At 48.7% G+C, this 71,705-nt stretch overlaps 1 protein-coding gene across 1 annotated transcript; it reads right to left on the bottom strand.

The window, feature by feature from the left end:
• Window positions 1–21,836: 21,836 nt before the first annotated feature.
• Window positions 21,837–50,452, bottom strand: GARS1 (glycyl-tRNA synthetase 1; the record flags this gene model as incomplete). The annotated part of the gene is made up of 17 exons (XM_082014793.1): window positions 21,837–22,623; window positions 23,996–24,186; window positions 25,106–25,199; window positions 26,280–26,389; window positions 28,560–28,645; window positions 30,494–30,637; window positions 31,175–31,284; window positions 33,849–34,013; window positions 34,852–35,014; window positions 36,569–36,718; window positions 37,317–37,462; window positions 39,226–39,302; window positions 41,192–41,280; window positions 42,300–42,441; window positions 43,548–43,650; window positions 46,572–46,673; window positions 50,282–50,452. 17 exons carry the CDS (start codon window positions 50,450–50,452, stop codon window positions 22,498–22,500), a joined length of 2,169 nt encoding a protein of 722 aa, XP_081870919.1. The 3' UTR covers window positions 21,837–22,497.
• Window positions 50,453–71,705: the final 21,253 nt, after the last annotated feature.

Below are 71,705 nucleotides of genomic sequence, written 5' to 3'. Positions count from 1 at the left end.
TGAATAAAGACAAAAATAAACATACGCTGGCTGGAGACAGTAGCTGGAAACATTCATTCCTTGGCGGCAAAGCACCTGGCTCTGCACATCAGCCCCCTTTTCTGGGGAAAGCTGGGAACCAAGACCGTGTCTATGTGGCCTCCATAACACCCACCCAGGTCTGTACACCCAGTATGGGAAAAACAAAGGCAAGGATGCATGAAGGACAGACCACCAGCAAAACCAGTGTGGGGAAAGCAAGGAGAAGAAAAAAAAAACAGAGCATTGTGAGGAGGTAGACTGCACCAAGCCCTTAAGACACACAAGTGGTGTACATGTGGGAAGAGCTTCCTGAAGAAGAGAAATTCACTGGAGGAAGGTCCAAAGTTGTCTACAGGGGTGGAAGGAGATATGCACCAGGACCAAGCAGCATCTTTTGCAAAGAGCAAGACAAGCAAGGCCAAGGAGGCATCATCCCCAGGGCAGGGAGATCCATGCCAAGGATAAGCCTTATGAGACCTTCGCTGTGGTGTACCAGGTAGTGCAGGTCCCCAGATAAGAGTGGGGATATAGTGGGCTAAAATACCCACCATGAAAGGTGGCCCAAGCTGCTCATGTCTGCAAGAAGCTGTGCTTTCTCCTCTCCGTGGTCACGGTGTCTGGATGACCAGACGGGGTTGGGGATGGCCAGGGAGAAGGCAAACGCGTAAAGGTCACACAGGATCCCTGCTGGAAGCCACTGCCCTGGGGTGGTGAAAATCAGTGACTCTGATGGGATTTTGCTCCCCCTTCAGACCTTGAACCAGTGCATCCGGATTTCTTCATGTTTCCCACATGCATCACCTGTCAAAATAGAGAGACAAGCTCTTTGAGAGGTGATTCAGGATATCTGACTAAGGTTTTTGCCCCTGAATCACCTTCTGAAGAAACTTGTCCCTCTCCATGGACCAGAAGGGACACAAGCTCTCCGCCTGTGCTCTTCAGTTTGGGCTGTCACCACTTCTGCGCCCCTCCTACTCCATGGATGAGAGCAACAAAAAAATCCCACCCTTGTCCAGGATCCAGCAGAATCAGAGTCAGGCCCACCTGTATTCTTACATTATATTTTGTTTTTCTTGTGCTTGTAACAAAAACTAAGACGACCTTGTTCCATACCTTACTTTCAGTGACCATGGTTGCAAAGCATGGAATGAATCTCTTACCAATGGCAGCTGCAGTCCCCAGCCCTTGCCCCTTGTGTCTGTCTCCCCAGCTAGTCAGCTGGGTCCTTGCTGCCTAGTTTCGTGGAAAGTAGACTTTAAGTCACCCTTTGATCTTCCACCCCATTCCATGAGGTCTTTACCTGTCCTACATCCATAAGATTTGCAAAAGAAATGACAGCAGACCTTAAGAGTTTGAGGTGGGAGAGATAGAAAAGAGGACTCAGCTGCCTGGGTGGAAAGCTCTTAAAGGATTTTTTTCTTTTTCAGGGTGCTTTCCCAAGTCACCCAGCTAAATTAACCCATCCTGCACCTGCATTCACTTGGTCCCACCCAAGAGAGCACAGGCACAGATGGTGGCAAGGAGCAGGACTCCCCTTTCAAAGGCTCCTCACTGTTAAATGAGTGTAACAGCAGCATGAAGTTGCTACTCCCCACCCACCCGCATTAGGGCGGATGATGTCTCTCTATCTGGTCTTCACCAGGACAATTTGTCAACTGAGTCACCACATATTACCCCTTGCTGAGGACAACAAAAGTATCTGGTGCAACAGCATAAGGTCACAGATATCAGAGGCCTTCACTTCTCCTGTGCCTGGGGCTTCCCCTTCAACCAGCCAAGTGTTTCAATCTGCCTGTGTCACCTCACTTCCTTAACTAAAAAAAAAAAAAACCAAACCCAAACAAACAAAACAAAAAGAGAACATAAAACCATCCACTTTCTCCTGTTTTTTGTCCTCCTTCTTTGTTTTGTAACTGGGAAAAGAAAACCAAAGAGAATGTCAGTGTCACTCCTTTTTGTGGTCACTTAGCAAGTCACTTGTGAGCCAGGAGTGTCACATGGGGTGATCCAGAGGGTCCAGGTTCCTACCCAAAAGGTCAGGGAAAAGTGGAGCTGTTTTTTTCTGAGGTTTCAAAAAATGGGCTATAATAACATTTTTTTCCTGAGGATACTAAATTCCTGTAAAAGACAGAAATAACAGTTACAGTATTTCAGCCTAATTTTAGAGATGGGAAAGCTCAGGCAAAACTTTGGTTCTACACAAAATCTCACAAGCAACCTATGTCAGATGCACACTCTCACCTGTCCCTTCTGTTCCCCCATGTCTACACTTTGAAACAGTTGTGGGCTCATTTCATCTGAATGATGAAATAATGAATAATGATGTCAAGAGACATTAGTTTGGCTTCTGACACCAGCAAGCACATATCTGAAATCAGAAAACACAAGGAGCACAAAACAGGCAATGACCAACACAGGCTGAACCCCTTTTTTACAGTACAGTTATTTTCATTTTTTTAAAACTACTATTTTTTTAAAAGTCCTAATTCTGAGAGCATGTCCTCCCAATACTTCAACCCTTACTACCCGAGCTGCTGTCTGCAAGGTGCTAGTGACAAACAGCCAGGCAGAGTGGCCTGAGGGCACCAAGCTGGCTTGCATCCATATGGCTAAACTCCGTTCAGGATGGCATCATCTAGCTCTGCCCTGGGACTCATCCCTGGCTCCAGCTCTGACTTAGGGTAAAAGTTTCAGGTAAAAACATGAGAGTTGAGAAAATTGTGCTCTGGTGCCCAGGAACATCACCATTTGTTTCAGAGACATGGTTTGGGTTTTCCATCACTCCAAATCAACCCAAGAGAGGTTATCCTCCCCCTCTACTCTGCGCTGGTGAGGCCTTATCTGGAGTATTGTGTCCAGTTCTGGGCTCCCCAGTTCAAGAGAGACAGGGAACCTTTGGAGAGAGTCCAGTGGAGGGCTACGAGGATGATTAAGGGCCTGGAACATCTCTCGTATGAGGAAAGGCTGAGGGACCTGGGACTGTTCTGTCTGGAGAAGAGAAGGCTGAGAGGGGACCTTATCAATGTCCATAAATCTCTGCAGGGTGGCTGTCAGGGGGATGGAGCCAGTCTCTTTTCAGTAGCGCCCAGTGGTAGGACGAGGGGCAATGAGCACAAACTGCAGCACAAGAAGTTCCACCTCAACATGAGGAAGAACTTTACTATGAGGGTGACGGAGCACTGGAACAGGCTTCCCAGAGAGGTTGTGGGGTTTCCTTCTCTGACGACCTTCAAAACCTGACTGGACGCGTTCCCGTGCAACCTGTCCTGGGTGATCCTGCCTTGGCAGGGAGGTTGGACCAGGTGATCTTCAGAAGTCCCTTCCAACCCCTACCTTCTGTGATTCTGTGATTCTGTGAATTAGCACATGTCCAGCAGCCACCAAATGCTGCAGGACCTGCTACGTGACTCAGACTGGCAGGACCGTGGATTTACTGTGGGTTTCTGCAGGCATCAGTGCTGCTAATTACAGCCACAGCCCAATCCAGCAGCCTGCTAACTGCTGCAAAGCACCCAGGAACAGGCAGCCCAGCCTCCCTGGGAGCTGGACACTCACACGGAGGCTCACAGCCAAGTGGAGGAAACAATTTTCTTCAACTCACTGGGTGCAGACCTCCTCCACCGTGTCTAGCAGAGGATGCAGAGCTGGGCTCTGCCACTGTCTCACCAAGCGTCCTCTTTCAAGTCACCTCACTGCCTTTCCCTTTTGCAAAGTGTTTTGAGATCTGTGGACAAAAAGGTCATGGAAGAGGAGAGTAGGATGCCTCTCCTTGCTTGCACAGTTCTGAGGGTGGTCAGCCACATGAACAGAGAGCAAAAGCATCCACAGTGAGGTCTTGGAGGTACGTAATGGGGATTTCTAACGCAAAGCAGTGCAGTTCAGCCACCTAAAAATAGCAACTAAAAAAAGAGAACTAATGTAAATCTAAAGGTGTCTCCAGCCTGCTGCAGCATGGACGCTGCTTTTCCCTAAAACAAGCCTCAGCCACCAAATGCAGGCATCCGAAGAAGACTACAGCTCCCAGGAGCCTGCAGCCCAGGCACTGCCTGTGCGGGGACCAGGCGCCGGGCAGCCAGGCAGGGGTACGGGCAGGGAGGCAGCGCTGGCTGGGGATCCCCCCCCCCACGCCCGAGAGGTTTTAGGGCTACTGTTGGCTACCCCCAAGCCCCTTCTCTCCCTGACCCAGCTCCTCGTTCTCTGTCTCTCCTCCCCCGGTAGTTTTTACATCGCTGACACAGACTTGTCAGAGGCCGTCTTGGGCTTAGCGAGCACGACATGATAGAATTCTCGGTTGTGAGGGAAGTAAGGAGAGAGGTCAGCAAAACTGCTATCATGGACTTCCGGAGGGCAGACTTCGGCCTGTTCAGGTCACTGGTTGAGAGAGTCCCTTGGGAGACAGTCCTGAAGGACAAAGGGGTCCAGGAAGGCTGGACAGTCTTCAAGAAGGAAATCTTAAAGGCGCAGGAGCAGGCGGTCCCCATGTGCCGTAAGAAGAGCTGGCGGGGAAGGCGACCGGCCTGGCTGAACAGGGAGATTTTGCTGGGACTCAGGGAAAAGAGGAGAGTTTATCACCTCTGGAAGAAGGGGCGGGCAACTCACGAAGAGTACAAGGATCTCGTTAGGTCATGCAGGGACAAAATTAGAAAGGCAAAAGCCCAGCTAGAGCTCAGTCTGGCCACAGTCGTAAAGGATAATAAAAAATGTTTTTACAAATATATTAACAACAAAAAGAGAGGCAAGGAGAATCTCCATCCCTTACTGGATATGGCGGGGAACATTGTCTCCAAGGATGAGGACAAGGCTGAGGTACTTAATGCCTTCTTCGCCTCAGCCTTTAATAGCCAGTCCAGGTATCCACAGGGTATTCAGCCCCCTGAGCTGGAAGATGGGGATGGAGAGCACAATGTACTCCTCATAATCCAGGAGGAAGCAGTCAAGGACATGCTAAACCACCTGGACACCCACAAGTCTATAGGGCCTGATGGGATCCACCCGAGACTACTGAGAGAGCTGGCGGAGGAGCTTTCCAAGCCACTCTCCATCATTTATCAGCAGTCCTGGTTAACAGGGGAGGTCCCAGAAGACTGGAGGCTTGCCAATGTGACGCCCGTCTACAAGAAAGGCCGGAAGGAGGATCCTGGGAACTACAGGCCTGTCAGCCTGACCTCTGTACCGGGGAAGATTATGGAGCGTTTGGTCTTGAGAGTGCTCACAGGGCACCTGCAGGACAACCAAGGGATCAGGCCCAGCCAGCATGGGTTCATGAAAGGCAGGTCCTGCTTGACCAACCTGATCTCCTTCTATGACCAGGTGACCCGCCTAGTGGATGAGGGAAAGACTGTGGACGTTGTCTACATGGACTTTAGTAAAGCCTTTGACAGCGTCTCCCACAGCATTCTCCTGGAGAAACTGGCGGCTCGTGGCTTAGACAGGTTTACTCTTCGCTGGGTGAGGAACTGGCTGGATGGCCGAGCCCAGAGAGTTGTGGTGAACGGCGTTAAATCCGGCTGGCGGCCAGTCACAAGCGGTGTTCCCCAGGGCTCGGTTCTGGGGCCGGTCTTGTTCAATATCTTTATTGATGATCTGGATGAGAGGATCGAGTGCTCCCTCAGTAAGTTTGCAGATGACACCAAGTTGGGTGGGAGTGTTGATCTGCCGGAGGGTAGGAGGGCTCTGCAGAGGGATCTGGACAGGCTGGATCGATGGGCAGAGGCCAATTGTATGAGGTTTAATAAGGCCAAGTGCCGGGTCCTGCACTTTGGCCACAACAACCCCATGCAATGCTACAGGCTTGGGAGGAGTGGCTGGAGAGCTGCCCGGCGGAAAGGGACCTGGGGGTGCTGGTTGACAGCCGGCTGAACATGAGCCAGCAGTGTGCCCAGGTGGCCAAGAAGGCCAACAGCGTCCTGGCCTGTATCAGGAATAGTGTGGCCAGCAGGAGTAGGGAAGTGATTGTGCCCCTGTACTCGGCACTGGTGAGGCCGCACCTTGAATACTGTGTTCAGTTTTGGGCCCCTCACTACAAGAAGGATGTTGAGGTGCTGGAGCGTGTCCAGAGAAGGGCAACGAAGCTGGTGAGGGGTCTGGAGCACAAGTCTTATGAGGAGCGGCTGAGGGAACTGGGGTTGTTTAGTCTGGAGAAGAGGAGGCTGAGAGGAGACCTTATCGCTCTCTACAACTACCTGAAAGGGGGTTGTGGTGAGGTGGGTGTTGGTCTCTTCTCCCAGGTAACTATTGATAGAACGAGAGGAAATGGCCTCAAGTTGCGCCAGGGGAGGTTTAGATTGGATATTAGGAAAAATTTCTTCACTGAGAGAGTGGTCAGGCATTGGAACAGGCTGCCCAGGGAGGTGGTGGAGTCGCCATCTCTGGAAGTGTTCAAAAAACGTGTGGATGTGGCACTTCAGGACATGGTTTAGGGGACATGGTGGCACTGGATTAATGGTTGGACTTGATGATCTTGAAGGTCCTTTCCAACCTAGTGATTCTGTGATTCTGTGACTTCCTGTGAGGCAGCACTAGCAGCCACCAGCGACGTGGCTGGGAGAAGAAGAAGAGCTCAAAGTGGGTAGAAATAAAGAAATTTGGCCCATGACACTTGGAAACTTCCAGAGCTGCGTACTGCTGAGGGAGGTGGGATGTCTGGTCAGTAAATGGCTGAGCTGGGTTGTCTGGGGTCAGGACGGGAGGGCTGCATGTCCCGCAGCATCCCGGGGCAGCAGCAGGACATCTCTGGAAGTTGGGGTCACCGCTACGAAGCCGGAGTGTTTGCCAGCGTTGGCTGTGGTGGAGCAAACTGCCCTTGTTGGGACAAATCGCCTCGCTTGTCTCAGGCTGAATCCTGCCCAAGAGGTCTGGCTGTGCTCCCCTGGCTGGAGGCAGCCGGCGTAGTCAGAGGTCCCGCTGGTTCTGCTGGGCGCGGGTGCAGGGGGCTTGGCTAAATGCGGGGAGCGGGTCCAACAGCACGATGTGGGAAGGGGCGTCCATCCTTTAAAATCTGCCTAAAAACGATGCTTCTGGGGCCTCTGTGCGACAAGAGCGATGGAGGCACGGGTGGGAATGAGTTAATGGGTCCAGCCTCTGCCTTGCAAGGAGGAACTGTGCCTGTGTCTGCTGGTGGGGGGGTGTTCCCAGGGAACAGCTGAGGAGCCCCTCACATTCGTGCGCTTCACAAGCAAAATTCAGCCAGCTGTGCTGACATGCAGGAAAAGCGACCCAGCGCATGGAACAGCCAGAGAGAAAAGCTTGCCCCGAGCCATCTCTGGGCTCCGAAAAGTTGGTCACCACAGAGAGTAAAAGCAGCCTCCATTTCTCAGCCCGACTGAAAGGTTCCCAGAGAACATCTCACCCAACACCCATCCTTCCTCTTGGTGAGAAAGGAGCAGAGATGCTGCAAAAGCCCTGGGTGCCTGGTGGGATGGCTGGATCAGGGCTCCCTTTGCCCAGCTGAGGGGTTGGGCAGGGGCTTCTCAGGACACCTGATCACTTTGGGGCACTTGAGAGTCAAGGAGCAGGGGAGGAGAGAGGTTTGGCTGGCTGGACCACCATCAGGGACCCCTCCCCACAAGCTGCCCCAGGTAAGTTCCTGGGGCAGTTTGGTGCTGGTTTTCCCATGAAGAAAGTCTATGGGAAATGGGATTCCTCTTCAGCCTGGACTTTTCACGAAGATGAGTCAATAATGCTGGTGGTGTTGTGGCTGCCCCCTTGCTGGGTCAGGCGTGACAACCTGCAGATTGAAGCTGACACCAAGACAAAGCTGGGCCTTCAGCAGTCCAACCGTAGGGCAAGAGGACAGGGGAAGTAATTGAGTCCTTGCTGTCCTCCTGGACACCAGGAGGACGTCTCCATCCATTCAGACATCTTCCTGGCCACCAGCTCCAGCAGCCTTGCACAGGCTCCACTCTCTGCCCTGGTGCTACCACAGGGAACCGAGGACATCGGTGTGAGTTTCACTTCTGCCTCCAGCCTGTCTGGCTGCAGCTGTGACCCAGCTGTCCCCATCCCCTCACCAAGTTGGACACAACACAAAATCTCTAGAGAAACAAATGGGCACCTGCCGAGGGACAGAAGCGCCCGAGGGTTTGCTCAGCCAGGTGAGCCTCAGACAATGCTCGGGCAGTTTTGTTTCATAGATGTGAGATTTCGGTGCTGGAGGCCGGGGAGCGCAACGTGATATGTCGCAGAGACAAGCAGCTGTTGGCTCATCCTTAACATTTCCCCTTATGGTCCCAGAAGGTCCCTCTCTGTCAGTGCGCTGAAGGAGGCTCAGATGATCTCAGTGACCACTCTTCACAAGGGATGTGTCTGGCCCTGGCCCCAGCCCCTGGTCTGGTCATTCTGGCTCAGAGCAGGGATTGCACCACCCCAGGGATCTTCCAGAAACGGGTCTGTCTGGGGGTGTCCCTCACCAAGAGGTATTTACTTCTAGAGATGCTGATGACCGTGAGTTGGTCCCTGACGGTTATGACCACCAGGCTTTACCGCTCCTCTGAAGTGTTGGTTCCTGCTCAGAGATCAGCACAGCAGGAGGAGCCCCCCAAACCACCCGTTTCTTGTCATGGGTACCTGGAGATGTGGAGAAACTCCAGCCTGTGCCAGGCAGTTGTAGCAACCCCCTTCAATCCCTTCCTAGATTTTACAGTCTCTTGGCCTTTGGTTTTACTAGAATTAACTAAACTTGGCTGGGCTTTTATTTATGCCTTTCTTTTCTGCATGACAGCTGGTGTGTTTTTTTCCTGTGGGCCTTGACAATAACACCTGCCTTGGTTTCTTCTCAGGTTCAGCTCTCATGAAGGAAAACACAGGCTTTCATCTAAAGAAGGGTAACTCAGGCCAGTGTGGGCACTTTCCAGTGGCTGCTACCTCCCAGCAGCCCTGGCAGGCAAGGAAAGCTGGTGGCAATGGCCAAGAGGACTCCCAGTTATGCCTCTCCTAGTGAACACCACCCAAGCCCCCACCTCTGAAGATCCAGGTGATGGAACAGCCAGCCATGATGATGCTGGAGCTCTTGGAGGTAGAGAATTTTCTCAGCCACACGCAGGAGAAGTCATACACTTGTATGATTTGTGGAGACAGTTTTAAGCACAAGGACATCCTGGCAGCCCACCAGAAATCCCATAAGGAGATAGAGGCTGAAGGCTGTGAAAAGGAGGGCAATGCTGACAGGGCTGGAGAGCTGCATGACCAAGAAGTCATCAGAGCTGGAGGGGAGGCCAGTGGGGAAGGCCATAGCAAGCACAGCACACAGAGTGATCCTGAAAGAACGGAGAAGCCCCATGCCTACACTGAGCGTGGGAAGAGCTTTAAGATGAAGGTTGACCTCACCAAGCACCTCTGGACTCACACAGGCAAGAGACCATTCCCCTGCACCAACTGTGACAAGAGGTTCATCACCAAATCACAACTCAAAGAGCACCAAAGGATCCAAACAGGTGAGCGGCCATACAGGTGCCTGGACCGTGGGAAGAACTTCACCCAAAAGTCACAGCTCATTGTGCGCCAGTGGATCCACACAGGTGAGAAGCCCTACCAGTGCAGCAGCTGCCAGAAGAGTTTCATGGACAAGTCACAGCTGGTGGCCTACCACCGGATCCACACAGGCAACCATCCCTTCAACTGCGGGGTGTGTGGCTGTGGCGTCCACCAGAAGATCACCCTCATCAAGCACCAGAGTGTTCACAGCACCAAAGGGGCCCAGCGGGATGCCGCCAGGGCCATCACGGCCGAATCCACTCCAGCAGGGGAGAAGATCTTCTGCTGTGGCACCTGGAGGAAGGAGTTCAAGAAGAAGTCAGTGCTGGTGACCCACCAGAGGATTCACACTGGGGAGGAGCCCTACGCCTGTCCGGCATGCGGGCGGTGCTTCCGGCAGAAGAACCACCTCAACCGGCATCAGCAGACCCATGAGCGGCCCAGTGCCCATGTCTGCAGAGCCTGTGGGGACCACTTTGGCAGCAAGAGGGAGATGCTGCAGCAGCACCAGGGCCACCATCCCCAGCAGGCCCCCCACACCTGCACTACCTGTGGAAAGCACTTCAGCCAGAAGGTCAGCCTCATGGCCCACCGCCATGTCCATGCACAGAAGGAGACCCCCATACTGCAGGCGTTGGGCAGCCTGCCACCTTGGTGGTACCCACACCTGTGGGCAGTGTGGGAAGACATTCACCGAGAAGGGCAACCTGGCCAACCACCAGCAGGCTCATGCTGAGGGCCAGGGTCACCGCTGCAGGGCTTGTGGCAAGGGCTTCGTCAAGCGGGGGGAGCTGACCAAGCATGAGTAGACCCACACCAGGCAAGCGCTTTGCCCAGCGCACCCAGGTCACCCACCAGCGCATCCACTCTGGTGACCATCCCTACCCCTGCAGTGACTGTGGCAAGCGCTTCAGCGACAAGTCGCACCTCAGTGTCCACCAGCGCATCCACACTGGTGACCGGCCCTTCCTCTGCCCCACCTGCGGCAAGGGCTTCCGCCAGAAGATCTCCTTGGTCAAGCATCACCGCATCCATGAGCATGGCAGGGACAAGGGAAGGTGGCGAAGACATCAGTGCAAACACAAATGCCAATGCCAACACCAACACCAATGCCAGTGTCAAGACTAACACCGATGCCAATGCCAATGCCAAGGTGGCTGGCAAAGATGAGGAAAGCCCGTCTGTCCCCTGTCGGCGGCTCCCCGTTGGCGAGCGGCCCTTCTCCTGCAGTGAGTGTGGGAAGGGCTTTGCCCAGAAGGCCCAGCTGGCAGTCCACCACCGCATCCACACTGGGGAGTGCCCCTTCCCCTGCTCTGACTGCCCCAAAGCCTTCATCGACATGTCCTACCTCATTGTCCACTGCCGCACCCACACTGGCGAGCGCCCCTTCCCGCGTGCTGCCTACAGCCGAGCTTTCACCCAGAAGGTCACCCTCACCAGCCACCAGCAGGTCCACATGCGGGAGCACCAGCCACCACCAGTCCCAGTTCCCCTTGGACTCCGGGGTGAGGAGTGGCCCTTCACCCGTGCCACCTGTGGGAGAGGTTTCCACAAGATTGCCCTCATTACCCACCAGCGGGTCCACACCAGATATGAGCCCAACCACTGCAGCAAGTGTGGGGAGGTCTTCCCTGACAGGGCCCAGCTCCGGCTCCACCAGCCCTCCCATGCCAAGGACCAGCCATTCAAGTGTGCCAGGTGCAGGAAAGACTTCAAGAGAAAGGAGATCTTGGTTACCCACCAGCGGGTCCACACGGGAGAGGCACCCTTCCAGTGCCCCCAGTGCAGCAAAAGCTTCTCACAAGAGGCCAACCTCATGAAGCACCAGCTCACTCACACCTGCTGAGGACCTTTAATATGCTCCAGCTGTGGGCAAAGCTACACCACCACTGGACATTTCAAGAGGCACCAGAGGAACCACCTCAATAAGCAAAGCCCTCCTGGTGAGGGAGAGGAGCCCCCTGAGGACCTGGCTACTGGCTGTGTGTCACCGGAGTCAGTGGGTGACCACGGCAGCCCCATCATTGTGGTGAAGACAGAGTCTGATGCTGATGGCTATGAGGTCCTACAGGTCCCGTGAGGGCAAGGATTAAGCTCTCAGTGAAGGAAGGGCTGATGCCTGCTCGCCTGGAGATGGGGATGCTGTGTCCACCACCAAGGTCCACAGTCCTGTAGGAGCTGCTCCCCTAGGAACATCTCACAGTATTTGGTGGGAGTCAGGAGTGGAAGACCTGGGAAGATCTGGACTTCAGCACACAGCAATCCCTGAATCAAACCTCAGTCAGAAGTGGCCAACACAATGTGAAATTTGGGGGCAAGGGAGGGATATAAATACATATTTTGGCTTCTTTTTTATATCTTATATAAGAATCCTCATGTCAAGAGGTGGTTTGTTTTTATTTTCTAACAGGAGGGCTGAGAAGCTTGGGGTTTTTAAATCAAGTAAATGAAATCTGTGATTTTGGATATATTCACATGACTCCAAGAGCTGGAGCTTTAAAAAAAAAGAAAAGAACCAAAAATCTCACCAAACGTTATGAGGCTTGCCATCACCGACTTCCTGGCAGGAGTCGGAGCAGAGCATCGTTGGTCCTTAGCCTTCCAGCTGCGGACACCAGCACCAGCCGTCCTGCAGACACGTGGAGCATTGCGGGGTCTGCTACCATGGAAAAATTGCAGCCAGAAATAAGGGAGGGTGTCGTGACCAAAGGAGGTGGGGACGGGGACCCCACTGGCACCTGGGGAAGGGCCGCCGAGGTCAGTAACCCTCGTCGTGGATGACAAACACCCACCCACCCAGCCTACTTTGCAGAGCCACAGTAAGAGCCCTGGCTGAGAACTAACACAGGGTTTGTATGAAGACGTTGTTGTTCCTAGTTTAAAATAACCTCACGCATGGGTTGATTGTGCAGGATGATCCCTGGGCATGTTTATTATGGAGCTGAGGGCATTAGTTGCACAGCCACAGTTTCAGGGCAGCATGTGGGATGTTGCCAGACCTGTTTCTTGCAACACATGCTTGGTTGCAATGCCAAGAAGTGGCTCCTGAACCTGAAGACCGCTGGTCTGTGCCGCGTACAGCCGCACTGGGGCAGGGAGAAGCCCACTACAACCGTCCTCTGTGTCACCCGTTTGCAGTGGTGGCCACAGCGTGGCACCAGCAATTGTGTGTTCAATTGCTCTGCCAAGGAAAGGAGGCGTTAGGTTGCTCCCAGTGCCCCACCGACCCCGGTGGGGTTGGGGGTTAACAGAAGCTCTTTCCCACCGTGGGTACGGCTGAGCCTCCCCACATCTGGCGTGGAGACTGGCCCTGTGGGCTGTGCTGTCCCAGAGGACCCCTCTGACCCAGCTTAGCGACGCGGAGGCCACCTCCCAGGTGCACCCCCAAGGCCAGCTGGCCAAGCCAACTTGCTCTTCAGAGTGGTTTTGGGGGAGAGGAAGGAAGGGGTTTGCTGGGCGATCACTTGAAGTGCCATGTCAGGGTTGCCAGGGAGGTTTGGCTGCTTTTGCATCCTGGGCGTCGCTGCCAGAGTTTGCTTCAGCAAGAGCAAGAAGGGGGTTCGCTGCCCCCTCCCCAGAGCCGGCTGCTCCCCGTGCCCAAAGCAGCACCCTGGAACCCTCCTCCTCCTCCTTAGCCTCCAGGTTTTGCCCTTGAGGTTGCACGAAGGCAGCGAGGCACACCGCCACGGCCATACAGTGCTAACTTTCTGTACCTGCGGGTGCCTTTGGAGCTCAAGCAGCCCCTCCCCAATTAAAATTACCCGGTGGGAAATGAGCCCCTTCCCTCCCTGCTTTCACCAGCACTCACCATTGCTGGATCCGGCGTGCGGCCCATGCTCCATCCCCCAGTGCAGCCCCCACTGCCCCACGTCCTGTCCGCTAAATTAATATTCTGCCGTTAACGCCAGCAAAGGGCTCCGATGCCACGAGGCGATGGCAGGAGCTGAAGGAAGGCTTGATACGCCGCTGTTAGCTTGCAAAAACTGGGCCAGCCTGTCTTCAAACGCAGCGTGGTCGCCGGATGAGCCAAATGGATAGTTACACAAAATTAAGGACCATTTCCATCTTGTTCTTTTTTTCCCCCCCCACGTAGATCTGTTTGATTTTGAAGATTTCCTTCAGCTTTTTTGTTGTTTTAATTGGCTAAAATAATTAATTTTAATTTTCCTGCATTTGTTTCACTGGCAGTAAATTCATCAGCCTTAAATAGGCAGACTGATAACGGACCGTGGTAATGGTACACTGAACTATTACGTGAAAAGCAGAGAATTAAATCATTCACTGGCAAACAGGCCATGGTGGAAGACTGCTGTTTCCTGAAAGCTTTGAATCCTTTCAAGCTTGTTTGGGTTTTTTTGTGCAAGATGTTTTTGCTCCAGTAATCTTTGCGCAGCTCTGCCCTATTTCTGCGAGCTATAGAGACAGCAAGCTGGCGTGTCGGCTCGGCCCTGGCTGACCAGTTGCCCCCGCCTTGTCCCTTGTTTGGGGATTTTCTCTCAGGAATTAAATGACAGCGAGGAATAAATTATCCAGCTCCCCTTTTCTAACTGATCCTGATTTCTTTAACTCACATTATGTCTTGATAATAATCCCACGGCACGTCAACAAACTCGAGCTGGGGATGATCGGAAAGCGGTTACGTACGTCGCATGGCAAAACTTCTGCCCTGGTTAGGTGACCGCTTTTCCAAGCAGGGGGATTATGAGTGATGGGTAACAGACCATGTTACTGGGGCACGGATACAAGAAGAAAAGGCTTTGCCTAAGCATCTTTCAAAGAAGACCCAGGAGGACAAATTGTAGAGCATGAGCACGGCCTGGCTGGACTCTCCTTTGGGGAACAGGAGCATGAGCTGTGGTTGGGCAGCTTTCCATTACCTTTCTAGAAAAGTTTCACTGCCGTGGAGGGAATGAAGATGAATTCTTAGTCTAACCAAGCCTCTCACCTGCAAATCATCCCAATATCAATTTAAGAAAATAGAGCAGATTGGGAATATATCTATTTTTCCCTGTCTCAGTGGTTGGGGGTCCACCATGCTCCGGGGCTGTCTTTATCTCACCTGAATTCATGTCTCTACAGCACAGATCTGAGCCAGTCATCCCCCATTTAACATCAAAGGAGAGAAATAGAGAGATGGAGAAAGTGATTTTTCTGCCCTACTTAGATGTCCACTCCAGAACTTCATTGACTCTACTGGCTACATCTCCATGGGCTGCAAAGGGGAGCTGGGCTCGGAAGGAGACATCTCCATCGGTTCATGGGATTTTTAGCCCACAGCAGCCAATCTATTTGGGAAAAGAGCAGGGGCTGCGGGGACACAGGCTGCAATGGCCAGCAGTTATAAGACGTAACTGGAGCGTGGAGTCAGCACCGCAGATGCCTTTGTCGCAAAAACGTCCCAACCCTGAACAATCTGCTGGCTGCGCCGCGCCGTGCTGACGAAGCTCTGCCTGCAAGCGGTCCCGGCTGCATGTGGTTCCCCGAGGCAGTGAGCTGGGGCAGACAGGGGCGTGGAAAGGCCGGTATAATCCACACAGGGGGAGATGATTACTTCCGAGGTGTATTTTTTATGACTTTGGTGTTATTTATTGGTAGGCAGAAGGTAGCCGTGCAGGAGACTGAGGAAGTAGCAGTGAACACCCACAGAAATATTAACATGTGATCCAATGCTATTTGCTGTTCTTCCCTACATTTCTTTTTACAAAGCAAAATAAATTACATTTTTGCAATGTTCCTTTTTAATATCACCTCCCAGCATACTTTTGCTGTATAGGATCCTCCAGCTATGAGAGTCACCTCTTTCCCCTAGATTTTTGCTGTATTTCCTCTGATTTGCAGGTAGTTTGTCTCTATTTTTTTAATAAAAGGCTGTACTAGAAAAAGCTGTGCTTCAGCGCTGTTGGATTCAAGTCATCCCACATGGGAGGGAGGTGGGGGAGGTGAGAGTGTGGGATGGAAGCATCCACCTGGGACCAGCATCCTCATCTTGGTTCGTCCCTTCATCCCATGGCAGGTCTGAAGGGGAAATGGTGTGAGGCTGAGGTTTTGCTATAGGAATCACAGGGAAGGAACTCAACTTTTCGAGTCTCTCTATAAACATCTGGAAAAGTACATGCAAGATCCTCATTCAGCTTGGCGTAAATCAGTCTGCAAAAATCAGTCATAAACAGAGGCAAACTACAGGTGAAAACGATGACTGTCTCCAAGCGCCTGGTGCATCCTGGTTGCCTCCTGCTCAGACCGTTACTCTGTGCCAGTGATCACAGTTTTGCAAACAGGAGCTCATCAACGGGGAACGAGCAGCAGGGCAGGAGCCGAGAACGAGAGCTCTCTTGTTCGCCTTCGCACCTCGCATCCTGAGCATCCCAGAACCGCTCCTCCCCGCGCCAGCCCAGTGCCGTGCGTCCTGGGGCACGAGAAGGCCCTTTTTTGAGAAGCGGGACGTAGGCGTGGTGGAAAAGATACAAACCACTTTTATTTAACAAATCTCCTGCTGGTGCACTCAGCTAAGACGCAAGTCCCCAGGCTCTCCTGTCCCCTTCCCGTGGCTTGCCCCAGACCTTTATTTTGCTTTGTGGTTTTTGATGGCACCTGGGCTACAATTTGGGGACCTCCCTGAGCCAGATGCATGTCACAGGCCATTCGGTGACACAACGGGATGTTTCTTTCCAGTGCCCCTTAGCCATTTTCTGAGCAACTCTCAATTGCCAGAACCTCCAACCTCCATCCATCCCTGTTTCTGTTTGCACCAAACAGCCGGTCGAGAGAGCAGACTTGCTCCTTCCTTCCTACAGAGGGACATTTGTTAATCAGAACAAAATATTATGTTGCCGTGTTATTTAATCAAGTCAAAATTCATAGGCAGCATCTGTGCAGAAGATAAAATGTTTCAGGACAGTTTAGTCCTTTTCTTATCTGAGTGATTAGGGTTATGTAAAGACTTTTCTTTCAAACACGGAGATGGAGTTTCATAAGCGAGGGACCAAAATAGTGCCAAGTAGCCAACCATCTCCCCTTGATCACATTGGATTAGTACAATTAATCTGTAGGTATTAGTGACCAGCAGGGTTTTGCCTGGAGGATATAATAGATATTTATTATTTCATATCTGATTTCCCCCAAGAGGCAGAAAATTCAATCATGGGCTTTTCTTTTCTTCGTTATATTTTTGCAAATGGGGTTGCGGGATTTGGAAAATCACCGAGGGGCTGCTGATCAGAGTGGGGACATTTAGCAAAGGGGGGACAAGACCTCTGCTCATTTTTTATGTCTTCGGAGAACGATGCAGTTGGGAATTGCCTGCTGGATGGGTGCAAACCAGTGTGGGACCTCAGCCAGGACCTGCTGGTGGGAGACTAGCAAATATCCACCAGTATAACTGCTCTGAAGCGGCGCCTGTTCAACCCGGCGATGGTTCAGTTGGCTTAAACACTGCTGCTCTTAGCACTGTATCAGCTAAAGGTTGGCATAGATGGATTTAGCTTGTGTGGGTTTACTTGTGTGCTGACCGCTGGGAAAACAACTGATTATGACTCTTCCCACCCCTCCAAGTCTTCACAGACCAAACGATGGCCACGAGAAAGTGAAAAGCAAAGAGAGGAAGAACAGCACGAATACACAGTGATCTTCCCTGCCAGTAGCTATTTTGAAATTGTCACCTGCCAATTTTATTGATTATTCACCAGTGCTTGTATTAGAAGAGAAAATGAACCTTTCTTTTCTATTCCCCGTCTTCACACACTTCCTAAAAGTGGGGATGACCCTAAATTTCATTTTTCAGTGTTCTCCCACCCCCTTGCAGGGGAGACAGATAGCTGCAGATTACAGCAGAAAGCGGAGTGTTACATGATCAGCCCTCGGATAGGAACATGGAAATGAGTGCGGCAGAGCGATGCGGAGTTAGATCGAGGTTCAGCAGCCCCCGCTTATAAATACTTAACTCTGCCTATCTGGCGCAGAAGGTGAATTGCAGGTCACAGCAAAGATAGGAATCAAAAAGGTTTAAGCTGAATTTCCAAAGTACATCTGTTGGAGCCGTCTTTGTTAGGACAAGCCCGTCACCTTCAGCTTTTTTTTTTTTTAGCGGGGGGATTTTTGCAACGTAGAGGCTAGGCCAGGTTCATGCTGCTACCTTCAGGCACCGGCTGTGCTCCCCTCCCCGGCACCTCCCTCCACCGGCGGAGCAAAACCCGTGGTTTCGTGGTGCCTGTTCGCAATGGCCGCTTAAGACTGAGAAAATCCTGCCCCAGACTCCACTGATCACGGAGGCTGCCCGGGAGGCTACACACTCCAGGAGCTCTTGGCCGGGTGGGTGGGAGCCAAACTTCAGTCTTACACCCCAGCTCCGTGCTCCCCTGAAGATGAACTACTATCAGTTGTATTTCTAAGACCTTCTTAGGATTGCCATCTCACTTGCATTAAAGTCCGGGTTGCAACAGCACTTTCAGCCATTGAATTAACAAAGAGCATTAGAGCAACGCAGTGCAGGAGGTCCAGGGCTGCAGCACACCTGAAACACCCAGAAGAGTTAAGAAGATACACGGTTTCGGTGTCTAAATACCTTCCTGGCGCTTGCTATCTTCTGCCTGACAGCACCCTCTTCTGGAAAGTGGGTGCTGGTTGCTAAAGGGTGCACGCTGCTCAGCTCCCATCGGCTTGCCTGAGCACCAGCATGCAAAGGGATGAATTTAAGCAGAGTGGCACTAGACAGTCTCTTCTGAGCTATTTTCTGCAGTTCCCTCTGAAGGAGTTTGAAGATGGTTGCGTGATCAGGTGTCGGTCAGTCACTCAGTTATTTGGTACCCACTCGCTGATGGGGGCAGCTCCCAGCAGCCAGGAATCAGCACAGACACCGGTAAAGCCGAGCAAATTGCTGCTTTGCATTGCTGGAGCAGCAGGTAAAATCTGCACCGTCCTAATTTTTAATTATGTCCTCAGACATGTCCCAGCTGTTTCATTTGTTTGCTTGAAACACAGGTGAGCAAGCACCTTTTTGTATATTTTGCGTATTAGTCAGGACAAGAACATGGGCGGTGAGCTAAGAAGGGGATGAGCAGCTCAGCTGCCCAGGGACACCAGGCAGGACCAGGGCAGCCACCATCAGCATCCGCCTGGCTGGGCTCCAGGTTGCACCTCCTCCAAAATCATCCTCATCCCTTGCTCTCTGCAACGGCAGGAGCGCCTCGCTTGCAGCCAGCGTTGGTCAGGTCTCCACTTGAAAGGATGTAACATACTGCAGCTGGTTCCTGGGCTTGTTTGTATTTGAAATAACAAGGTTTTTAACTACAAACCACATGCAGGGTTTATCTGCATCCGGGGCTAACACTCCCCTTTGAAAGCCAAGCAGTGAAGTTGAGACACAATTTTCTAATTAGTTCCCTGGTGATGGTTTCCCACTCATGGCTGCAAACTTGTATCGGTTCTTATATTAAGGAAATAGTACTGCTGCACTTGCTGGCAGTGTGGAGGTGTTTAATTACCTTTTTCAAGCATTCAGAGCAGCAGGAGGATGGACAAAGAGGAGCTGAGCTGAGTTCCCAGCGGCTGCTCAAAAGGCGACGGCTGGCAGCGGGAGCGGCGGGTCTGACACCCGCTTGGAGGACGAGGTCCCTTGGTGCAGCCCAAAACCCGAGTCATTTCAGGGCTCCGCTCAGATCCTCCGAAACGGTGGCACCCCAAAGCACAGATCGCTCTGGAAGGCCCCGCCCGCTCCCCGTACTCCTCTCCTCTCCCGCGGGCTGGGTTTGTGCAGCGCCTGGCAGGCGGGCACCTCGGCTCGCCTAGCCCGTGTTTCGCTCAAGTTAATAACCAGGCTGCATTTATTACATTAGCTCCGTGCTTCTTGGAGCATTTACCAAAGATTACGACCCTCACCACCCCAGCACGGGGGAAACGCAGGCTAAGAAAGCCTCCCAGCAGGGATCCGCAGGACGCGTCTCCACGGCTGACATGTCGCGGGTACTTGGAGCAGTCCCGGGTGGAAGAAACGCCCCGCTGCGTGAGCCCTGCTCCGGGTCAGGCACCGCTTCCCATTAGCCCCTTTCAGGCACAGGGCAGACCTGCAAAACTGCCAGTTTAGCTCAAGGATGCAGTTTGGGGAGGGAAGGAGGAAAAGGATGATCAAAAGCAGTGACTCCATGCCTGCTGTCACCACCAGGATGAATTCATTGCAACCGAGCCCAGCAAAACAAAACGAAATCAGCAGCACAGTGATTCACGGGCATCCTCCAGTGAAACCACCATCCTCCCTGCCTGGTGCCTGCCTGTCCCTCTCCAATGCCCCCAGTCCATCTGCTTCTGCAGAAACGTTCACTAATTACTGTTTGCCTGCCAATCTGGAGAAGGTATCAGCCGCTAGCGCAGAGAAAGCAGCTTCCAGTCACACGAATCAATTGGTGTTTTCAAGCGTCCTCTTCTGCATTCCTGTTTTTAATCAAAGCTTTGTCGAGTATCAGACCAGCTTACACAAAGCTCTAATGCAGCTAAGGCTTCTTAGAAGAGGTTCCTGCACCTGCAGCTGACAGTGCCAGCGGTGGCAGATGCCTTGTTTACACCAGGGCTGAAGAAAGGTGGGGATCAGTCCTCAGGTTTTGTCACCAGGGTCAGAGGGTAAGGGCAGGCAGGTACATTGCAACCTCCAGCTGCACCGCTCAGGGTCTTCTCATTGAAATACAACTTCGCTTCTCCCCACTGGGAATTTTGGGAATTTTTTAGAGCATCAGATCAGAGCCTCTCAAGAGCACCAGATTTGTTTCCTATCTAATACTCCATGATTCAGAGGAATTTATTATTAGTTATGACGCTTTTGGCCAAAGCTGTCAGGTCACCATGCGATTTCACAAAGCAGCATTATCTGCCATCACATTTTACAGAGAGCTCTTGCAAACGTGCAAAAGACTCAACCAGTGCAACCATTTCCAGCTCGGCTTCCCCTGCAGCCACAGGGCAGTGGCAGAAATCGAGCCCTGTAGGAGTCCCTGCTGGGAGCCAGCCACAGGCACATGGCAAGGAGAGGTCACGGCTGAAAGCCATGCCTGCTGCCAGGGTGCTGGGTGCCCACTCTGCCAGCCAGCACATCACCTATCCTAGCACATCCCCAGTCAGCCACATCCAGCACAGTGCTAGAGTGCATGTTTTCTAACATATGACAGAATCACAGAATCACTAAGGTTGGAAAGGACCCTCAAGATCATCAAGTCCAACCATCAACCCAACACCACCATGCCCACTAAACGATGTCACGAACTGCCACGTCCACGCAGTTTTTGAACAGTTCCAGTGATGGTGACTCCACCACCTCCCTGGGCAGCCTGTTCCAATGCTTGACCACCCTCTCAGTGAAGAAATTTTTCCTAATACCCAATCTAAACCTCCCCTGGCGCAACTTGAGGCCATTTCCTCAAGTCTTCACACATGTCTTTAAATGAGTGTTTTAAACCCAAACAAAAGGTTGGAGGAGGATGCTTTCTACCCCAAGGGTAGAAATCCCTGTGACAGCAGGACGAGAGTCCTCTCCAAGGGCTGGAGGACATCTGAGCAGGCTCAGAAGAAATGACATGGAAGGAGACAAGACCTTGCCTCTCTGCTTCTCAGCAGAATGAGAGCCTGAAGCACAACTATAAAATCTTAGAATAATTTAGAGACTGGAAAAGACCTTTAAGATCATCAAGTCCAACCATAAACCTAAACTGCCAGTCCACCACAAAACCATGTCCCTAAGCACCACATCTACACATCTTTTAAATACTTCTAGGTATGGTGACTCAACCACTTCCTTGGGCAGCCTGTTCCAATGCTTTACAACCCTTTCAGTGAAGAAATTTTTCCTAATATCCAATCTAAACCGCCCCTGGCGCAACTTGAGGCCGTTTCCTCTCGTCCTATCACTAGTTACTTGGGAGAAGAGACCAACCCCCACCTCACCACAACCCCCTTTCAGGTAGTTGTAAGAGAGTGATAAGGTCTTCCCTCAGCCTCCTCTTCTCCAGACTGAACAACCTCAGGTCTTCCCTCAGCTGCTCCTCATCAGACTTGTTCTCCAGACCCCTCACCAGCTTCGTTGCCCTTCTCTGGACACGCTCCAGCACCTCAACATCCTTCTTGTAGTGAGGGGCCTCTCTTAAGGTGTGAGGCCTCTCTTAACTGGTCCGGGCCAGGCAGTGTTTAGGGCTCCCCAAACACTAAGGTGCCATTACCACCTCCAGCTGCGGTATGACGCTTGTCACCACATGGGTTTGAATTTCTCCAGTGTCCAGGGAACTCAAATCTCTGTTTTCAGTCCTTGCTGCCAGAAGACATTTCATGAAAAAGCAAACCTGCCAGCACTCCTACTCTCTAGCCTCCTAGCCACTCGTTCCCTCAGCCAAGCAAACCAACCATGCCAAGCAAGAGCAAGAACTGGAGCAGGATTTTCCACCCCACCCCATTCCGCAGCACGCAAATGCTCCTAATTTTGCAGAAACCGCTATTAAACACCTGCAGCCAAAAGAAAGCACCAAACCCATCTCATAAGGTGGCCTCTTGAAGCACTGTGCAATGGTGAAAGGAACACTGTGTCACTCTTGATCATCCCTTCCTAAACACAAGGCCAAGCAACTAGTACCGAATTGCACAAGAACCCAAGGCAATCTGAACCCAGATGAAAGGGTGTATGAGCCCTAACTTCTTGAGGGGCTGTGGTAAACCTGTGAGACACACAGCCAAGGGGCAAGGGGGAAAGAAAAGTAAAAAAAGGAAAAAAAAAGACATTTCTGAAGAAAGTACAAGGCTGCATGAACACAGAGAAGCAAGCATACATAATGGCATTTTTATTCATAACACCTTTAACTTGGCCTGCAATTATTTCAGTTTTTAAAGTTAAGTTTGGGCAGCAATTGAGAAAAAAACCAAATAGTCCCTGTGTGCACAAACAATGCAGCTTTGAATAATACACGATAAGTTTATTTCATATTAACATGAACAGTAAAAAGTGGACATTTGACAGGATTTTACTTCAGGTCCTTTTCTTTATTCCTCTATTGTGTCCTTTTTGCCAGTCTCTTGTCCCTCAAATTGCGGATACTTTGCCTCAACGTCAGCCCAAGTTAGATAACCGTTTGCCAGGTCACGAATGATGGCAGGAAGTTCAGAGATCTGCAGGCAAAGTCACAAAGACATATGAAACATGAAGCCATCAGAATCAAGTTGCCCTGTTTGATACTTGGGGAACATGGGTTATTTCTACATCAGCAACAGAACAGGTGCAAGGTGTCTTCCTGCAAGACCATTTTTGGGGAGAAAAACTGTTAACCAGGAGGACATCTTAAATCACAGTCTGTGTCATCACAGCAGACTGCTCAGTTGTTCAGGGTGACCCATGAGGGAAATGCAACTGTCACTGTGGTGGACCACAGCAAGGTTCATCCCTGCTAGTGTTACGTTACAGTTCTGGAAGTGAAAGAAAATACTACACACATCCAAAAGGTGTTGTAAGCCAGGAGTTAGCCAGGCCCTATTTACTCTAAGGCCAGCATAAAAGAAGCTGCCAACTGCCTTTTCTTCTCTCCTCATAGCACACTGCCACGGTGTGAAGGATCAGCTAGAGAAACTAGAAACTTTGCAGAAGCTGAAGGGTAACAAAGTCTTGTCTCAGCTGCTCAGCAGTGGGAGGTCATCCAGGTGATAGAGACAAGATGGGTGCCCTGAGGGGCCAGAGCCAAACACGCAGCCAGCTCAGTAGCCCCAAAGCAGTACAGATGCTTCTGTATAGAGCTGAGCTAGAACAACTCGGCCTCACCGATCAGCACTACCTTCTCCTCCTACAGGAGCCACACTGTGCTCCTGGTGGGGGCCCGGGAGAGAAGGGCATGACAGAGGTGCCCGAGGCTGCATGTCCACAGCTCTGAGCAGGTTTTGCTCGTAGGCGATGAGACCACCATGGGGAGGTTTGCTGTTCCAATCTCCGTATTATGGCCGTAGATGCAGAGCATGCTTAGGGCAGGTGTGGCTTTTGGGCAATGGGTCACCAGCTTCACTGGTGCTGCAGAGGCAATACCGGCAAGAAGCAAGCTTTGAGGAGTTACATCTGTGCTGTGCTTTGCCAGCCAGCCGGTAGTACGCAAAGATCTTCTGCCTTTTGGTGCCTGTGGATTCGGAGGAGCCCTGCCTTTGAAAGCCAGACACAACCCAGCAAATGCATTTACTTCAGCAGCCTTCACTCGGAAAGAGGCACTCTAAAGAGCAGTGCAATCAGCACAAAGCACGGCTTTCAAGTAAGATAACACTTCTGAATCCCAGGAAAACAAAAGCCTCTCCTCACTTTAGCAGCAGGGCCAGCATCTTCTGTTTGACCAGAATCTCTTCCCTGGGGATTTCTCAGAATAACTAAATCACTTACAAGAGCTGGAGGCAGCTCCCACGTAGACCAGTCATTGCTGCATCAGAAATAGCAGCTAATGCTCTCCCCTAGCCCGTAAGAAACAGACTTGGCTTTGTCAGCAGCCAAACGCGTCTGCCTGCCCCTTACCTCAGCTCGGATCTGGCGCATCGAGTCGCGGTCTCGTAGGGTGGCCGTGTGAGGCGTCCGGTTAACGGTGTCAAAGTCGATCGTGATCCCGAAGGCCACGCCAATCTCATCAGTCCTGGCATAGCGCCGGCCGATGGATCCCGAGGAATCATCCACCTTGTGAGAGATGCCGTTCCTGGTGAGTGCTTCAGCTGCAAGAAGCAGAGAAGGGGAGATCTCCAGGACTCATTACATGCTCAGCAGGCAACACGATCCTAGCAGTGGCCTCCCACATCCTCAGGGCCCTACCTGAAGTGAGGCACCGTGCATCCTGATTACAAGCAGCATGAGACACCCTCATTTTTATTTTGAGAGAAGATCCAATGTTCCAGTCCCTGCCAAGACTATAAGCTCAAACCCACCCCACAGGTACAACGCTACCCTCACAGCTCTCCACACTGCATCACTCAGCTCTCACCCAAAGAGCAAAGCCACTGACTTCTTCAAGCTGTCATTACAGTCCCACAGCTCTGCTTTCACTCAAAAACACACCAGCCTTACATGCGTGCAGGGGCACGTCCAGCATCGGGAGGCGAGGTCCAGAGCAGAACCGATGCCGACAGCAAAAGGCACGGCCTGACATGCCGCCTATGTTACTATCCTTCACATATTCACTTTTAGATGGTACCAGTAGGCATTTTGACAGACTCAGCAGCTCTGGGACCGATTCAATGAATTAGCTGGCCAACAAAAGTGAGAAAAGAACTTTATTCAAAAAAAAACAAACCCAAAGAAAAAAACCCAACCAAAAACCCACCGCTCCTGACAGCTTCTCCTAGCCAGTGGGAAAGATTTCTTTTTGACACAGAAGGAAGAAAATAAATGTCTTTTACACTGCAAACCAACACAGGAAGGGCAGGGAGTTGGGTTTTATGAGGCTAGACTGAAGAGTTTGATAGATACCCAAAACTGACTGATACCAACCAACTCAGCTGTGTTGGTTCGATGGCTCTCCCCTTGCATGTGTGAGCGCCACGTGATCCCAATGCTATTTTCTCTCTATAGCACTGACAAGAAACCTCTCTTCCCAGTGCACATGCCCACTGGAGTCACAGTGCTTAATATACTCACATAATTCCTTGACAAAAGGCATGAATTCCTGATTCTGGCTTAGAGGAAGAACGGAGCACTTGAACGGTGCTACAACAGCTGGGAAGCTGAAGAACTAAGGAAAAAAAGAAAAAGCAAAAATAAATACAAGTTTAATGGTTAGGCCAGATTCTTAGGAGGTGAGAATAAGCTCTGACTGACACTGGAGGCAGGGTGACTGTTGCAAGGGAGTAGCTGGCCTTCTGAAAGACATAAGCATTCAGGGCTCCAGCTGAATTCACACCTCACACCACTGAAGCAACATTGATTTTCTCCAGCTGTCCTCCACTTCCCCTTCCCTCCTGACAGCTAAACATTATCTCCCACCAAAAGAGGTCTACCAGAGCCCTCTCTGAAGACAGTGAACCTCATCCGAAATACAGAAAAACAAAGGGTAGAGGGTTTTTTGTAGGAGATTTAGTCTTATGCACAGTCTAAAGGGAAGAGTTCTCACAATTGTCTCACTCCCTGTTTGATTCCCACAGAGACTCTACACACACACACAGAGCAGACTCCACACACAAGGAGCACATGCAGCTCAAACATTTTCAGAACCTTTCGCCGACACCCTGAAAAAAGAAAAATGTGCTAAAAGAGCAATCATGAAGGCCTGTAAGGGTGCAGAAGTAATGCAGCTGAGATGTACCACAATACAGAGCAGCCCAGGCTCCACAGAAAACAAATGGGTACTAGAAGGAAGACAAGTCCAGTATTTTAGACTTCCAAGATTCTTGCCCAGAATCAGAGGAGGCTGAATTTCATGGGGGACTGAGGAAACAGTTAGTCTATTGTCCATCTTGCTGCACAGAACTATGATTCCAGGAAAAGCAGCAAAGAGAGAGGAAATAAAACACTGAAGAGATGCCTTTCTCTGAGCGATGGGACATTGCCAAGTGCGAATCCAGAAGGAGCAATTTCTCAACCCCTTGCCAGTAACACAGTGAGAGCTTCATGCACACACAGCCCCAGAACACTCTCAGTGCACATGTATAAATGACACGTACACTGGCAAAACCAGCAATTCAACAGCCCATCTGGGTTTTCCCATCTCTACTGCGTATTGTGCAGTCTTATTTTAGTCCTTCCCCTGGATGTTAGGCAAAGGCAAATGCTTGCAGCTGGTTTTAAGCTGAGGCCCAGGCACAGGAAAGCTCACCGTTCTCTGCTCATCTCCTTCCCGGATGTGGAATGTGTGTTCAAACACTGTGTACATGATCCTCCCAATACCAAATGAGGGTTCAATTACATTTGGGATGATTTCTTCCACTGGAATACAAAAGAACCCATGTCATCATTAAAGAAGAATTTATATACAAAAAAAGCTGTGTTTACTGAAGCTGTCTTTCTGCTCAGAAGTTCTGATTACATGTAGCTGAGCACATGGAAATAAAAGGTTAAACCTTTCTGCTCTAAATACAAATACTTGAAGTAGAGATTTGGCCTTAGTCCATGTACAGAATGTGTTAAGGCTGTAAATAAGAAGTCAGGGCCCCTTCTCTGGCCCTGAGAGCAAACAGCACAGCACAACTTGCATCCATGCAGATAAACCCTCTTCCACTTCACAACAGTGAAGCCTCATCCAAACTGTTCGCTGGGAACAGTCCCCGCTCCACATCAAGCCACAAACTATGTCCAGGCATTGTCTGGGAGAGTGCTACTTGGCATAGACCAAAACTGTGCCAGGGAATATGCTAACAATTAAACAGCCTGGATGATGGCAGGTAATTCTCAATCCATTGCCCACTTGGTTTAATGTACAGACACAGCCTCAGTATCCAGCAGTCTGAGCAGAGAAGCACGGAGCTTCAGATCCAACTCAAATTCCAGCAAAGACTTCCTCCGTATTCTTGAGTCGTTCAGCTGCCCACTTCAATGCTGCTCCCCTCCCTATTCTCCATCCCCCTGCAATGTACCACAAGAGTGGGAAAGAACAAGGATCAACTAGTTACTGTTTGTAAAAATTCTCAGAAGACGTGATATGCTACGTTATTATACACCCGTCATTCTCTCCAATCCTTGCCACATGTCTGTCAGAGGCTTTTTCCTCCCTTCTCCCCTCTGTGTATGAAAGGAGCTCAGTGGACAGCTGCCCTGCTCAGACAGTGCAGCTTTTTAGAAGACGCCCAGATAGCAACTGGAGAAGAAACAACAATTACAGGCATCAGCTGCTTTTAAAAATCAAGGGTAGCATCTAGCTCTCCAGCACTGCACCCAGACTTGCCTCCCACTCTGTGTGCCTAGAGAGCCAATCCTCCTCAATTAAACACCTAATCCAGGGCAGGACCTTACCTTCCCAAAGGATGGTCTTGTTTTAATTATGCATTGACCAACTAGTTTTCAAGACAAGAGAGGGAAACCGTAAGCTTTGCCTTCTGCTTGCAGACAGCAGCCAAACTGCCAAATGTACAAATATAAAGGAAAACCAGTAACTGGGGTTCTACTTACTGGCCCCCAGCAATACTACAGTCACCAACAGTTACAACTCTGATTCCGTTGTGACAAAGCAAAGCCTGGCACAGCAGCAGCATGTGCTGAATCAAAAGACCCCCGGACATCTCAAAGGCTCAGCTGCTGCAAGAACAAATATATTCTGCACATGCTACAAGTTGCTCTATTCCTTCCTAGAAGGATTTATCATGTTCCCAAACGAGGCAGGATGATCCACCAGTTACAGTATGAACTGGGGAAAAAATCTACCTCAGTCTCCAGCTCTGTCAAAGACTTCCCAAACGACTTTGGGTGAGGCGCTTAAAGAGCTGGCTGGAAAGACAAGACTTCTTTGAGGAACTAAATCTGTGCATTTTGGAAAGTTACCTTCTAGCCCCATTTCCCACATCAGGAAAAAAGCTCTGTGGAGATGCAGTTGCTGACCAAAGCTGATGTGATTTTACCAACTACCAAAGGAACTGACTGAACTTGTCAGCTTAGAGTATGGTCAGCACGACAGCCCGGCAAGCTGGCAGATATCAGAAGATTTGACTCCAGACAGTGGAGTGACAAGAGGAGCTCTGCCTATAGCCCTACCAACAGACTGCCACAACCCATCTGCTGCACTGCTACGGACTTAGAAGATGAAAGCTCCCAAAGCTAGTGCACCTTCCCCAACTCCTCCATCACTACAGCAGCTGGTTCTTAGCACCACGTGGGACCTTACAACTCCTAGAATATGCCACCCAAGTCTATTAAATGGGTTACTGAAGAGACCGTGCGAGAATCGGGCAGACAGGCCTGCATCAATGGTCACTGAAATCCCACTGCTGTGTGAAAGCTTTGCAACTCTCTTAAATTGTTGAATTTAAAGGAAGTACCATTTGGCATTTTTCCTGTGCCACTGTGAAATACTAACAGGACAATGCAACTAATGAAGTTCACATTCAAAGTGTATCCTGATCTGCCTCTTATTTTTGATGATCAAACAACAAAGATACAAATTTACCATGTAACATTTTCTGAAATCTCTTCACAGTAACCATGTCCTTTGTTAATTGAAAAGTTTTCCCTTCAGTTTCAACAGTGAATTCCCTGCAAAGAAAAAAGAAATCACTTAAAAGCCACAACAAAAAAGAAACAAGTTATATTTCCTTAATTGCGTCACTTAGTTGACTTTAAGAGTGGGACAGTAGAAGCCAGGCCAAATCCTAGAGATCAAAGAAACATGTGGCATACCCATTAAAAGAAATTTACATAATAATAAAATTATTACATCCACATTAAAAGCGACTGTCTTCATAATCACAGTGAACTTTGTTGTGGTTAACAGCCTGAAGCAAACTCAATTAGGACATGGAATAATCTCAGGATGAAGCATATGCACCAAAAGAAAAAAAGGGAGGCACACAAAACAGGCACTTGCTGCAGACTGTACATCTTGTCAAGTGGATGGACTTCTGATGGAAACTGAGTTGTGACAGAAGGTATCATGCATTTTCAGATACCAAACAAAGGGGAGGATACAGTACAGTTATTTTATTGCTTATTTCTAAAGCTTTTGATCTTATGGTCTTCTAACTACTTTCTCTTTGCTAACTTCCAACTAGCACACATTCCTTGCCGAGAAGAACTTAGGCTGTATTGACCTATCCCACTTAAAGGGAGGAAATGTCTTTGTTATATTGCGTCCTAGTGGAAAACTGCCACTGTAAACCTGAGGGCTTCACATCATGGATTTATACGAACATATATTTATACAAAGGCAGGTCTAATATACTGACACTGTCAACATGTACTCAGCAGTGGTACCCTCCTTGCTCTGAAGCATTCAGATCAGCATAATACAAAACCCAACATGTTTAAGAAAAGTGTGCACTAATCACCTGCATTTAGACCTGATACCAAATGGGCTGAAGTTCATAAAAGCTTTTCCCTGAATGCAGCTACAACCGGATGCCAAGCTTAAATACAGTCGTGATTTGCAGTCCACTATCAATTCAAACCCAGAATACTGCTTATAACTCATCTACCAAACCATTTCAGTGGGATTCCAGATTAACTAAATTCACTTTCTTCTGGTTTTGATGTGTACACATCACCATATTCTGCAATAGTTTCTCTCCCCCTTTTAAGCGCTACTGTTTTTTCTAGACTTTCACATTTGTAGAAATGTAGAAGAAATAAATCTCACCTGGGGGGAGAGAAAAAAACCCCACATGTAAATGTTACCATTCTGGAATGTATTCATTGATCCTATACCTTGTACCATTTCAAGCAGGAAAGAGAGTTTATTTTTTATTATTGCACCATTAGCCTTCTCATAACATGTACAGCTGTTGGTTGCCTTCAGCCAAATTTGACAACTGTAGAGATCTCTCATATTTTCAATTCCTGCATGTGTTAGGAATACAGGCAGACAGGTCGAGGAAAAACATACAAATTGCTGCCCCACTAAGTCAAAGGCTGTAACAGGTCCTAAAGCATATCACTAAACACTGGAGGATACTCACACAAGTTTTGGTTCTCATTTGACTATTTTGTTCCATCACTCACAGAATTATTTGATTAATTTTAAAATTAAGTTCAAAACCACCTGCCAGCCCTGGTCAACTCTCAAACCAGAATAGGGAAGCTGATACACACTTCCCATTTCACTGAGGTGTCTCTCTTTTGGGATGATCCTACTAAAGCCAGAAGTTCATTCCCGTGCAAATAAACAAGTATTTGAATACCATGGCTACACATTTATCAAGAGATATGTTGATGGATGACCAGCAATGACTTGGCAAAAGGGACAGCACTAAAACATTTCAGATGATCCCACTCAGCCTACTTGCATGAGGAAGCTGGTTTCAGGTGGGTCAAATTAATCCAGCAGCACTTTGGGGACCCTCATCAGAGATGTCACAGAAGGATACCATGCACACACAGCCAGCTCACCCTTTCTCATTGAGCAGCTGCTCCATCTCAGTGATGTAACACTCATCACACATGGAAAGGTATTCCATCACCACCTTCGCGTCCTTCTTATAAGCTTTGCCAATGGCTCCCTTATTTGCCTCAAACTGAACAATGTTGACTGTCCTGTACAAGGCAGTTAAGGAGTCTGAGATGACAGAAAGTAGGGCCTGGTTCTTTTGCTATGTAAAAGCTAATTGCTACACAACACAAAGAAATCTCCCCTGCTTAAGCTCAAGGAGGTTAAGGAACCTCCCTTCAACAGAGGAAAGGAACAATTAAAAATACTGAAGGGCAGAAGGTCACAAGTTTTAAAAGACTACAACTTTTTTTTTTTTTTTTACCAAGTACAGCTAGCAGCAGAACCATGGAATGACATGGAGTAACCTGGGATAATAACTCCACATTCACATTTAAACTATGCTTCACAGTCAAAACAGAGCCTAGCAATAAGCTAGAAAAAAACAAGCACAATAGTAAATCCCCTTTGCCCACCTGCTCAATTCTTTGCAGGTTACTTCCCAGAGTCATGCTGGTCTGTAGCTCTAGGTTTCCCTGTTAAATTCACAGATGTAACTTAAAATAGAGCTGCACAGCTCTCCAAGACATTTTACTGTCAAGTCACTTTCCACTTCAAGAGAATCTGGTTTATTCTGAAAGGATATAGGTTCTTTGAGAGGCTTTTCGGCTATAAGAGGAACTTTAGTGGCACGGGCATGGCAGGAGAGGTCATAGCAGGAACGATCAGCACAGCCAACGATCTCAATCCAACCCTGAAAAAACAAAAAGTGGAAGCTTTCACCAACTCACTTTTTTGTCCACTTAAGCATCAAATATGTTTATTCACCCTTAAGCCCTCCCTGCTCCCATGACTGTTTTTTCTACATAATTAGCTCTGTTACAATAAGCAGCCCTCACTCACTAGTTGCTCCTTCATTTGAATGGTTCCGTTTGTTTCCAGAGGAAACGATCAGTTATCTAACCAGCGCCTGCGTTCAGGGCCAGGTTTTCCACATGGCTTGGCAGAACACAGCACTGTGCCAATAGCTTGGGGCTGGGGCCAGAGCACACAGTCCTATCACTCACAGGCTATAGGCGCACCAGGACGTCATGCCTTCAGGGCTTTATCGCTCTGCAAGTATGGAATAAACAACCGGCGACCAGCCAGAAGCCTGGCTTACGAGCTGGTAAGACACAGATCATATGCGAGGGAAGCACTTCTTTCAACATTTCAGCATGTATGGCAAGGAGGAATCTCAAAACACCATTCATGCACATGGAATTGATGAAGCCTTCCAACACTTGCAACAAATATAACCACCACCTGGATTTTCTAAAAGACAATCCCAAAGAAGAAAAAGCACATCAGCTGCTTTCCATTCACTCTCTCACATCAGCATGGACATACAGGCAGCCAGATGCTGTGTGGTTTTCCAGTCTGCAGTGATAGAGCAGGGTGTCAAGAAAGGTATGTGAACAGAAGAAATTCTTGTACTGGAAAAACCATGGTGTTTCAGAACATCTTGGGGAATTTTTTACACAAATTAAACCATTAGGGCACTACAGCTACTTCTCAGAAGGATTATGTAATAACTTTATAGAATAGATTATAAACCATTCATTGCAGGTAATTTCTTACTACTGAGTGCTGCCAAGTGGCTATGAACATTTTTGGTCAGAGTTCAGTGACAAACCAAAGCATGAACCTAGCTCACAAGGTGGTTTTGTCATGCCCCTGGGATTGCTGTCTTCACCTCTGGGTTAGGCTGTTGGACACACTGCTCTATGAGCATTGTCCTGATCCATGACAAGGCTTGCAAAGTTTATTAATCTTATTTATGTGGTGTGACCCACCCATGTCCAGCCTGTTTTGGGCTGGCTGGGAAAAGCAGCTATAAACTTACGGAAGTCAGCTATCTACATTCAGAAGAAGCCATCCCTTCAATCATTTCTACAGGTCTTTTCTATATGAAGACAAATCACTCATCCAAGCTGCAGGAATTTTTTTTCCTCATCTTAAGCTTGAATTTTACTGGCTGCTATTGCTCTAACATGCTGCAATGAAGTATCACTAGTGATAAGCCTGTTTCAGCTGCTTAAAGAAAGAAAAAAAAAAACCCCACAACCCACATAGACAAAAACCACCAACCACACACAACCTCCTCAGTCCTAGGGTGTAGAAGGTTCTCCCTGCCCATAAAGAAGGCTGTCTGAACCATCTGAAACCTTGCCTCATTCCCTGACACCTTTGGGCTGAGCATGCAACAGTCTGGTTATCAAACTGGTCAGGATCGTGGATGGGGTCTCCTCATATAAGGGTCACTGCAATGCCACAGGCTAACGCTGTAGACCTCAGCAAAACCCCTTCAATCTTCTGATCCTTTATTGGAACTAGACCACGCAGAGTTCCTTAGATATTTTCAGGAATCTGCACGCATCCTAGACTCCTTGGAAAGGCTAACCAGGCAGAAGAACATGTGCTTCCCTACCCATGAGGAGAAGTACTGAAGTAACTTTTTTTTTTTTTAAACTCAGATTTGACCTAAAAAGTAGATTCTGTACCCTTAAAGAGGGGAATGACTTCATAATCAATACAGTCTAGTTACTATGCCTTCTAATACATCTTTTGAAACTGCCATTCCAACTGATATATGCGGCTGAGACTTACTGAAGAGGCTGAAAGTTCTCCAAGAGAAACTAAAATGAGCCTAAGAGCCTTGCCCCTACCTACCTACTGCTGGTTTACCTGAAAGAAAAAAAGACACATTTTCAAAATCCAGCCAACAATATAAAAAAAAAACAATGCACCCAACAAGGCCTGAACTGAAAACCTCTTAGTGACTCAGCAGGAAGACAAAAAAATCCTTGGGAAATTTTTCTCCCAGCACCAGCTGTCTGAACTGGCTGGAGTGAACTCTCAATTTCTCACAGCTTGAAAGTGGGAAAGGAAGAGCAAGCATTCTAGCAGGAAGGAATCTGCCCTGGAGTAACACCTCCAGCAAAACAAATCCTTCCCCACTGCTGTTACAGGGGTTATAGTCTTTGGAAAGCACGACGATCTTTCCTTTAATTGCAGATGAAGTTCAACTAGCACGATGTCTGCAGACAACTTCCAGTTCATAAACTTTGTGCAAGCCCACTGCAGGGAGCTCACCCAACCCCTTCGTCCTGGATTCAGAATATTTCCACTGCAGGAAGTGTGTTCATACCAATGCGGGGCTGGACAGAAACGTCAGACTCATAGCCCTAGTTTTAAAAACCAAGTAATAAAATGGAGCCCCTTCCCACACTAACAGATCTGACAGAGTGCCGCTTGCTGTTTCACTTTACCACTTACATACGATGTTTTGGACTCTGCATCCCAGCAGTCGCAGGCATAATGAGCCATCTCATTCTCCATATGCTGTCGGAAGCGCAGCTTCTCTGGGGATACACCGACCTTTGTAAGGAAGAGGTAGATTCTGCCAATGAAGTAACCGAGAACGGAGTTATTGATCACACCCTGGAAAGGGAAAAAACAGGAAGAAAAAAAACCACATAGACATTAATTCCTAAGGAAGCGAAGTCATGATTTGTTGTACTTCTGCAGACAACCTGACACATTACAGACAGAACTTCTTGCAACTGCCTGCAATAAAGTAGTATGTCTCCCCTGAACTATTACATCTTTTCAAATTCACCTAGTGCCACTGGCAGTATCTCCTTCTGAACAAAATAGGAAGTTATTATTATTCTAGGACTCATCACTGTCTGTCTCTGAAGATCCCCTACTTGAAAATACCCTGCTGTATCCAACAATGCAGTCACTGGTATTACAACAGTGCATGGGAATTACAGTTATGGCTCAGGACCCCACAACAGCTGTACCTTACAGTCCACAGTTGCAATACAACAGGAGGGGTGGTGTTCTTTTTTTCTGTTGTTTTTGTTTCGTTTGGGGCTTTAGGGGATGGGGTGGAGAGCATTGGTAAACCTACTCATAATTTGCAGGCATGGAGAATCAGGTAGTGCAAGCCACATACTGATGGGCGCCAGCAGAGTATTAGATTCCCAGTCACTGCTGGGGCTTTTGACAGATACTAGTATTCCTCACTGTGCTTCTCCCAGTTGCTAAGTGTGAAGCTTAACCTCTAACCACTATCCCAGCACCACCTGTAGCCTTTCATCACTGATAACAAGGGCCAGGTTTGGATCTCAGTCACACTGAATCACTGAAGAGAACTGACTCTTAAATCTGTGAGCAAACGCCAGCTGGCACCAACACAACAGTTTGTAATTTAGCCTTGAGAGCAATATCCAAAAGAGCAACAACCTCCATGTGCTTGCACGAGGAACATTACCTGTTGGACAGCATCTCCCAGCCGCATTACATGGGCAGACTGCCCACTGACCTGGGCCTTGGAAGAGTATAGGAGGATGTTGAGATCTGCCACATTCTGAAACTTGGGGTGATTTTTCTCACTGGGATCCACAAAGTGCTCAATTTCTGCCATGGTGAATTCCCTAATGGAAACACAACCAATCACGTGTATTAAATATTTCATGTGTTAGCCACAGCCCCTCTAATAAATGACTATACTTTAGCCTCTCACAAGCAAGTCAGTAGTTTAAAAACACATGCAAACCCAGAGCCAGTACAATGTATAGACTAGAACATCAGCCAGTCTCGACACTGGATTTAGTTTCATCTTCAAATTCCTAATAAAACTTTCTACAAATTCATCTAGAGATCTCAAGGCCATGGTCATCACCACCGTGATTCAGAGCAGAGAACACCATCTTTGGAAATACTTCCAGAAGTTCTCTGGAATTTTTCCAGACTGCTGCGATTCTGCATATTAGAAGTACACATTTCCTACTGGGCCGATGAAGACTAATCCACTGATTAACTCAGTAGCCTTAACTCATATTAGAGGTGCCGAAAATAGCAATCTGAGGTGATAATTTCTTTAAGATAACGATACTGCTACGTTCAGCAATGGCGTACATTCTGTTTTAAGAATTTGTCTTTAATACATCTATACTCATACATTGATTCTTAGCTGATTCACTTTACACTGCATTAACTTATTATCAAGAACCTTTAAAAAAGCTCTAGGTAATCATTAACTTTAAATCACAGGCATCAGGATGTAATTTGCTATAATAGCATAATAATACAGTCTCCAATAAATGTGCCACAAGCATATAATTTATATTTGACTGAAAATGCGTTTCAATGAGAAAAGTTCTTGTTTTCAGATGTGCAAGAGAACAGGAAGACTGAGAAAACTCCAAAGAATTCCCTTAGTGCTAACAATGCCACTGTCTCTCAGTGACATTTAGGGCACCATATTAATCAATTACCACGTTTACAACACATACTGCCTGTGTGTACAACAGAACCACACTCACTGTGCATGGGAGCTCTTGTTCCAAATTAGATGGAAAAGACTCCTGTTCAGAACAGTTCCATTAAAATACAGGTATGATCCTTAATGAAATGCAACAATCACTTTTATCCTGAGACAGAAAGCTTTGAAAATAATTCTCGATAACCCTGAGTTTTCCTTCTTGACTGATCTTGGGACACAAACACATCCAGAGTCAGGTTTCTCTCTGTAGTAAGCTGCAGAACTGCAAAATCTGCAGAACTGAGACAAGGAAATACTGCTCCAAGGTCGATCATGTTTTGATTCCAGATTTCAGTTTTGAAGTAAATCGCATGAATATAATTAAGCAAGCAAAGCTGCATGTCCCGTAGAGAACAAGGCTACCTTTAATATGATTCCTTTAGATCATGATGGAAGCCAAATTTTGTTAGTAAAACTGAGTTTAATCTAGGTGCTTCTACTACAACAGCTATTTCAGAGATCCTACTTCTCACCAGCCAGGCTTAGACAGAATTCTGCACTTAAAACCTTAACTAAATGAATTCTTTGCCCATGAACCCTGAGACTCACTAGGCACATTAGCGCTTTCTCCCAGAGTGAAGCAATTATGTACAAACACTGGAACAGAAGGGAGGTGCTACGTGCTCCCAGGTACCCTTCTGTTGAAAGAGGAAATTTGCAGTACCTCACTCTGATAAGGCCGGAGCGGGGTGAGATTTCATTTCTGAAGGAATTTCCAATCTGGGCAGCAGCAAAAGGCAGTTTGCCTTGGTTAAACTCCAGAAGACGTTTGAAGTTGAGGAATATTCCCTGTGCTGTTTCTGGCCTCAGGTAGCTGAAAGGAGACGGGGGAGAGGAAAATTCAGGAAGATAAAAGGGTGGGGAAAGCAATGAGAAAAGAAAAACACAGTTACTACAAAACTTAAAAGGTAGAACTTTTTCTCGAGTCTTTTAAGGACTCAGGGGGTTCAGTTTTAGTTTTGGAGACCCAAACTCAAGACAATAGCCTCCACATTCTCACACACTAACTACAAACACATGGTAAATGATGCTACCACTGGATCACCCTGCTAAGTAACTTCATCCTGACACAGGTACACTGAAGCAGGTTCTCTATAGCCATGAAGCTGCTGACAATTGGGGACCCAGCATGAACTGGCTTTACTGAAACAACTCCAACCAGCAAGGGCATAGCTGTCATCCATGTAGTCTGCTGCTTCAAGTATTTCTGTGATTCTGCAACAGGTCCTTATTTCTCCTACCTTTCACCAAGAGTACAAAGAACGCTAAGCTGCTAGAGAAGCCTGGGACTGAAAGGAGGGAAAAGCTACTCAGGAAGAAATTGCATATTTCAATACTTTTAAGACTTCATTTTTATTCCAAGTGATGCAGAATATGAAGAAGGGAGAATGTAAGCAGAAATTAGTACCTACCCAGGCATGTTTCCCCCAGGCCCAATGGAGGTCTTGAACATCAGATTGAAAGAAACAGGAGGGGACAGGTCATTCCCAGTGATAGGTGATTTCACGTTGTAGTTCACAAAGAGATCTGCAAGTTCTTGCTGGCCATAATTGTCCAACTAATATCAAAACACAGGAGAATTAGTTTAATTACTAGACAAGATAACAGGAATTAATTATGTCCTTTTCATCTTTTACTGGGCATGATCCACAGCTCTGAACCACCTGCCCAAAATATTCCCTTTTATCCTAAATTTTCAAGCAAGCTGAAGTTTGAACTGACGCTAGAAGAATACACTGCACAGCTGCAAACACGTTTTAGTCATGTAGGTCCATGACTCAGTCATATCACAGAAAGTCTGAAGACTAGATGGAAATGCAAGCACCGAGCATAAGAGTGGGGGTAAAGCATAGGAAAAGTCACTGGGACTGCATCACCACCCACCAGTAGCTTCTTTTGAACAGTTTCAACTAAAACATGGGGAGCGGTGTGCTGGGAATACATAAAAAAAATACAGCAATGAGAAAGAAGAAAGCTAAAATTTCTGCAGTGCTTCATCTGCATTCATTTCTCTTTCTTCTGCTGCATGAAACACAATATTTAACCTACACGTTAGATGCTCTCTTTTAGAGCTGTTCTGCATTTTAGTTAAATAGAGCAAATCTGCAGCACAAGGATTCTTGGTGAAAGATTTTCCATTTGCTCTGAAAACAATTTGGTAATGACTGGACGCCTTCACAAGTGGGATTAATGTCAGCCCCTTCCAGGACCTTACCTTCCCCTTTCTCTGCAAGATGGGAATCAAGCAGTATTAGAAACACAGATCTAGCTGCAATTTAATCACACAAAAGCCACAATTTCTGGCACTATTTTGGACATTTATGCACTAGCCTTTTGCATGCATACATTTAATATAGTTTCTAGGCTTAAGTACCATAAAGGATCTATACTGAGCAGTACAGCAATGATGTAACACTCAAGTTTAAAATCAAATGAGCTGCTTCTAGCATTAATTGTCATGATCCTTCATATATCACAGAAAACTCAACATAGGAGATAAAAAGACTTTATTAATAGAGGGATTCCCCTAAAGAATGGTCAAAGTTCAGTGCTGTAGTGTGGAAAACCTAATGACAGCTGCGCAGCGATGCAATGCACTGAAAAAAAAGCTGCTCTTTCTGGAAGGAAATACTCATTCTATGCATGGCTCTGGAAGCATTTTTCACAGAAGTCATGAGAACAAAAACCACACTAAAACCAAAGAAAGAAAAACAAATTTAAAAAAATAAAGGCAAATGTCTATACAGCTGCTCAGGAATGTCAGCCTGGAGCACCAACTATTCTCATGGTAAACAAAGGAAAAATCTGTGCGGGGTGCTAGAGACAAAGGAACAAATCTCAAGTGCTTCAAAGCCAAGACAACTTTAAAACATACCAATTCAGTGCTAAAGTGATTCAGAAAAACCCTGACAGAACTTCTCACCCATCTCTGTTCCTTTGTATCATAATCCTGCAGTGAGTGATTTACAAAGGTGAAAGAGGGATTCAGAAGAACTAGGCTTTTTGCCAGGGTGTGAAGTGGAATGGAGCAGACCAGGTCCAGGGAGAGCGCTTCAGCCCTACCAATCCAACATAATCATAGCAATAACTCTCCAAGATAGCAGAAGGGAGATGTGATTAACCAGCAAGTTTACAGTATTTGTTAACCAGTAAGTTTTCAGTATTTAGGAGCATGTACAGCCTACAAGGATCTCTGAGGTAAAAATTTCTGAGCATCTTTAGAGACACAGAAGGGACATTCCCTCTGGACTTGATGCATCGCATTCCTCTGTTACACACACCCCCCCCCCGAAGCATTCACCTCTCCACACAGGCAGTTACCTGTGTTAGAACATTTTCCATTTCTGCCTTTTTCTCTGCTGTGCACTTCTTGTCAGACATAAGCTTTTGCAGGTGAGCTGTAAGCAAGAGAAGTATGTAGTGAGTTTATACTGCAACCCCATCACTGACCCTAATCTAAAGCTAGATAAATCAGGAGGATCCTCCAGAATGAGTGTAAGTGTATGTCCACCAGTTGTCTTGCTAGTGTCTATCAGGGTAATTCACAGAATCATTAAGGTTGGAAAAGACCTAAGATCATCAAGTCCAACAATCAACCCAACACCACCGTGCCCACTAAACCATGTCCTGAAGTGCCACGTCCACACGTTTTTTGAACGCCACCAGTGATGGTGACTCCACCACCTCCCTGGGCAGCCTGTGCCAATACTTGACCACTCTCTCAGTGAAAAAATTTTTCCAAATATCCAACGTAAACCTCCCCTGGTGCAACTTGAGGCCATTTCCTCTTGTCCTATCACTAGTTACTTGGGAGAAGAGACCAACACCCACCTCACCACAACCCCCTTTCAGGTAGTTGTAGAGAATGATAAGGTCTCCCCTCAGCCTCCTCTTCTCCAGACTGAACAACCCCAGTTCCCTCAGCCACTCCTCATAAGACTTGTGCTCCAGACTCTTCACCAGCTTCGTTGCCCTTCTCTGGACACACTCCAGCAACTCAATGTCCTTGCTGTAATGAGGAGCGTACCACTCATGTCATCAGGGCAATCCTGATCTACAGCTGAGGAGCTGCACCAGTTCGCTGTACTGACATGCCACAGGGAAAAAAACAGGTCCTTATCTAGTTTCTTTCCAATACTCGTTCCTCCAAACCCAAGCAATGGCTTTGTAGTCCCTTTTTCCTTATTTTCTTTCTATACAGACTGGAAATTAAAAGCAACGTCTGATCCCAAGCCAGCAAGGCTAATTTTATCCAAACGCACTCAGAGGCACGTACTGACTTGGTACGGTAGGGTTAGACTTTAAAGGACAACATCCTCCATGAGATACAAAGGCAGACAGTGACGCCAAGACTTCCCACTCCCATTTGAAAAAAACAATCTGACTTTTTAGTGGCAGTCACAGCAGGTGGCTGTTCACCAGTGATGGGCCACAGAAGAGACAGGGATGCTTTTGTTTATGATACTGTTCACTGTGCAAAGTGGGCAGAGGTTAGAGGGGCTTCTTTTGTTCTGTTTTTTTAAGAAAAAAAAATTCTGTTTTCTTATGAAAACAGCTTTATTGCCAATATAGATTGTTCTACATACTTAACTTCCATGGAAAAGGCTAGAAAACTAGGGATCACAACCCACTTAAACCTAGAGCAGAATAATCCTTCCTTTCACAATGGAGCTGTACATGAAAAAGTTTTCAAATAGGTTTCTTATTTCTAAGATTCCTTCATGTGATTTTTTTGTTTGTTTTTTTAAACACACTTTAAATCAATAACGAGAAAGAAGCATGAGGACTTTGCAAACCTAAGAAATGCCTGAAGTCTATTTAGCATTCTCAAAAGCCAGCTGAGTTCCAAGGTAGACGAAAGTCAGCAGCTGCCATGTAACTGACCTTTCAATAGGTAACACATGCTGTTATACCATCATTAAATCATTTCTGAGTTCTGATCAAAAAGCAACTGAAACTCAAGCAAACTAAGCTTAGAACACCGTGGAGAACAGGAACCTTGTTATATAGGAAGTCCTCAACTTAGACAACACGGTAATCTTTTATGGCCTGATGACACAGGATTGTATAAAAAGAGACCCAACTATGTTTTTAGTAGAGATCCTGTACCTCATTTAAGACACTAACACAAGGTGGAACTGAGAACTTATGGAATCTTTAGTATGGTATGATTAATGAACTACTAACACAAGTATGAAAAACTGGCTACACGAACTGTCCTTCCTTGAGAAAGATACTCTTTTCCCATGTTTGTACCACTGCATCTAGCCATGGAACAAAACCAAACCTTTTAAGAGATGATCAGCACGAAAACATTCCCCATTTTTCACATCTTTCACCATGAAGTCAGCAAACTTGTCTACATGGCCAGAAGTCCTAGAAAAGATGATACAAAAAGGGAACATGAAAGCTGCCACCAGACAGTCCCAGTACTGCATGATCCCAGTGGACAGACCATTATCAAAGAGAAGTCCTTCAAACTGTGCACCCAAACTGCACGCTCGCTCTTGCTTCAGATTTATAGATTCTCATTAAGCAGTACCATCCCACAGAAAATCTGATTTGTGAGAAAGTATCAATACATGTAAATCTTAAAACATGCCGCTAAGACACTTAGTGCCTTTAGGAACTGCATCACGATCGAAGCAAGACATAGATGCAGTTCAGAGGAGTAACCAGTAGTTCAGGTGGACAGATTCCCACTATTTTATATCAGTGATCTGTAAAGCTCCTGCCTGTTATGCCATGACCCATACAAAGTAACGCAACTGACTCAGCTCAGACTCTCATTCCAAAAGCTCCTGACATATTTAGCAAACCTGTGGGTAGTCTTAATGGAGATACGTGGAGGTGAAAGAGTCCAGAGTGTGAACTATGCTCTCACCCTGGAAGAAGGTCCCTCTGCCTGGTCTGTGGATAAAAAGACGGCTTCAGTCCCCAGGGCTGCAGATGCATCATTTGCATTCAGAGCTCAAGTAACACGCTGCATATTGCCATCCCTCCACAGAGAAGGAAAGGATGGTCAGGCAATCTGGCCACTGTCCTAAACTATGACGCAGGTGTCCCAGATTTAGGCAAATCACCTAATCCTTTTTCTTGTCTTCTTTATATTTTAGAAAAAGGGATAATGGCAATTTCTTACCTAGTGGGACTGCCAGGAGACATTAAGCCATTAGACTCTCTCAGACACGAGTCCCACTGCTCTCCCTGATTTATGGAAAAACAGCTTCTCACACTGACCTGTGCACTGATATCTAATTATTTTGCACTGCAATGGGGTATGAAATGGGGTCACCCAGTCTCTCAAGATCCCTGTTGGTAATTTTACAGAAGACTGTAAAAATCAACTATGACCAGAAATTACATGCTGCAGAAAAAAAAAGACCCATATTTACTTCAGAACCGGCTCTGGTGTGAGCATGGTACAGTCAATCTCCAGGATTTGCTCTTCCTGAATAAAGTGCTGTCTCCATGCCTGGATGATGTTGTTCTTCAAAGCACACCCAACAGGCCCGAAGTCATACAGACCACTGACACCTGCAAAGAGAAAAAGGTAAAAAAATGTGGTAGGCACGAGACTGTATGAACCTGCATTGTTCAGAAATGTCCTCCCTTCTCAGTGTTTCCATCAGTTGATTTAAGCCTGAGGTCATATTCTGAGCATGAAGCTTCAGCTTCTCTGTGCTAAACAGAATATGGAATGTGTCTCACTGTAGAGAGCTTTTTACATAAAGACCCATGACATAAAGGCTGCAAGTAAACTCCATGAAGCACCTAGACAGACACTGCCCTATACACTAACCGATACAGTTCAGTCGCAGAGTGCACCGGGGCATCAGGTAGTGGTAGAAGCTGAAACTGATAAACACCTGCAACCAACAACTGTAAAAGCCACACTCTGTCCACCAATGGATTATATTTTGTGGAGAGTTTTACGGGAGCAATCTATATAGAAGAAGTGATAATGCATGTGCCAAAGCAGTATGTTACTGTCAGCAATACAGCATATCTGACAATCACTAGTTTAGACACAAAGATGAAAAAAAGAAAGAAAAAGACAATAAAACAACCTGGAGTATTTATTTTAGTATGTTAGGTCAAAGAGCAGTAACTACACAGGCACTGTGCTGCTCCCCTGAGCTGCTCAAATCAACCATCTGAAGAGATTTAAGACACATTTACTCACCTGTTCAATAAAGCTCATTGACAAAGTTCATTAAGGTAACAGGTTCTAAAGTTCACAGTAGTTTTGAGCATTATCTTGCCAAGGAAAGCTCAGATAGAGATGAATAGTTACGAGGAAATGAGCTGATCAACTGCTTAAATGGCAAAAGACTCCACGCCTCTGCACAGCAACCATCTTCTACAACGTAATGCTCAGAACTCACGCCCCGGAGTCCACTTATTTGCATTCAGAAAGCAGAGGACAAAATCTGAGCCCTCTCCACACCCAAAGACTTTAAGGAAGGGGGAAACTTTTGAAAGGCTTACAGACTCAAGCAGGAAAGTTTAAAGCCAACTTTAAAAAAAATTATTTTACGTTGCATTGACAAAACGTTGCAAGAGTAGAGCATTTCACACAGCTAGGAAGACGAGAACATTAGCCTAAAGGGATTAAAGCATAAATTTCTTCAAATCTGTACCTCCATAAATAGAAAAGGCTTGATCATAGAAAAACCTCCTTTTCAGGGTGTCTTCCATTTTAACTCTGTCCACAATGTCATCTTTGGGCTGTAAGGCCAGCTCCTGTAATTCAAGCAAACCGAAAACAGTTAATAGCTCCAGTTTCTGGCAGAAGGACAAATCCTCTCCATTCACCACTATGAGTCAAAAGTCTGTAAAGACCATTTTGAAGCAAAGGTATCCTGCCAACATGCTCGTTTTCCAAAGAGGAATGGTCACGCTGAGATTCAAGCACTCAATTATGAACATGATTGTCTGAATGTAGCATTTTACACACTTGAGGTGGACTCATCTGCACTAACTTTCAGACAACTAAGCCTAAGCTAGTTATCCTCAGCTTTCTTTACAAGCAGTGGAGAGAAATGACAATTTCTAAAGCAATTCTTCTGACTTATTTCCCTCTCCCAACTATAAAATGATCTTAAAGTGACTAGCTCAGACTACAAACATCTAACTCTCGGTATATACGAAGCTTTCAATAAAGTGTTTCTCACATGAAAAAATTCTGACTACGAAGATTACAAACACCATCATCCTTGTGCTCTGCCAAAGGTGTGTATTTAGCTACTTGTACAAAGACTATCTATTTGCAAAATGTAGGCTTTCACAAACATGGCCTTGCGCACACAGAAAATTTAGTTAGAGTGCCTAAATGCCCTGACTACATTCTGTGAAAAAATTTTACAGCAAACTCATTATTTTACCTGAAAACCTATGATTTTTGCAACCAACTCCATTAGTGAAGTCAAAAGACTTGAAAGATTTTCTTCAACAAAGATATTTTGGTAATTAAAGCAGAGTTAAGTCAAGTTCAATAAATTAATTCAGATCCTGCTAAGTGGCTAATACTATCATTTTGAAGAGCCTTTTGGTGACATAAAGTACTGTATGACCAATAATTTCAAATTTTTCTTTTTGGAGCATCTATAAAGACAAATAAACGTGGTCTAATTTTAAAAGCACTGTACCTCTGCTGCTCCCATGAATTAGCATAAGCCAGGGAGTAACTCTGCACAAGAGACAGAAAGACTCAAAGACAGACAGAGAGCAACACACCAGAGCAAGCACCAGATCAGTACTTTTAAAGCATGCAAAGAGAATCCATTTGGCATCCTCTGCCTAAAAACATAGAATCACATTTCACAGTGACCAGGGTTTCTTAAGAAAAAGGATGGCTTTTGCCCAGAGATGGACAGGAGGAGAACAACAGTGACATGGCCCAATTCCGAACTGGCAGGGAGAAATGGCCAGCAGCACAGGAGTAACTGGAGTAGGTACAGAATTCTGTACAGCTCCTCTGCTACTGCCTAAAGAGAATAGTTAATGTACTGGTCCAGAAGTCAAAGAAACAGTCTCTTCTATCTGGCATACATTCATAAACATAAAAACATTCATAAATAGAAGTCAGAAAAGTGCCTGTGTTAGCCTTCAAGGGGAAAGAAAGACCCTGTACAGGAAGAGAACCATCTACTGACTTAAGATACAGTTTGAGGACATAAAGCCAAGGAATTTTAAACACTCAACTGCTCTGCCCTGTTCAAAGCTTCAAATTCAGAGCCACTTTGCTATCTTTAAGCAGGAATCACAGGGCTTGAAAACTGTACCAGCCGCTGCTAAAGCTAAGGAGCACTCCCGCTGCTGCCTTCTGCAAAAGTTGCAAGCGACTGTGATGCATTGCTGGAAACACCATCAGGAGAGAAAGACTGCATCAGAGTGCTGCACTCACAAGGGCAGATGCTGCATTTGCAAGGTCATTCTTGCACTGACAGGGATACAGCCCACACAAATTGTGTAACTGGCAAGCACACCTCTACACTGCATCCTACAGGCACTCTTCCAACAGAAAGGTAGGGCTCAGAGTGATACCAAGACTCCTAACCCGCCTCGCTACGTCTCTCTACATCAAACTTCCGAGGGCTGGGAAACAGAATCGGGAAAAGATTTAGAAACTATTTACTCCAGGATGATCTAGCTATCAATACAGGTTTCATGCAAAGGTTTCAAAGAACAGGTCTATGCTCAATACTAGGTAAAAATGACATCTTTTTACTTGGGTTAAATGTATGCAAACAGCCATAGCGCTCTCTGTTAGGTCCGGCATTAACTGCTTGCCTCACATGACTGTAGGACAAAGAGGGTCAACTGGTTTCAATTCAGGTATACTCACATTCTCACAGTAAGTTAGTTGCAAGCAGTGGTGTATTTATTTATTTATCCATTTACTTTTAATAGCACCACCAAAGTATAACTACAATCATTTTTATATGAAATACAAATTAAAAAGAACCTCGCAGTTTCCTGGGTCAGTCTGCACACCTGACTTTTTATGCTTCAGGAGTTTCTTTGTGTTGTTTCAGTCTGAGAAGGGATGGGAAGCTTGCAGGATAAGGAAGTGTACTTGTACTTGTTTATTGATCTAGAGACAAAACAAACCTTAAGTTCCATCACTTCATTTGCAGAAAGACTTTTCAGAGGACAATTGCATTTAAGAATGGGGACACAATTTCAATACATCCCTCTGTTTAAGGCTGAGGAAAAGCATAGGCTCTTTGAAACGTCTCCAAAAACTCTGTTTACACTGTAGCAAAGAAAATGGTTTCTAAAGAAACATGTTCTGTGCCCATCTGGGAATTTAAATGCTGTACAAAGAATCTGGAGATGAAACTCACTACAGTGAGCAGCACTGTGGACAGAAAAGATCTATACAGTAAAGAAAGATTAGCAACATATAGACTGAATTTCATCTTTGACTATGAACAACCTGAACTCGTATTTATTTGTTCGCATGCTGTGATTTAAGAATTACAGATAAAGAATTAAAGTGCCACTAGTTGTAAACTTGCAAACTATTCCAGAAGTGATTCAAATACTATGCTGCTTCTATGACTGTTTAGCCCAAATCAATACTATAAAAAAGCATTAAGTTGAGATTTCAAGGCTTTTCAGACAAAACTGTGGAATTCAAATTTAACATCCAGACTCACCTTCGCTTCTAGGACCCTCTTCCGAGCTTTGAGCTCTGCTACAGCTTTGTCTATATCCACCTGGGGAGCTTTCTCTTCCTTCAGCTTCCTTACCAGTTCTCCCTAGAAGGAGACAAAACACAAGATACAGATTCTTTCTCTCAGTGACATAGACGAGAACTCTCCTTCTTTCGGCTTCCCTGGCAATCAAAAAGCAGGGTTTTGTCCTGCCTCCCCACTCTCCACACAGGTCTCAAGAGGCTGCTTCAATTGGTAGAAGTGAGAAACACTTAAGCATTTGAGAGTCAGCAGAACTAGACATCGTTACAGAAATTCAATCCCCCCACAGGTTAAATCCCAGACCCGTTATTAAATCTCAGTGTGCAAATATACTGCTGTATGCATCACTTCACAACAGATTTCCACAAATCCTAGTTTTCCATCTTTGAGGATGAACTAAGTGGATCCTCAGATGGTTAATATGGGCTTTGTGCTCTCTTTCTCAGTAATAAGTCATCTCTTCCTTCTATCTTTTCCATTTTCTTCAAAATTTACGACCATTTTAGACTTCTCTTCCTCTGCCAAATCTGTGCAAAGCTGGCCAGTAAGTACACAAATTTTTAGAAGAAGGTCTCATAGAAGACAGACATTTCTAGCCTAATGTCTAAGCAAAGAAGGCAACTGCATTATCTGTAAAAACAGTTACTGTTTTTAAAACCTGTCCAGTAACTTTAGGAAAGAAGGGGTGGGGGGTATTAACAGAAACACAAAAAACCCCAATGCCTAAATATTTCAGAGCAGCAAAACCATGCAGTGGGCTTACACCAAGGTCTTGACCCGAGTCATACCAACGTCACCTTGTTATGGTTCCACAAGGGTGTCTCTGCCCTGCGGGGACAATTCTCCCCTTTAATCCCAGGGAAGTACACAACCCCTAAATACCCAACAGCATGCTTTTCTGAATATGATCCTCAGCTGTCACGTCCAGCTTGCTCTCAGAGATAAATTAAAATTCTTCCTTTCAGTCCACTCTTCTTTAGCCAAAACCAAGGTCTATCGTCTATCTTCAATTACTGAGAAGGACAAAGGAGCTGACCCAGAAGGAAAAAGCACAGAGATGTCAATGCTTTCTCAAGTGGGATGCTCTAAGAATGGGATGCTCAAAGTTCATAATTTTTCTCGCATCTTGCACTTCTCCATTAAACAAAAAGAAAAAAAAAAATCCAGAGAGATTAAAACATTTCCACAATACTAGCTTCTTCATAAATTCTGAGCTTTTCTGACATTAATATTACAGGCAACTGAGAAACCAAAGAGATGTGAATACACAGATTGCCACTGAGTAATCAGATTAGAAAAGCTACATGTGCTTCAGAGACTAAGGGGTTGAAAGGCTAATTTTATTAATAAAAGGAGGAAGACTCAAAAGACTGCATTAATACACATACACAAATAAAAGAAAGAAAAATAAGAATCCTGTCAGGCTCCCTAAGCCCATCGGCTACAAGAACAGAACAAATCTGCTGTTTCCTTCCTGTTAACTAGTTACACCAAAACGTGAAAGTTTCACACTAGGGCTGAGGACTTCAACTGCCATTCCTGGGTAACGTGGCAGAGGGAGGGATCTGATTTTTTTTTTTTTTTTCTTTTAAAGTAGTAAGTCCAAATTGCCTTTGTTGAGCTAGGGGATCGGCAGTGGAAAAAGATGAAAGCAGCAGCAAAGCAGCTATTGCTGACTCAACACCACCCTGCTCATTGCTGAGCATCTAAAAGCAGCATACAGCAACTCTTTGTCCTGATCTATAAGTAAAAGAGTATTCGAACATATGCAAGGAGAAAAAAAAAAAAAAAACAAACACACACAACTGAAGCAAGTAATTATGTTTGCTGACAGGACTCAATCTAATTAAAGCTACGAGCTTGAGCCCAACCCACAGGAGGAGTGCACAGCAGCACTCGATGTGGCAAATTTTGCTGCAGCTTTGTCCCATAGACCAGTAGAGCAGAGAGGGATCCACCCCTGGATCACAGCAGTTTATTGCATCAGGCACTGCTGCAGAAAGATATGCTGCTCACTTTCCTCTCCATAGGTTAAGAGCCCCTTAGGTTTAATTAAACCGCTTCGCCACGAGCTGACAGACAGGGTCCCCTGCATCATAAGGTATCAACTACCCCAACCTTTGTTACTCCCTCCCTTTCCTCTTGTGCAAACATCTCGGTGAATTACTACTGTCAGCTGGATGATACAGTATCCGTGGTCCCAGCTATGCAAATTTACCCCCAAACCTTTCCTTGGCATCCCACACTCCTGTTTCAATCCCACAGGCAGCCAGAAAGAAAGGGTGCACTGATACTTTAAAGGCAAATGACAGCACCCAAGATACAGGATTTTAAAATAAATAAATTGGCTAGTTCCAGAGATCATCATTTTATTTACAAGAAGCTCTCTTGCCAAGGCATTATGCTGTACAATGATTCATAATAGAAACTCATTGAAGTGCTGGAATAATTAGAGGGCCATAAATCCACTCATTTAATGGGAAAACACAAGCACAAACCTATGAATACATGGGACACACACGTAGCTATGTGTGCAGCTAAGCAGAAGACTATGGATTCAGCCACTTAAAGGAGGAGTGTGGGGAACCCACAGGCATAGGTCTGGCTGCTAAAACAGGGAGGAGGGGGAACTCCCACGTGCTGTGAGCAAGCTCCACTGCCATTAACGTACACAGCAACGGTACCAAGATCAAGATTCACTTAGGAAATAAAAAGGCAACCGAATCCTTCTCGGGTAAGAAGGAAGCTAAAGATAATAGCTGTGAGGGAGATGGAAAGGGAATGTGGTGCAGTCCTAGCTAATAGGAGACAGCTATGTACCTAGACAAATAAGAATGATGAAATGGAAAATGTGCAAAAGAATTAATACCCCATACTGCATCAGGCAAACATGCCACTCTAAAGAATATCTCCAAAACCCAACAGCTCTAAAGTGAAGTCATCGTGTGACCCTATGGGGTGTGGAAACCTATGCAAGCTGAAGAAAATGTGAAAAGTCAGCTCTGGGGCCCTAAAAGCGTGACAAAGTCAGCCCTAGCTGGGGCACAGAAGACACACCAAGCCCAGGAGAGGAAAGCCAAGCAGGCTGACGCACAGATCCAGTTCTGCCAGGCAGCTCCAGCACACGCCGTCGCTACGGGGAGGGGAAAGGGCAGCCTACGGGAAACCCACGCACACTGCCAGCCACGCACTGCCCGCCAGCGCACTTCTCTGGGGAACAGCAAGACCCACCCGAGGGGAGACCCCTGCAGACGCCGCACCCAAGGGAGGGGACGCCGGCCAGAAGCCGCGGGCAGAGCCACAGGGTCCTTCGGCTCCGGGGGCACGGCAGGGCTCCGGAACACGCAACTGGAGGGTGGCAAGCAGGGGCTGCGGGGAAACACCGCATTCGCTCCGCAGGGAGGGCAAACCCACCCGGAGCATGCCCCACGCAGGCCGGCGGGGCTCGCGAGCGGAGGGACGGGGGACACTCTCCCCACAGACTCGAGCCCAGGCACCGGCCGGCCGCCGCGGGCCCGGAGCTCCGGGTGGTCCGTCACACAGCCGAGCACCTCAGCGAGAGCCCCGTCCCGCAGCCAGTGGCTTTTTCCCCCCCTCCTCCGCCGGGGCTCCCCTCCGCCGGGGTCCCCCCTCCGCCGGGGTCCCCCCTCCGCCGGGCCCAGGCGGGTTACCTGGTGCCGCACCGCCTGCCGCAGGGGCGCGAGCAGCGCCTCGGCTTGCGGACCGTCCATGGGGGTCGCGGCCGGGGCGGGCCGGGAGCGGAGCGGGGCGGCGGGCGGGCAGGCCGGGCGGCGCAGGCGGCGCAGCAGGGCGGGCAGGACGCTACGGGGCGGCAGCGGCATGGAGAGGCGCGGCGCGCCGCCCTACCCCCCCCCGCATGATGAAATCCCGCCCGGCGTAAAGCCGGCCCGCGCCCCGCCGCCGCACTTTCCGCACGGGCAGCGCCGGCGGCGGCCGGCGGCGGCGCCCGCCCCGCCGCAGATTCGGCACGGCGCCGTGCAGGCGGCGGGCCGGTAGGGGGCGCGCGGGAACGTCCGCGTCACTCACTCACTCACTCACTCACACACATACCCCCGCCCCCGCCGCCGCCGCCGCCGCCATCCCGCGCTCCCGCGCCGGGTTGCGCCTGCGCGGCCGGCGCGAGGACACCACCCCTCGCGCGCCGACACGCGCGTGCTCCGGGGAGGTACTGCCCAACGTTCCCCTCGCTCCCCCGCGGGTGTGCGTGGGCAGTACACGCCCTCCCCCCGCGTGTGCGTGGGGCAGGGCCGATAGCCGCCACCCCCCGCCGCGGGTGAGACTTCTACCCCCGCGGTGTAGCTGCCCCGGCGGGGGGAGGGGGGGCGGCCCCATAGCAGCCCCGGGCACCGGCCCCGCACCGCGGCGCCGCACGGCGGGCGCCCAGGCGGGCCCCCTCGGCGCGGTGTCCCCTTGCCCCTGGGCCACGTCCCCAGCACGCGTGCCCGCCGTGGGGCAGGGAAGCGCCGGGGGCTGGCAGGGGTGTGTGTGTGTGTGTGTGTGTGTTATTTTTTCAATCAAGCTGCAGCATTTGCGCTCCAAAAGCTTTGTAGGTTTTGGGCTCGATGGTGTTTTGCTTTCCCCTGATCCACCATTTTCCCGGCGCTGCCCGGGGACGGCGCCGGGCCGGGCAGCGCCCCGTGGCCGGACCTCCCGGGCTGCGTTCAGGGCAGGGGCCTAAATCCTGCTTTGCCCCGCGGCCACGCGTGTGGTGGGTCTTCCCTGGGAGGAAGGACAACCCCGTGTCAGGAGCCGTGAGGAGCACAGGTGCCACGCAACTTCCCATCCCTGGGAATGAAAGCTCTCCATGAAGGAGAATCCAAACGCCGGTTATGTAAAACAAAAATTTAAGACCAATTAAAAAAAATATAACCTTTCCCATTGCCCCCATCCTCCTCCTCATCTCCCCCTCGCCCCCTCCCACCGCCTGCGGCCGGGAGCATCGGCGCTGATACGGTGTTGGCGTAATTGGCGTATTCAGGCTGTCATTTTGTACCTGTCTATTTGAGAGACAGCTTCAACCGCGTAATGAACACATCTGAATATTTATCTGCTTGTTCTGAATGGTATATTTGTATTTCAAATACTTAATTGTTATTTTTATTTAGCTGCAAATTGCTGTTTTTATTTCACTGGCGTACCTCTTGGAAACAGTTCTAGTGCAAGGTTAACACTGAGCTTTTCTCTATTCCTGATTTCTTTTTTTTAATTAACCCAATGCTGATAAGAGTGTAAGGACACCACAGCCCCCTTCTAGCTTGTCACGGCGATCTGAGATGGGAAGATAGTGGCATCAGCCCCAGTGTGGAGGAACTGGGAGAGGGCAAACCAGCCAGGACCGCAGAGGAAACATGGGCAGGACCTGGGGAGACGGGATACCCCAGTGACCGGGAGCAGCTCGGTTCTCCTGTGCTGAACCTGGAGGGCCAGGTAACAGCCCTTCTCCAAAATGCCTTTTTTTTTCCCCACTCCTAAAAGATTTCCTCCTTTTCTCCGCAGCAGAGCAGGCTTGGTCCCCAAAACAGCACTGTGGAGCTGCAGCCAAGGATGGAGATGCGCCAGGCTGGTGCCTTGAGCCTTTTTCCCTCTAGAAAATCCTTCCGCGCACATGCTGCTGACCCCAGCAACGTCCCTCCATGCAGATGAAACACACCTGGGACCATTTCCCAGTGCTGGGGCCAGCTGGTGCGGGACAACCTCAACAGAAGGACCAAAAAGATCTTCTCCCTGCCCATTCCCATCTAGCTGGGGGTGCAGCTCTTCTCCCAAAGGACTTTAAAAAAGCATCTGGCTGAGAGCACCCATGGAGCAAGACTGAGCTGTAAAACCTGGCCTTGTGAATAAAACCTTCACAACACATTTGATTGCCCAAGAATTGGACTATACAGTCAACTTGAACTTATAGAATCATTAAGGTTGGAAAAGACCTCTAAGATCATCAAGTCCAACCATCAACCCAACACCACCGTGCCCACTAAAGCATGTCCCAAAGTGCTTCATCTACACAGGTTTTTTGAACACCTCCAGTGATGGTGACTCCACCACCTCCCTGGGGAGCTTGTTCCAATGCTTGACCACTCTCTCAGTAATTTTTCCTAATATCCAATCTGAACCTCCCCTGGCACAACTTGAGGCCATTTCCTCTTGTCCTATCACTAGTTATTTGGGAGAAGAGACCAACACCCACCTCACCACAACCCCCTTTCAGGTAGTTGTAGAGAGCGATGAGGGCTCCCCTCAGCCTCCTCTTCTCTAGACTGAACAAACCCAGTTCCCTCAGCCACTCCTCATAAGACGTGTTCTCCAGACCCCTCACCAGCTTCGTTGCCCTTCTCTGGACACGCTCCAGCACCTCAATGTCCTTCTTGTAGTGAGGGGCCCAACACTGAACATAGGATTCAAGGTGTGGCCTCACCAGTGCAGAGTACAGGGGCACGATCACTTCCCTGCTCCTGATGGCCACGCTATTGCTGATACAGGCCAGGACACTGTTGGCCTTCTTGGCCACCTGGGCACACTGCTGGCTCATATTCAGCCGGCTGTCAACCAGCACCCCCAGGTCCCTTTCCGCCGGGCAGCTCTCCAGCCACTCCTCCCCAAGCCTGGAGCATTGTTCTAGAGCCATGTTGTTTTTTTAGATAAAGGAACAAAGCTATAGAAGAAGAAAAAAGGGAGAAAAAAGGAGGGTGGACAGGTTTCCTGAGCAAGGTTAGAGGAGGATGGGCAGAGAACACACAAGGAAACCCTGACCGCCCCTTTTGGAATGGTACTGCTGAAGACTGACAGCATGATTTAGGGTTCTTGGACCCAAGGGACACTGCTGGATGCCTGGTAGGTTGTGCAGGAAGGGAGCATAATTAGGCAGTGCTTTGCACCAAACCATAGCTGCAAATGAGAGACCGTGAGCAAACTGGACCCCCAGAACTGGGTCACACCTGGCATCAGCTGGACCCCAGCTCCAAGCCAATTCCAGTGGGAAGGGCCACATATTTCTGAGAATTATCAAGAAGCTAATATCCAAGCTAAAAATAAAGTTTTAGATCAGTGCAGAGCTGCCTGGAAGGGCTTTGTGCACCCACTGCTGACGGAGGGTCTGTGGACCAGGGCACAGGCCCAGTATGTGCCCGTACCATGTCCCCATCCCCTCGGGTCCCGAGGAGCTGCCAAACTGCTCAGACCCGCTCCAGCGCAGAGGATCTCCGTTGACCTGATGCTGCAGAGAGCCCCGAGCCTCATACTGATCTGCTAGGAGGACCAAGCGCTGGCATCATTTTTCGGCACCCCTGTGGGCGGGTGAACTACCAGTGTTCCCGGGCACACCATCGCCACTGGTTAACGTCTCATGACTGTCCAGAGCCCAGCTTTTCCCCTCCTTTTCAATCTGATCCCGGCTCTGTGCCTCTTTGCATTTGATAAGCATCTTGGGGAGGTCAGTTTGAAGATGCCCGTGTTGGGTCTCTGCTCTGCAGCCCCCCCAGAAGGACCCCATGGGGCTGTGGGGCAGGAGGGAATCATAGGGACCGTGTTACTCCATCTTCTTCTGCGGTGGCCTTTGAAAAGCCATCTCCATTTCCTTCCCTAGGCATGAGGCTACGCTGTGGGGATGAAGTGGAACATGTCACCCTCGTGACAGAGGGGAGGCCCTGGCACAGTGGGGGGAGGATTTATTGCATGAGGGAATCTCGGTTTGAGGCATCATTCCCCGCTCGCCTTCAGCTTGCAAACTTTGGGTGCAGAAACAGAGAGGTATCGGCACCCCCTGAAAGGTCTGGGGGGCGTTAAGGAGATACGGGGCCACGGAAGGGAGAACAGAAACATGGCCGTGTGTCCCCCCGCTCCTCCCCGCTGGGTCCCCATCGGGGCCGGCGGCAGGGCGGGAGCGGCGAGGCCACAAAATGGGAGGCAGGAGGGAGGCTGCAGGAGATGGGAAGGGATGGAGAGGAGGGGAGAGCCCTGCTCCAGCCACGGGGAATTTCCTTTAAGGAGGGGGAGAGGAAAAAATGCTCTGGCAGAGGCATAAGGAGGGGGAAAGGAGCCGTGCAGGAGCAGAGGGGGGGAATACACACACGCTGGAGTACACGGCTCCTTGGTTCTGCCTGGCTCATCGTTTTGCAAATAATTTACGCCCCGCTGCGGATACGTCTCTCATTTTCCTGGCAGATGCACAAGACCCCGCTGGCAGAACCCCCCCGCGAAACCCCCAAACCAGAAACCAACCCCTCCGCCTGCAGAGGGATGGGGGTAGAGAAAAGGGTGTCGGAGGGGTTTGGGCTGTGTCTTGGGGTGCTTTGGGCTTTGTTTTGGGCACCCCGGGCCCGGTGCCGCTAGATGGCAGGCGGCCCCTCGCCGCCCGCCCGCTCCGCTCCCCGCAGCCCCGGCCCCGGCCCCGGGCCTCCGGCTCGCCAGCCTTCCCGCTGGGTTTTGGGGAGGAGCAGCGTGGGCCGGAGTTTCCGTGCCGGGATGCCATACAAAACCGAGGGGCACCCGAGTCCAAGCGAAAGGGCCTTTGGCAATGAGGGGCGACGGCAAGGACGGTCCTGCGAGTCTCGGACGCCTCCGGGCTGCCTTTCCCCGAGACAAAATCCTCCCTTTGCCTTCCCCTGAGACAAAATCCTCCCTTTGCCTTCCCTCTCGCCCCCGGTTTTGGTTTCTTTATGTTTTTCTTTTCGGTTTTTTTGGTGTTTTTTCCCCCCCTCTCCCTCTCCAGGAGGCTGCCTGCTTTTCCCTCACTTCAAGCATCAAGGTAGCAAAACCAGACAGATGCATCCCTCCAAACACAAGCTGAGCCGCAGCAATGCGCATACAAGGTTCAGGATGATTTCCCAGAACCAGGGGATGGTTTAGGCTGGCAGTAAACTAAGCAGGGCCTGAGGCGTGCACATAAATAGCTTAACCTGGCTTTCCTCTGTAGGGATGCATTTTTTTAGCCTCCAAAACAGGGTGGCTGCATCCAGCCTGCTTCTAGGGTACTGTCCCCAGCTCCAGATTTCCCCCAAGCTGTCTGGGGAGAGAAATAGCCAGCCCTATCCAAACCCACGGCACAGAGCATGCAAATAGCCATGGGATCAATCTGTCCCCAGGCCCTGTTTTCACCACTGGGTGCAAAGTTAGCTGCAACAACCATCTCTGCTCCTTTCGGTGCATCCCTCCTCCTACGAACTGTTCAAAGCGTCATGCTGCTCTGCCCCTGGGCCCCAGGATGCTGACTGCAGGGAAGGATGCTCTGAGAGTGCATCTGCATTGTGGGGCTTCCACATGCTTTACTTTCATCACCCCCGTTCAGGATACAAAGAATTGGGCTACCTGGTATGGGGACAAACTCACTGGATGTTACTGAAACTCACCCCCTTCTGAGACAGGGCTTTTTTAAGGCTGAAATAGGAAGCGCAGACCTCACCCTGAGCTTCCTCTAGGGTTTGGTTCTTCCTAGAGGTTTCTCCTTGCCGGAAATTTCTTTTCTGCACCCTTGGCCCTGATCCAGCCAAATGCTTAAGCACACACTTCAGAATGCCTAGCCCCCTGCACTCCCACAAGCACCTTTTTGGACGAGTCCTCTCGTCCCTTCTTGCCTTGGGAAAGCTCACACACCTCCATGCTCCTGCTGTGATCTGATGGATCTCCCCCTCTTGCTGCTGGCAGCAGCAGGCAGGAGCATCAGCTTGCTTTGCTGCACATCAGCTGCAAAACTAGCCCTGTACTTATGCAGGGAGAGAGTTATCCAATCTACGGTGTATGCCGTGAGGGCATGTGAATGCTGTGCGTGAAGATCTGGGGTCCCCAAGCATAAGCACCTGCAGCCCTGAGAGCTAAGGGCTGGGGCTCAGCCCATCCTCATCCTCTCTGCTCCTCTTGCCAGGAGATGGTCAGGTAATGCTTAAATTGCCGATAGCGCCCATGAACATCTGATACTGGCTGAGATGGCCAAGAAAAGTCCCAGTTGCCGCCACCTTCAGGGACTCCAAGACTTGCCCCCATGTCAATGATGTGCCCCAACACCCATGCTCCAGGGACTGGGACCACCAGTTCATTTTGGCACAGGTGACCAAAAAAGTCCAATCTATTTGGTCATGCCCACCACCCAGGCTGTCTCCCAGGTTTGGCTGTGTCAGAGCTCTGATAGAAATTCAGGTTGCTTTCCTGACCCTTCCACTGCTGTCAATTTGAATTCTGCAAACCCTAATGAAGTAAAATTGAAATGCATATTGATTAAGGGCCTTTTATGGATACCTTGCAGAGCATATTAAAAATAATTTAAAACTTGCATTCCAGTATTAATGACTCTTGTCTCCGGCACTTTGCAGTGATTCAATCTTGACTTTTAATTGAAATGCTTTAGTTAAGACAAATTCCTTCAGCCAGAGAAGATGAAGTGCCCCTTCAGGAGTGTGATGAGGAGGGGCTTTTGACCTCAAGGTTCCCAAATTACAAAGTGGGTGTGGCACTGTGGCTGGAGTCTGGAAAGGAGCTTCTGTCCTTCAAGTGGGTTCATGTGGGTTGTCTTCTGAGGAGTCATTTCTTTTGACTTGCCCTCCGCTGATTTGACCATGGGATGCTGCAGAACAAGCGTTTTGCTGCTCCGGCACTCAAGGAAATCTTGGGAGAAGATTAATAAACTCCCTCAGCGGGGCAGTAACTGCACCCATGAGCAGCACCCAGAAAATGGTGGCACCTTGGCACCGGTGATGCTTATGTCCCACTTCTGACAGCAGCAGAGCGTATACATGAGCAGTTACTGCTGTCGCCAGGTTGAACACCTCATGCCTCCTTAGTCATGTTTTCTTCTGCCTCTACATCTGATCCCAGGTGCCTTGTTCCTAGCCTTGAAGCTCAGGTCTGAAAGGGCACCTTGGCTTGAAAACATCCCCCAGAGAGGATGTGGCATTTTGTAGAAGGAGCAGTAAGAGATATCATCTTGGGGCTGCCAGGATGAATACAGCCCACCTTGCTGGAAACAGCAGCTTAATTAATTTTGCTGGCTCCATGGTAGTCAACATAGGAGACAGGGGTCTGCATTGTGGTTTGGTGTAGAAGAACAAGATCTTTCATGTTATGGAGACTTATTTCAGTGTTATCCTCCTGCTCCATGACTGGTGCCTTCAGCATGGCATGGGAGGGGATTTGTCTTTGTATTCCTTTTGCCTCCAAGGAGAGACGAGCCTACTGTAGTCCAAGGCCCCAGATGGGTGGTGTGATGTTGGGTATGGTGCTTGGCCCACCAGGGTCAATGCCTACGTAGGAAGCTTGAGCCCTGACAGTCCTCGCTCTCACTGTTTTGTGAACAGAGACAACTGCATCTGTGAATCCACCTCCTCTCCTGAGCTCTTGAAGGAAATCAATATTTTCCATCCGATCTCTGGCGGGACAGGCCATTGAATGTCAATCAGTGCCTTCACCCATGGCCATGCGTGGGCCCAGAGCCGGGGGGGTGTCTCTGAGCCCACAGGGGTTTCCAGGCTGTCGCCTGCCTCATGGCATCAGTGCAGGATAGGAGAGTCGCCCCATGCATCAGAGGGGATCTCTGTCCGTGAGAGCTGGGGATCAGTGACTGGCCACGACCTATTACAGTTCTTGTTTAAAAGAAAACTTACTCCAGCCGCTGATTGCATGCTAAATGTTCATTTCATTTTTTTATGACTACACATAAAACGTGAACCAGCTGGGATCTGAAGTGCTTCTCTAAACCACAAGTGGCTTTCCTACAGGTCTTATCAAAGCCACCAGTCACCAGACACTACCCCAGGGGCTGAGTTGTCCATCCAGGCCATCACACGTGCAGTGCAGCAGTGCTTCCTATGTACATCCTGAGAGGAGTCACAACCACCAGCGCAATTCAGGTGGTAAATAACCATTAGGTTATTCTACAGCCATAGAAAGCAAGACCTTGGCCTCTTTTTTCTTTCTTTCTTTTTTTTTTTTTTTAATTGATCACAGAATCACAGAATCACAGAATCACTAGGTTGGAAAGGACCTTTAAGATCATCAAGTCCAACCATTAATCCAGAACCACCATGTCCCCTAAACCATGTCCTGAAGCGCCACATCCACACGTTTTTTGAACACTTCCAGGGATGGCGACTCCACCACCTCCCTGGGCAGCCTGTTCCAATGCCTGACCACCCTCTCAGTGAAGAAATTTTTCCTAATATCCAATCTAAACCGCCCCTGGCGCAACTTGAGGCCATTTCCTCTTGTCCTATCACTAGGTACTTGGGAGAAGAGACCAACACCCTCGTCGCCACAACCCCCTTTCAGGTAGTTGTAGAGAGCGATAAGGTCTCCCCTCAGCCTCCTCTTCTCCAGACTACACAACCCCAGTTCCCTCAGCCGCTCCTCATAAGACTTGTGCTCCAGACCCCTCACCAGCTTCGTTGCCCTTCTCTGGACACGCTCCAGCACCTCAACATCCTTCTTGTAGTGAGGGGCCCAACACTGAACACAGGATTCAAGGTGCGGCCTCACCAGTGCCGAGTACAGGGGCACAATCACCTCCCTACTCCTGCTGGCCACACTATTCCTGATACAGGCCAGGACGCTGTTGGCCTTCTTGGCCACCTGGGCACACTGCCGGCTCATGTTCAGCCGGCTGTCAGCCAGCACCCCCAGGTCCCTTTCCGCCGGGCTGCTCTCCAGCCACTCCTCCCCAAGCCTGTAGCATTGCATGGGGTTGTTGTGGCCAAAGTGCAGGACCCGGCACTTGGCCTTATTAAACCTCATACAGTTGGCCTCTGCCCATCGATCCAGCCTGTCCAGATCCCTCTGCAGAGCCCTCCTACCCTCCAGCAGATCAACACTCCCACTCAGCTTGGTGTCATCTGCAAACTTACTGAGGGAGCACTCAATTCCCTCATCCAGATCATCTATAAAGATATTGAACAAGACTGGTCCCAGAACCGAGCCCTGGGGAACACCACTCGTGACCGGCCGCCAGCCGGATTTAACGCCATTCACCACAACTCTCTGGGCTCGGCCATCCAGCCAGTTCCTCACCCAGCGAAGAGTAAACCCGTCTAAGCCACGAGCCGCCAGTTTCTCCAGGAGAATGCTGTGGGAGACGCTGTCAAAGGCTTTACTAAAGTCCAGGTAGACAACGTCCACAGCCTTTCCCTCATCCACTAGGTGGGTCACCTGGTCATAGAAGGAGATCAGGTTGGTCAAGCAGGACCTGCCTTTCATGAACCCATGCTGGCTGGGCCTGATCCTTTGGCTGTTCTGCAGATGCCCTGTGAGCACTCTGAAAACCAACCGCTCCATAACCTTCCCTGGAACAGAGGTCAGGCTGACAGGCCTGTAGTTCCCAGGATCCTCCTTCCGGCCTTTCTTGTAGATGGGCGTCACATTGGCAAGCCTCCAGTCTTCTGGGACCTCCCCTGTTAACCAGGACTGCTGATAAACAATGGAGAGTGGCTTGGCAAGCTCCTCCGCCAGCTCTCTCAGTACTCTCGGGTGGATCCCATCAGGCCCCATAGACTTGTGGGTGTCCAGGTGGCTTAGCATGTCCTTGACTGCTTCCTCCTGGATTATGAGGAGTACATTGTGCTCTCCATCCCCGTCTTCCAGCTCAGGGGGCTGAATATCCTGTGGATACCTGGAGTGGCTATTAAAGGCTGAGGCAAAGAAGGCATTAAGTACCTCAGCCTTTTCCTCGTCCTTGGAGACAATGTTCCCTGCCATATCCAGTAAGGGATGGAGATTCTCCTTGCCTCTCTTTTTGTTGTTAATATATTTGTAAAAACATTTTTTATTATCCTTTACGACTGTGGCCAGACTGAGCTCTAGCTGGGCTTTTGCCTTTCTAATTTTGTCCCTGCTTGACCTAACGAGATCCTTGTACTCTTCATGAGTTGCCTTCCCCTTCTTCCAGAGGTGATAAACTCTCCTCTTTTCCCTGAGTCCCAGCAAAATCTCCCTGTTCAGCCAGGCCGGTCGCCTTCCCCGCCAGCTCTTCTTACGGCACATGGGGACCGCCTGCTCCTGCGCCTTTAAGATTTCCTTCTTGAAGACTGTCCAGCCTTCCTGGACCCCTTTGTCCTTCAGGACTGTCTCCCAAGGGACTCTCTCAACCAGTGACCTGAACAGGCCAAAGTCTGCCCTCCGGAAGTCCATGATAGCAGTTTTGCTGACCTCTCTCCTTACTTCACTCACAACTGAGAATTCTATCATGTCATGGTCGCTAAGCCCAAGACGGCCTCCGACCACCACATCTCTCACCAGTCCTTCTCTGTTTGTAAACAGCAGGTCCAGTAAGGCACCTCCCCTGGTGGGCTCACTCACAAGCTGTGTCAGGTAGTTATCCTCCACACACTCCAGGAACCTCCTAGACTGTTTCCTCTCTGCCGTGTTATACTTCCAGCAGATGTCCGGTAGGTTGAAGTCCCCCACAAGAACAAGGGCCAGCGAATGCGAGACCTCCGCCAGTCGCTTATAGAATGTCTCATCCGTCTCTTCATCCTGGTTGGGTGGCCTGTAACAGACTCCCAGCAGGATGTCTGCCTCATTGGCCTTCCCCCTCATCCTTACCCACAAGCACTCTACTTGGTCTTCACAATCTTCGATTTCTATGCAATCAAAACACTCCCTAACATACAGAGCCACCCCACCGCCTCTCCTTCCCATGATGGTAACATTTGGAGTATTGAAGCAAATGAGAGTGCTGGTGGTAACCTTTGCAGAGACAGTACACGTTACGTCCTGGCACTCAATACCCTCATGCCTCTCCCATCTCAGAAACACACACACAGGCCAGGACGCTGCTTTCCTTCTTCCTCAGGTGCTCAGCAGCAGAAGGTGGTAGGTCAGATGGAAATGCCCTGCAGGTGAAGGACCAGTTGGAGGATGCTATGCCTAAAGCTGAAGAACAGCCACACAACAACAGGGAAGACCTTATACAACTACCTGAAAGGAGATTGTAGCGAGGTGGGTGTCAGTCTCTTCTCCCAAGCAGCAAGCGATAGGACAAGAGAAAACAGCTTCAAGTTGTGCCAGAGGAGGTTTAAATTGGATATTATCACAGAATCATAGAATGGTTTGGGTTGGAAGAGACCTTTCATGGTCATCTAGTCCAAGCCCCCTGCAGTGAGCAGGGACATCTTCAACTAGATCAGGTTGCCCAGAGCCCTGTCCAATCTGACCTGGAATGTCTCCAGGGATGGGGCATCTGCCACCTCTCTGGGCAACCTGGGCCAGGGTTTCACCATCCTTATTGTAAAAAATCTCTTCTTTATATCTAGTCTAAATCTACCCCTTTTTAGTTTAAAACCATTACCCCTTGTCCTATGGCAACAGGCCTTGCAATATTAGGAAAAAATTCTTCACCAAAAGGTGTCAAGCACTGGAACAGAATGCCCAGGAAAGTGGTTGAGTCCCCATCCCTGGAGGTATTTAAAAGATGTGTAGAAATGGTGCTTAGGGACATGGTTTAGTGGTGGATTTGGCAGTGCTAGGTTAGTGGTTGGACTTGATGATCTTCTAAGGTCTTTTCCAATCTAAAAAATTCCATGATTCTATAACACGTGATGTTTCCATCCTAGTGACCCTGGGATTTTTTCTTAAAGTCTGGTGAAAGTTTCCCGAGTAGAGACACAGCTGCATTGCTACAGTCCTAGCTTTCTTCAAAACTGAGACCTGCCTGCAGATCAATGTTTTGTTGAAGGATCTCACCTTTCTAATGACCCATGTGAAAGTACTGGACCCAGACACTCCTCACCACTTAGGGCAATTCAGAAGCCGGAAGTGAAGTGTTGTAGCGTGAACTCATCTTTAATTATCTGGAGTTTGTTCACACTAAAATCAATCAGAGTGAAATGTCCTACCAGCATAGCCCATAATTCATGACTCTGTTTATTTCTCTCCTAGGCTACAGTGACATCAGTAAATAACAAAAGACTGGATCCTGTCAAAGAAATCAAGGAGGAGATATCAGAGGTATTGGGCAAATGCTCTCCAAGGGACATGAAAACTATAGCAGCCTGCCATCACCCTGCAAGGAAAATAGAGTGAAAACACGTAAGATTGAACTCATCAAAACTGTGAGTTTAATGCAGATTTGTGTTTATAAATTATAGCATCTGGAGTTTCCAATGAGTGTGACCACATCCTCCTTGAATTCAGCAAGCCTTTAAAAGTGAACCACAAAGGAAGCACAGAACTGATTTATTTAGGGAGAAAGAAAAGCTTTTGTTTTCTGTTATTTTACAGAATGCCATTCTGACATAAGCCTGTTTCTTCTGGGACCTGTGCTACGTAAACAGATCCTTGTTGTCCCAAAGGACATACCCCAGTCTCTGATCTTTAAGACACATTCCACTCTCCTGCCTTTAAGACAAGGTAATAATATTTTCCTGACCCTCTAGAATAGTGAGGAATAATTAATACATGTTTCTGTTACTGTACTGCTAGAGCATCTGAATAGCCTGGCAAGATCAGGAAACCAGATCTCACCTGCTCTTCTCTCTTCAAGGTAGTGGCAGACTACATCAGGGCATCTTCTTTGATTTTCCATCTCTCAGCATCCAACAGCACCTGTCAGCAGCCCATCTGTTGGAGAGAAAACTCCTTTGGCTCTGCTCCGTAGTTATTTAAGGAAAGGGACCACAAATGCTTACATCATTCAGGAGTCTGAGTCCCATGGGAAACCATCAGGTTTTGATTCTTAACTCACACCATAGACAGGTAAGTCACTGAGACCAAACTTGAGCATTATCTGGTGGTACAAAGCTGGTGGATATGTGTTCCCATGGTCCCGTGGCCATGCTTTTTTGCCAAATCCAGAGCACGTGATGCAGTGTTCATGGCGACTGGCAGCCTGTCCATCCCACTGGCCATCACAGCCAGCACTGCCATGTTCCCCGGCACACCAGGACACGTGCGTGCCCTTGCATGGTGAGGTTTTTGGAGGGCATTGCTTTGAGGATAAGGTGATGTTTCTGAGCCACTGCTTTAGCAAAAGCCTCGGAAAAAGCAACACGATAGGGTGCCATTGCATCGCCAGGGCATGGCACAGCACCATTTCCACCGTTCCACTTCCCAGATGCCATCTTCAGCAGTGCCATATAGGCAGTGACCCTAGAAGTGGCCTCTCCCCTGGAGACAGGGTGGTGGAGATCAACACCAAGTTTTTGTGCTGGGGATGGCTATCATGAACAGCAGATGGTGCAAGAGGAAGCAGAGCCAGCAGGATCAGCCAGCATTTTTCCTAGATGATGGTGAGTCAAAGCCAGCAAGCTGCTGGCTCCTGCCTTGCATGGTGTCCAGTCCAGGAGACCAGAAAGAACTAGTGGCAGAGGGCTGGGCTGTGAATGTGGGAAGATCTGCAGAGGAGGGAGAGCCGTGAAAGCGGGAAAGGAAAGCTCAGGGAGACCTGAGCAGACCGGGTGGGGCAGAAGACCAAAACATGAATCAGCTACTGAGCACTGAAACGAGGCTAGTCTTGGTCATTTGGAGTTGGCTGCCGCTGACTTGCCTCATTGCCAGTCAGTTCAACACAAGCTGGACAGGATATGCCTAGCAAAGAGCCTGCTGAAGTTCATTAAATCACCATGCTGTTGCTGCCTGAGACCCCTCCTATAGCCCTGTCCAGAGTGGCTTCTGCAGCAGTACACTAGCACCCTTGAGCATCTCCCAGACGTCTTCTTATTCCTCCTGGGTAACTGTAGGACAGCAATGGAGTGTGCGCTTGGTTATCGTAAAGGAAGATGGACCGTTATATTGATCATTGCTTCTGTACTGTGATCTTTTCTGTTTTGCCCTGCAGGATGTAAGAGCAAGAAGGACTGAAGGAATGAAGCGCAGCTGAGAGAACCAAAACCACCAAGGACTTCTATGGCACCGTCACTGCTCCATGGGAACCAAGAACGATGAATCATAATGCATGAGAATCCACTTGCTTATGGGACTATGCAATACGTGATGCCCCTAAATAAAGCGTTGTTCCAGGGAATCTCTGACCATACTCTGGACCAATATATCTAGCCTAAGATAGTGCTCAAGAGTCCTGTCCGTGTTGGGGACAGGGCACCCCACTGGTGCCAGCATATCCTCCAGTGTCCTTGGCTTTCAGACAGATCAGCCATGGCTATATGCTCCTCCAAGTCTTTAGGTCTACCTTGGAGGGCACAGGTAGAGGTGGAGCAGCAGCCCCATGTTCCTAGCCTGCACCACTGACCAGTGGAGAGGTGGCCAGGAGGGACAGCTAGCTGAATCCACACAAACCAGGTAGCTCTTCCTGGCTCCTAATGGGAACCTGGAGAACATCAGGGAACAAGAGCTCCCTGCAAGTCCTGTCCTATTGCTCCACAGGGGCTGGTCTGAGACTTATCGGCTCTACCTCATTGTTCTTTGTGTAGGTGAGTTGAGATGTTCAAGAGTCCAAGTGTGTGGGATGCTCCTCCAGTGAGTTTCATAGGAAGGAGCCACAGGCAAGGGCAGTCCCATCCTGAATACGAGCAGAGAGCTTTATCATGGCTGGTGGTTACAAAAAGTGGGGGAAATACAGCAGTAGGTCAGGAAAGGTTGAGTGAGTATCCAGCAGAAAAGGGCAAACCCAAGCCAGATTGCAGGCAATGACAGAGTTATCTGGAGATTTGGAGTACAGAGAGCAGAAAGGTAGGTGGTGGGCTTGGGGGGAATGAGTCTGGGCTAGCGGCAGGGTGTGTCATCAGGAACATTAGCAGAGCAGCAAAGAGATCTTATGGTAGATATCATAGAATCATTAAGGTTGGAAAAGACCTCTAAGATCATCAAGTCCAACCATCAACCCAACACCACCATGCTCTAAACCATGTCCCAAAGTGGCACATCTACACATTATTTGAACACCTCCGGTGATGGTGACTCCACCACCTCCCTGGACAGCCTGTGCCAATGCTTGACCACTCTCTCAGTAAAGAAACTTTTCCAAATATCCAACCTGAACCTCCCGGGCACAACTTGAGGCCATTTCCTCTCGTCCTATCACTAGTTACTTGGGAGAAGAGACCAACCCCCACCTCACCACAACCCCCTTTCAGGTAGCTGTAGAGAGCGATAAGGTTTCCCCTCAGCCTCCTCTTCTCCAGATTGAACAACCCCAGTTCCCTCAGCCGCTCCTTGTAAGACTTGTTCTCCAGACCCCTCACCAGCTCCGTTGCCCTTCTCTGGACACGCTCCAGCACCTCAATGTCCTTCTTGTAGTGAGGAGCCCAATCTTTCAAAAAATACAAAATCTTTAGAAATAATAAAACAGAGTCACTTTATACCAGGTTAAAGATCTGTTTCTTGTGGCCCTAGTGTTTAGATTTGGCCCTAAAACTCCATTTACTGCGCCGTTTGAAAATTTCACCTACATGCTACAGCATAATTGGTCTAAAATAAGTTTTCCTCATTCTTCTGGTGCCAGCATCAGAGTCAAACCTTCTAGGTTTTGTAACCCGCTTGTTTACACTGCTTCAAGCGAGATCAGAGTCAGGCCCCTGGATGTGGTGGTGCCTTTCACCGCATTCTTCCTTTAGTCTTTTTTTCTGGCTTTTTCGCCCTGTCCCTGACAGGGGAAGCACTGTTCTTCCCGTGCTCCTTGTTTCCGTTTGAAACAGTCATAGAAAAAGTGACAATTAGGAAATAAAGAACCTACAGTATCTGCTTTGGCAGGGACAGCACATCCCACCGCTGAGCAGCGCTGAGTCAAATCAGCGACTGCCTGCCTGGGTCAGATGGAGATATTACTGTCTTATATTCTTGGATCTGCCTGAGATAGCATGGTGCACTGCCACACTGCGTAGCATGTAATAATCCAGTGTTAACGTTGAGCAATACGCATTTATAGTAGTCCTGTGAGGAGCAGGGAGTTGGACTTGATGATCCTTACGGGTTCCTTCCAACTTGAGATATTGTATGATTTCAGGATGCTCGATTGCAATTCAGAAAATAATGCTGATTAGAAGCAAATGGGAAGGTCAGATAACTTATTATTTGGGAGATCAAGTAACCATCTGGGGCCGAGTAACAGATATAAACTTTGGCCTTCACAGATTATTGTTCTCTGCCAAAATGATTAAGGGTTGCTAAGCAGTGTCAGTGTATTTCCCCCAAATTCAAGAAGTGTAAAAAAAGCAAATGATTTCGCTGCAGTTGAACTTATATCAAGCCTAAATATAGATAATCATTATTAATTATGATTTCTGTTCCTCAAAGCATGCCGGGCACCTGAAAGATTTAATGAAACCCAAGATCCTTGCTTCATGTCATTTATAGTGCAGAAGTCTTCTGGATCAGCCAACGTGGACCTGCAGCCCCTCTCCAGGTCTTGTCTGGCAGTTGTAAGGCCCTGGGTCAATGTCCAGGGCTGTTGCTAAATGCTGCGTCAAGCCCCCTTTTCCTTCCTCTCCAAATCTAGGGAAAATGAAACCAAATCTCAGATTGTCCTCTGACTTCTACTTCCTCCACCCCAAATGATAAAACAGAAAATCTTATCAAAGCACAACTTTATGAAAGGGAAAGCAGACAAAGAGTGAGGGAAGAAAGAGAAGATAACATCCTAAACCATGAAACCAGTCTCTTTTTCCCAAGGATCCCATGCGATAGCCTCTCCTTATTTTTACAAGGCAGCAACCAGCCCCTTCCTGTCAACACATCACCTTCACGTTTTGGTGGGACCTCCACCCCTTTGCCCAGGGGAGGGTGCTGGGTCTGAAGGTCCCCCTGGAGCTCCTTCTCTCTTCTAGTCCCTCCTGTCCCTGCTGGTCACCTCTTTCATCTCCATAGGACACTCTCTGGTGCCTCCACAGGTCCACAAGAAGAGAGAGGACCCAAACAACAGGACTTGCCATGAAAGGAGGAATTTCCCAAAGAGGTTCTTGGGACTATGGTAGAGTGACAAAAGGAGTCTGGGACTGCACGTGGAGGTGACATGGCAAAACAGCTTTGTAGTTGATGACGGAGGGTCCAGGATAATAGACTAGGACCTGAAATTGTCCCTTGTCACCACTTGCAGGGACACAGAAAGGAATCTGAGGTGCACAGCAGAAAACTCAGTGGCACAGGGACCATCTGGTTGACCTGCCCCCTCCGGGTGGGGACCAGCCGGCAGTTGGAGACGTTGAGTAACGTCGGGATGGTGCACGCTCCTCCGCCGCAGCCAGCTCCGTGCAGTTCATCTCTCCAGATTTCCTAGTATTTGTTCTCTTGTTCTGGGAAGAGGAGAGAGCTGCAAGAGGCCCATCTCACAGGGATGTTTAGAGAAAGGAAAGTCCATTGTGTGAAAGAATTTGGTATTTCAGGGTTTGTTTTCCTTCTGACACAGAACAAAACACCACCATGTCAAAATCCTCCGTAAGGCAAAACAGAACAAAAAAAAAAAAACCCCCAAAAAACAACAAACAGTGGCGTTCAGTTTGGACATAGTTTGTGGAAGTGTTTCTCTTTGCTTTTTGGTGTTTTGATCTCAGGATACCTACTACCACAGCTCTTTCAGGAAAAGAAGAAAAAAAAAAAAACAAAAGGAAAACAAAATCCACGGCAGAGCAGAGAAGGGGAACCTTTCCCTGTGCCAAGGCCTGACCCTGCCTTGGTGAGTTTTCTGTGCGGTGGCACTGGGGTCAAAGCGGCTCCGCTCTTTCTGCCCTCAGTGGGAAGAAGAGCAGCAAAGGAGCCTCCGAGCCTTAAGTGGGAAGACTGGGGAACGGGCAGCGCAGGCTCTGCGAGACATCAGCAGAGTTATTTTGCACCAGCTTTCCTCAAGCAGAAGGACTCCTCCAAAGCAGTCAAGAAATTTTAGGAAGGTTGGACATAAGGGTTGGCTCCCAGCAATGAAACTGGGGGAAAAATCCCTGATCTGTGTGATACTTTGGGTTAGACCCTGTGCACGTCCTTCCTGTCAAGAGCTCGCAGCCCAGCTTTCCCAGCCTCCCTGATGGCCCTGGACAGGCTCGAGTCTCTCATGCTTTTATCCCCTGGGACGGTGATATTTTGTGGGTACTGGTGCTTGGATCATTTTCCCCCGTGGGGCGATCTAGGGTGCCGATGCCTTCAGCGGCAGCAGAGAGCAGCTCAACCACCACCTCTCTCCGCGAGCGTTTCCCGAGCGCTTGGCATGGCGCCCGGCCGCCTTTCACTGCTGCCTTTTCATTCGCCTTAATTCACTGCGTTTCCTTTCTCGCTCCTTGCAAGGAACAGAGGGAGAGCTTGTTCCAGCAGACGGGCCCCATCCGCTCCACCCGGCCCTGCTGGAGCAAGGGCTGGAAAAGAGGGATGGAGGCGAAGGGGTATCTCCCACCCCTCCGGGGCCCCACGTGCCGCCTGCGTGCTGCTTCCTAGCAAATACGGTAAGTGCTCAGCCTAAAAATGTAAGTCTGATCTCATGACACAGGGTGGCCCTGCATTCCTCACCTCTGACATAACCCGCTGGGAGTGTGCTCCGCAGAAAAACACAAACAAGATGTACTCGCGGGCTGGCGGCGGGGGCCAGGCGGCTGGCAGATGTGCTCCGGGGCCCCCGCGCAGACCCCCGGGTGCCGCAGCCCTGCTCCGGCACAGCCGGGGAGGGCGAAACCGCAGCCCCGGCTGCGAGGACGGAGCCGTCCACCGCCTTTTGCGGCGGGCGGTGCGGGGGTGCGCGGCCCGGCCCCCCCAGCCCCGCGCCCCGGGAAGGGGTGCGGCGGGAGGGTGACGCGCTGCGGTGCAGCGTCGCCCGGGGAGGCAGCGGGGCTCCCCGGGGGTTTCGCCTGGCAAATGCCTGAGGGCGTTTTTAAGGACTTGCGGTGCCTTTGCGGTCGGTTGTTGGTGGTTATTTTTTGCCTTGTTTTTGTTTCTTTCTGCGTCTGAGTCTCTCTGGGACGGGCTCTGCCCGGGGTCTGCCACGGCCGCGCCTGGTGCAACTGCTCCAGCGCCGGCCCCCACCCCTGTTTGCCCCCGCTCTTAGCAGCAGCTCCGCGGCGATGCCAGCGGCCCCGTTCGCTCTGGGTGCATCGCGCCCAGTGCGAGCTGTGCCCCTCGCAGCTTGGCACCCACAGCTTCGGGTGTCATGGGGCGGTGGTTCCTCCCTGTGCCCAGACGGAGCACTGGGATTAAATGATTTGCCAGGGATCACGCGGAGAGTCAGGGCAGGGTAATGATCCGAGTCCTGCTGCCGTAAGGCTGACTTTCCTCCCGAGAAGAGCCAAACCCTCCTGCAAGCACAGCCTTGTCTCGAGCAGGGGCCAGATCCTGCTCGGCGCAGAGCTAACCTCCCATCTCACCCAGCCACGCCGCGCCACTTGTTTACTTTCTTTTGCAAATGCCCTAGACCTTGACAACAACCTATTTTCCCTTCTGTTGCACAAAGCTTCTTTTCCTAGAAAGAGGCTTTGTAAGGCTCAGTCCAACTAGCCCAGCTCTCCTCCGTGTATGGAGAAGCAAACTTTAAATGACTGGCAGGTTTAGCTTAGCTTAAACACACCCAAAACCCACAGGCAGATCAGTTGGGAGGCTCAGTCAGATGCTACCTGAAACTACGTTGTGAGACTGGCAGCCTGGTTTGCAGAGGAATCAGATAAGCTGTAAGTCAGCTTTTAAGTCCGCTCCTTAAACTTTTTCTTTTTAGTGCTTTTCATCTGTCTGCTCCTGCTCCAGCAGTCAACAAAGCTAGGAGAAAACTTTTCTTTTCTCCAGACTTTTCTCCTCTGTTTCTCCTCTTGCAGTGAAAACATCTTTTTTTTTTTAATTTAACATTTTTAAAAAGGGAATTTTAAAAAAAAAATCATTCTCCTCCTTCCTCCATAATACTTTCTAGTTTTTGGGAGTGCTACTCCTTTGGCAGAGGATGGTTTGCAAGAGAATACAAGAGAAACAATGGTAACGAGAAACAATGGTAACAAGAAACAATGGTAAGAAAAGAAACAATGGTTCAAATTTACTTCTTCAGAGCACACAAAGTTTGATCCCGGAGTAGAAAGAGAGCTCCTTTGCTCATGGATCCAAACCTCTTTTCAGCCACCCCTTCACCCTGGGGCCCTCCATCCTTTCCATTTCCCTGGGGAGATGCCCTGACCGTGCTCAAGCTGTTGGTGGCATGGGGTTGTCTCCTCCCCACACTGGTGATCACGTGCAGCTCCTACAATTTCTTCTCCATCTCTAATCTACAGCCCAGCTTTTTAAGTTAACCCAAAGTCAGTGCTGGTTTATTTTAATGTTCCAGGCTGTAACACCAAGCTAGAGGCATAAATTCAGCCTAACAAGTTCCCCTTGGCCAGCTGAGAACACAGGTTAGAGATTAATCCAACAGCAGCAGATGGTCTGGGTTGAATGCTCGCTGCTTGCCCACGGCTGCTTCTTCCCGTCTCCTCGGTACCTGCAGCCTGGCTTGGCATCTAACCGTGCTCTCGCCTGGATGGATGAGCTGCTCTACGCAAAAACAAAATGCACAATTTGAAGCCTGATGTGCTGGGGACAGGGTCTGGTTGTGAAGCAGCTCATGCACCCACCAGCACCTACACGTGCACACAGGCATTTTCCAGCTGTTGAAGTCACCAGACTTCAAATCACTGCCAGTGGCTCCTAATGTCTCAGTTATCTTGTCCATGCAGGACAAGAATGCTGGTGAGGACTCGGCTTAAACCAGAGAGGCCCTTCTCCAGGGCTCATCCCCAGTTCAAACCAGCCTGAGATGATATGGTGAGTGGAGACCCTGGGGTAGTTAACAGGTCCCCTTGCTCCTGGGGAAGCCACATGACTGGTGTTCAGAGGAAGGAGTGATCCTGTAAGTTACCTGGTCTTCCCTAGACGTAAGACTTCAGGCTGAACCCCTGGATGGGTTCTTGTGCCCAAAAAATAATAACTCTCCCTTTCTCTCTCTCTCTACCCCTCCCCTCTCTACCCGGCTGCCTGTTTGCACAAACCTTGTAGGCTTCAGTTCTCCAGGACTGCAAAGGTACCATCAAACGAGGCTGGAATGGTGACCTTGTCCACAGGTGGTGAACAGGAAGCAAACAGAGAAATAGCCTGATCACATCAGCCTGAATTCCTGCCAAAAACGCCAGGGATGGATGTTAAAAAGCCAGCACCCTCCCAAGGTGGTGATGAATACTTTGAGTATGTTACCTGTAACAGTCTATGGCAAACCCCCAATTTTCC

The sequence above is a fragment of the Phaethon aethereus genome (assembly GCF_964289735.1).
Source record: "Phaethon aethereus genome assembly, chromosome: 2".
Classification (NCBI taxonomy): domain Eukaryota; kingdom Metazoa; phylum Chordata; class Aves; order Phaethontiformes; family Phaethontidae; genus Phaethon; species Phaethon aethereus.
The sequence above is the reverse complement of the archived record's forward strand: the minus strand, read 5'-3'. Positions and strand labels throughout refer to the sequence as shown.